The sequence below is a fragment of the Lycium barbarum genome, chromosome 5 (assembly GCF_019175385.1).
Source record: "Lycium barbarum isolate Lr01 chromosome 5, ASM1917538v2, whole genome shotgun sequence".
Classification (NCBI taxonomy): Eukaryota; Viridiplantae; Streptophyta; class Magnoliopsida; order Solanales; family Solanaceae; genus Lycium; species Lycium barbarum.
In genome coordinates, this window is record NC_083341.1 from 14,188,701 (window position 1) to 14,260,789 (window position 72,089).

At 35.8% G+C, this 72,089-nt stretch overlaps 4 protein-coding genes and 1 long non-coding RNA gene across 13 annotated transcripts; 3 read left to right on the plus strand and 2 right to left on the minus strand.

The window, feature by feature from the left end:
• Nucleotides 1–13,479: 13,479 nt before the first annotated feature.
• Nucleotides 13,480–14,648, minus strand: LOC132639216 (uncharacterized). Its single transcript, XM_060355684.1, has 2 exons — nt 14,298–14,648; nt 13,480–13,920 (listed from the first exon to the last, which is right to left on the minus strand). The coding sequence occupies exons 1-2, from the start codon at nt 14,646–14,648 to the stop codon at nt 13,480–13,482; spliced, it is 792 nt and encodes a 263-aa protein (XP_060211667.1).
• A 4,554-nt stretch (nt 14,649–19,202) lies between these two features.
• Nucleotides 19,203–24,212, plus strand: LOC132639217 (uncharacterized). The gene is made up of 3 exons (XM_060355685.1): nt 19,203–19,328; nt 22,909–23,319; nt 23,409–24,212. Exons 1-3 carry the CDS (start codon nt 19,203–19,205, stop codon nt 24,210–24,212), a joined length of 1,341 nt encoding a protein of 446 aa, XP_060211668.1.
• Nucleotides 24,213–24,245: 33 nt separating this feature from the next.
• Nucleotides 24,246–25,304, plus strand: LOC132639218 (uncharacterized). Its single transcript, XM_060355686.1, has one exon. The coding sequence runs from the start codon at nt 24,246–24,248 to the stop codon at nt 25,302–25,304; it is 1,059 nt and encodes a 352-aa protein (XP_060211669.1).
• Nucleotides 25,305–47,671: 22,367 nt separating this feature from the next.
• On the plus strand, nt 47,672–53,296 carry LOC132640526 (ABC transporter G family member 1-like). Its single transcript, XM_060357138.1, has 9 exons — nt 47,672–48,291; nt 49,207–49,286; nt 49,676–50,140; nt 50,640–50,726; nt 50,876–51,001; nt 51,099–51,293; nt 51,841–51,927; nt 52,044–52,302; nt 52,820–53,296. Exons 1-9 carry the CDS (start codon nt 47,778–47,780, stop codon nt 53,218–53,220), a joined length of 2,214 nt encoding a protein of 737 aa, XP_060213121.1. The 5' UTR covers nt 47,672–47,777; the 3' UTR covers nt 53,221–53,296.
• A 533-nt stretch (nt 53,297–53,829) lies between these two features.
• Nucleotides 53,830–60,197, minus strand: LOC132640528 (uncharacterized). Of its 9 annotated transcripts, none has more exons than XR_009582266.1 (6): nt 59,871–60,197; nt 58,001–59,580; nt 56,664–57,339; nt 56,485–56,560; nt 54,871–54,942; nt 53,830–54,108 (listed from the first exon to the last, which is right to left on the minus strand). It is a non-coding gene; the product is annotated as an uncharacterized LOC132640528 (long non-coding RNA). The 9 variants fall into 9 exon arrangements; XR_009582270.1 differs by having other exon boundaries at nt 56,664–58,224; nt 59,540–59,580; nt 59,871–60,192; XR_009582272.1 differs by having other exon boundaries at nt 56,664–58,220; nt 59,540–59,583; nt 59,871–60,192.
• Between the last annotated feature and the right edge of the window lie 11,892 nt (nt 60,198–72,089).

Here is a 72,089-nt window from a genome sequence, read left to right on the forward strand (position 1 = left end):
ATAATCACACTACAATGGTTTTAGATGATAAAGATTAGAACTTGAATAGTTTCTTGAAGTTTTCTTGGAATTTCAAAAACTAGGGTTTTTCGCAAGCCTTAAATCTTGTTCTTGAAGCTTATGGAAATCATTGGTGGATCCTAACCTCTTTGTTCATTCTATACTAGTTCAAAGAACAATAATAACCTCATAAAATCAAGAGTCTTACCTTTTGATGGAATCCCACACGCCTCTCTTCTTCCTCTTCTTGAATATACAAGAACTTATGGTTTTAGAGAGATGATTTGCTATCAAGAGGGGATGGATATGATGTGGGAATGATCAATATTGAGTGAGAACTCACCTTAGGGTTAGAGAGACTTTTCTAGGGTTCTTTTCCTCAGAAATATTGATTTGAAACGAAGTGGGAAATAACACAATGAATTAGGACTTAAAGGAAATTCGAAATCAGAAAATAACTCCCGATCCGTGCTGAGCGCGTCGCGGGTTCAGCACCTGATCACGTTTTTATTTCAGTCTGTAGCTGATTTTTCCGTGCTGGGTCCGCGATGCGGGCCCAGCATATTTTTTTTTTCGTTTTCGACAATTGACCTTCTCTCAGTAAAACGATCATAACTTTTTGTACTTAACTTTTCTTGGGCTGGGCGACCTACCATTGGAAAGCTATTTCAAATATCTACAACATTCATCGAGGATGTTTTTCCAAATTCACAACACATTTTCATGAAAATCGCCCAGAATATAGACCTACCAAAACTTAGGCGAATTTAAGAGCCCTTAAGAAATTCAATTGTTGGTTTCGCTTCAAAACGACCATCTTCCACCCGAATTCATCAAGAATGGATTCATATAGTTATAATATCATCTTAACACTAGATTTTTAGACATTCATACCTCACTCGAATTTATGGGATATTACATTATCCCCCCCTTAAGATCATTCGTCCCCGAATGAAAGTCATGGCCCAGGATTCTTTACTAAACCTTAAATTTTAGAATTTCAAGAGTTCTTCTAGCAAGGGGAAACATCCTCAGAGATAACATACGACTAAATATATAGCGAACGCATCATTCAAGCCTAAACTCAATTGTGACATTTATACTTCACTCTAAACTTTCACAAGAAAATAAATCTGAAAGGTTCAACACATACCTGTAGTATACCTCGAGATTTCACGATATTACTCCTCCAACCATAACAGGTACATCTAGAAATACAAGCTTAACTATTTTTAATCAGCAACCTAGAATTTCATAACACTTGGAAAGCTAGTCTATCCCCAAAAATCACATCAAAGCTCATCATTTCTAATTCAAACACGTCAAAAGTAATCTCACGGCCCTTAACTACAACGATGCAGTCTCTATACATTATAGAAATGATAACAAGGACGCAGAGGTATTCATAGAAAAAGGGTGTCAACAATTGTTCGACTTCCACACAAAAATAAAGGGCAAGATACTAAGTTATATAAGAAAGAGTCGAACTCGAATCCATCAGCGAATACGCTTCAAAAAAACATATAGTAAGAATACATGTGACCCCGACATCAGGATCTTCTGCCGTCTCCCTATGAGTCAAACCATAAAGTCGAGCTTGTCCCCCATTAGTGGTGTTAGCAACCGTTTTACCAACCCTATACCACGAGCATTAAGGGTGTTGTTAGCATTACCATCAGATGGATTATTCCTTTGGCCTGAAGAGTTAGCCATTTCATGAAGCCACTTCCTACAATATTTCTTGATATGACCCCTAATCCCACAACGGTGACAAACACGATCCTCCCATGTTTGTCGGTTACTACCTTGCGAATATTTGTTCTGATCATTGTTCCTCTGACCTTGTCCACCAGATGGAACACCCATATTAGACTGAGAAACAAACTATTGAGGTGCAGAATTTCCTTTCCGTTGCCCCCCATCATACGAATCAATGAAACCACCCACAGATTGGGCCTTATTACTTTGTTCCCTGTCTATCCTCTCTTCTCCCTTCCAATTCTCTTGTTGCTCGGCAAAACCAACCCAGGAATTACCGTTCTCGACCCCAGCAGTGGTACGGTTAGTGACCCTGGCGGCTCGTCCGCCAGACGATGAGTTAGAAGCACCATTGTTTCCCTGATTAGCAGTCCTCGCACGAGTTAAAGCCATTTCTGCGGGGCACGAATTATCGGACACGTCAGAATGATCCTAACAGTAGTTCAAGCTCTATAGCACAATCTAGAATAGAGAAGAGTGAGAAACACCTATAAATGCCCTGGTAGTCTTTCGATCATGCAGGTGATCAGGCTGCACAAGGAAGACTCCACTAGATACAACTCCACAGACACAGACAACTCCTAGGACACATTTAAAACTAGGCTCTGATACCAAGCTTGTCACGCTCCAAAACCCACCCTAGACGTGACAGGCATCCGACGTCATGAACAACATCGTAAGAACCTAAACGACACAATAATAACACTTGAACCCGCCAGGTTCAATGTTTGCCTCCAACAGTTTATAAACTAAATGTAACAAATCATGAATATATGAATTAAATCAGCGAAAGTCTTTATAATTTAAATAATTCACCCAAAACATAATAGCGTGTCCAAAAGAGTTACACAACAACTCTTCTTCTACCCACATTCGAATGTATACTAAGGAGCTTCTAAGATAAAGGAATAATTTGTCTGACACACCGGGACGCAGCCCGAAAAACTAGAATAGTAAATAAATATGATAAGGGGTGTCCCACGCATGAACATGTAGGTTCACCAAGTCAGCAGCAACAGCAAGTCCTTCTTAAGCGTTTTGAGTATCAAGAACCTGCTTTTCTCCGTTACCTAACATACTATAAAAAACAACAATGGTATGCCTGAGTACTTCGTACTCATTGAGTGTCTAAGGGGCAATAGTTAACAAAACAAGATATGATGAATAAAATCAATAAAATGACATCAATGAAAATCACAATTCAAACCCAGGAATAACGTAAGTCAGCAACATTAAAAAGTCATTAGAGAATCCAACAACGAAAGACACATTAACTTAACTCCTTACCATTTATCATGCCACGTATTTCACGTACGAATTTAATATCACCACAAGCCACTCACAGGAAACAAGATACGAAACAAGCCACTCACAAGCTAATCAAAGTACGAAACAAGCCACTCACAGGAAGATCAGTCAATCGATACTCCGGGTTAGGAAACCACGGAGGCTAATCGTCCTCTGGACTAGCACAACAATAGATACTCCAGGCTAGGAAGCAACGGAGGTCAATCGTCCTCTGGACCGACACAACAATACTCGTATCGATACGTTAGGATCTATAACGGCTAATCGTCCTCTGGATTAGCACAGCTTGCCCATACAGGCCCAAACAGCAACGAAATACAAATCATGGCATATTACCGAATCATCAATCATAGCTTAGAGCCGAATCTCACTTCTCAAGTCATCATCTCAAAATAGAGGCATTTCAAGTTTTAACCGATTTAAAATCTTATTCAATTTCAAGTTCAAGAAACCCATTCAACAACAAAACAAGGTTAAGGTCCAACCTTTAGAAGAATAAGTTCAATCATCCAATAATGGGAAAGGCGAGTTTCACAAAGTAATATGGTTCGTATAAGGTTTGATGCGGGCTTGACCCTACACACGCATGACCTTGTCTAAAAGAAACCATCTTTAATTCCAGCATAAGTTCCACCAAACAAGAGTTATAACTTATACAAACAATCAAGGAAGGATTCTCAAATATAATTCATGATTTCACAATTTAAACGTACTTCACAAGTAGACATAGTTGAAAAGATGATTTTTGGAATATAGACATACTTGAAGAAAGATTTTTGGGAAAATCTAGACATACCTCAAATCCCGCTCAAACGCACTTTCCAAGGTTCAATAATCACACTACAATGGTTTTAGATGATAAAGATTAGAACTTGAATAGTTTCTTGAAGTTTTCTTGGAATTTCAAAAACTAGGGTTTTTCGCAAGCCTTAAATCTTGTTTTTGAAGCTTATGGAAATCATTGGTGGATCCTAACCTCTTTGTTCATTCTATACTAGTTCAAACAACAATAATAACCTCATAAAATCAAGAGTCTTACCTTTTGATGGAATCCCACACGCCTCTCTTCTTCCTCTTCTTGAATATACAAGAACTTATGGTTTTAGAGAGATGATTTGCTATCAAGAGGGGATGGATATGATGTGGGAATGATCAATGTTGAGTGAGAACTCACCTTAGGGTTAGAGAGACTTTTCTAGGGTTCTTTTCCTTAGAAATATTGATTTGAAACGAAGTGGGAAATAACACAATGAATTAGGACTTAAAGGAAATTCGAAATCAGAAAATAACTTCCAATCCGTGCTGAGTCCACGTCACGGGTTCAGCACATGATCACGTTTTTATTTTGGTCTACAGCTGATTTTTCTGTGCTGGGTCCGCGACGCCGACCCAACACCTTTTTTTTTCGTTTTCGACAATTGACCTTCGCTCAGTAAAACGATCATAACCTTTTGTACATAACTTCGCTTGGGCTGGGCGACCTACCATTGGAAAACTATTTCAAAGATCTACAACTTTCATCAAGGAAGTTTTTCCAAATTCACCGAACATGTTCATGAAAATCGCCCAGAATATAGACATACCAGGTATAATATCATCTTAACACTAGATTTTTAGACATTCACACCTAACTCGAATTTACGGGATATTACAATATATTCCTGGTAAATTGGATAATGGCAAAATACATTTGTGAAATAATAATTAGTTGATAGAATCCATGTCTCGACTTTGAGATTGATGATACCCCTTTATGAATGCTTATAAGTCTCATGTGAAAACCCTGCAGGTGGATTTTGTATCCGTCACATGATATAAGTTAAGCGGAAATATAAAGGATTCAATTAGTCAATGAATTAAATTGTCAGTAATTTAATTTAATTGATTGGTATCTGTAATCTTAACATGGGGAGTTAAATAAGATTTCAAAATTGAACTGAGGAGTACAGTTACGATTTTTTAGTGGAATAATTCGTAATTTATTATGGTAGGATTAATTCAGATATTTCGAATTAATTCCATAATAGGAAGACTCTCTAATTAAATTCTATGGTCTCTGCTGTGCCCGAATAATAAAAAATTAAATGAAATATTTTTTCTTGATGGAAAATAAAGACCCGACAGGTTTTGGAAAAGGGGAAAAAAACCCTAAACATGTAGTTATAAAATAGGGGTCTTATTCCATAAGGAGGTCAAGGGTTTTAAAAGTTTCGTCAACTTTTTCCATAGAAATTCGCCCACACGAATTTCGCAGATTCTGGTATTATTCGGGTTACACAGTAGAAGACCATGGAACTGGAGGATGAACGTGTGGATGACTTTTGCTCGTACTTGAAGGCTAGATTCGAGGTTACATTCACGCTTCAAGAGATAAGTATCATTTTTGTGTTTGATTAATATCTTGATTATATGTTGTCTTTATTACATGCAAGTCCGATTCTGGCTATTTGCTTTCGCTGTTTATGCCTGATTTCCATCACTAATATGCCCTAAAATTAATTGAATTACACTGTGATTGCTTATGTATGTGCCTTTCATAAGACGAAATAGTTAAGAGAGAGACTCATCTTTTATTTAAGGGAAAATCGTCAAATTTGCTCTTGCATTATCCAAAATTGAATAACTATATCCCATGTTAGACTTTTGGTCTACTTGTTGTTAGGAAAAATCCCGTTTTCTCCTTGACTTCTAACGAAACTCCAGCGCAAGAGTAAATTTAAATCACAGTCAAAAGTTCAGGAATAAATTTGAACATTTTTTTCAGAAAATCTGGACACATTGAGTCCACCCATTACCTTCTGGAGCTTACGAAACGATTAATTAACGGCAAAAGTATAAATTAACCAATTTTTAATAGTACAAAGGCAAATTGGACCTTTTTCCTCTATTCGAATTGAGCAATTTCATGTACTGTAAGTGTAAATTTGGATTTTTTCTTTTATTTAAATTAAAAATTGATAAAAACAATTCGTCCATAAAAATATGACTCTAGACATTAAAAAAGAAAGGCCTGCTATTCAAGCTAAGATGGCATCATCGTGAATATACTTTGAGGGCATTTTTATAGTAAAGTTTATTCCTTGATGTACATGTTCAGGTTATTAATTGGGTGAAGGAGGATCAAGTATATTTAAATAAATTAAAGTGTGTTTTATTCTAGGATATATGAATTGTTTGGTCTTTACTTGAGCGAAGGAGGATTAAGTCTTCAAATAAAGTAGGAATTTTTACTGGTTATAGCTTCTTATAAGACATATTTAATGATAATAACTACCATTTTATTTATTTATATTTATTAACTAATTTTTTATTTTATTTACCATCTATAACTACATCAGTAAATTACAGTTATTGGTAAATATACACAGTTAAATACACTGGTAACTGACCGTATTAGACGCTACCATATTCCCATATCCCAAGTTTAACGGATACATCATTATTCAACTTGATTTCTCTCTCATTCTCCATTAATTTTCACTGTTTGTTTCTTCATTACCTCTTTCACGATCAACATTAGCAAAAGATTCTTCCGTGATTTTTGGGGAATGTATATTTCTTTAGATTTTTTCTTGATCTGATAGTGTATTTTCATATTTTAGTCTTTTTATTTCCACCAAATTCAAGTCAATTGAAGTATTAAATTGCTAGGGTTTAAAGCAATTGGAAGTTAAATGCTTATACATTAATGGTAGACGGAACAAAATCAAACATGGTTACTCGAGGTATACCTTCTACTCTTCAAAATTTTGGTTATCCTTCTTTTGATTTGGGGATTTCTCAACAACAACATGATGTTGTTGCAGGTTCGGCTGAGAGAATCAGTGCTGAAAGAAGGACAAAAAATAAGCATGATCCTTCCCACAAGCAAAGACATAAAAAACCGGTAGTCACAAAATCAACAAAGAAAATAGATACCGGAAAAGAGATGAAGAGGAAAAAAGTCATACAACATGAAGCAGGAGAAGAGGAAGAGTTTGACCCAGCGATGAAGCAGGTATTTTTGAACTTTCCAATTTTTTTGATGTATGTTATGTAATGATGTACGTTATGTATTGACGAATGTATTTGACATATGTTATGTATTGGTGAAGCGTGTTTTTTTTTTTCTAATTTTTTGAATATATGTTATGTATTTGCAAAATTGTTGAACTGAGAATCATATTTTGTTCTGTGTATCTTATGTTATGTATTTGAAAAATTGGAAAATTGATGAGCTCGGAATCACATATTTGGAAATTTGCTGAGTATTTGGAAAATTTATGAACTGAGAATCGTATTTTTTTTGAATGTATGTTATGTATTTGGAAAATTGATGAACTGAGAATCATTTTTGTTATGTGTATCTTATGTTATGTATTTGGAAAATTGGAAAATTGATGAACTGGAATCCCATATTTGGAAATTTGCTGAGTATTTGAAAAGGTTGGTGAACTGAGAATCATGTATTTGAATTTGGAAAATTGAAGAACCTGGAACCATTTTCAATGTATGTGATGTATTTATTTGAAAAATTGATGAATTGAGAACCACATACTTAAGCAATTCTACTGTGTAAAATTGATCAGTTTTATGAGAACCTCATAAATTTCTTCATCAGTTTCTTATGATATTCGTATACATATATTTGTTGTGTCTTCTTTTTAGTTAACTACTTGTATTTATACAGGATGTTAAATTCTTTGTACACTATCCGTCCAGTCATGCAATACGATATGCTTCTTACATGAACCCGAAAGTTAAAAAAGAATTGAAGGACAAGCTTACGGATAGACAGTTTGAACTCTTTTCCGAGACTATATTTGGTAAATACCTCGACATGCAGCATTGTGAAGTTCAACCACAGATGTTCAGGTGTTTTATGGTTAGAGAGCTGAAAAAAAGTACCCCTACTGCCTTTGTTATTGATGTTAATGGTTTCGAATTGACGTTCCAGCTTTTCGATTTTGCATTAATGACTAGGTTGAAGTGTTTCGGGGAAGAAATTGTCGTTAACTCTAAGAAAAACAGACTGTTGGATACATATTTTGGGGGTTCCGACAAAAGTGTGAAAAAGACTGAATTGCTTGAATGCTTTAAGGATCAGAATTGGGGCGTTGATGATGATGCAGACGGAGATGCTATAAAGATTGCATTACTGTATTTTATCCATACATACATCCTATCCGGTGAGAAAAACAATGTAGTGATTCCAAGGCTCCATTTTGACTTGGTAGAGAGTGGGCGGTACGTAGACTATACATGGGGAAAGGAAGCGTTTGATGATTTGGTTAGAAGTATTCACCATAAGATGGATAAGACAAAACAATATTATTGCCTTCGTGGTTTTCCGTTTGCTATGCAAGCATGGCTATACGAGTGCTGCTCCAACGTTTCCCCAAATTTGGTAGTAAAAAATGGAGATCGTATTCCTAGAATGTTCAACTGGAAAACTATAGACGGGACTCCACATTTTAAAGATCTCATGACTAGAATGTTCATTGAAGAAGACGAGTCAGAGGTAATTTGCACTCATTATTTTTAATGCAAAATTACATGGATGTTCAAATTAAGACAACGTACTTTTCAACATGTATTTGAATCATAAATATCTATTTTGATAAAAAACACTCAACTGTCAATCAGATTGTGATTTTTTTTTCAAATGTATATCCACATGTATCTGGAGCATAATTATGTATTTGAACTATGTATATGAAATTATATATTTGAACCTATGTATATGAAATTATTCGTAGACTCAATATGCATGAAAATAAGTGTATATGCACATGTATCTGAACATGTGTCAATCAGATACATGTATTTGAACCTATGTCAATCAGATTACTAGTCATTTACAAATGTATAACCACATGTATCTGAACATAATTATGTATTTTCAACCTATGTATATTAAAATAAACATAAGTTCAAATACATGAAAAAACCTTGAACTATTTGGTGTTTTTGTATCTGACTTATTTAAGTACGTTATTTTGCAGGACCGTCTTACTTATACGAATATTGTGCCGACCATCAGTGATTGAGGAACTTGGATTGCGTCCATATCTCTCCGGTAATTCTGCGTCGACAGGTCAACAACAGGTGGCGGATGACTATGATGATTTTAGTTCGACACCACCACATGTTTCTGCAACCAAGTAGCCTCAAAATAAAGGTGTATCACAATCTCCACCTCACAAGAAGCCTAGACAGATGCCAATGGTACCATCGTCATTGAAGAAGACCGCATCTCCAAATACACGTGTTGGTAGTCATCCGAGTGGTGGACGATTCACCAGACGCCATAGGTTGGCATCAACTGGGCATGCTTCAGCAGTGGAAAAGGAACCAGGTCCAATACCCAACCCCCCGACTGCTGTTCCTGTTGACGTCCCATCCACCAGCAAATCCGATGATATCTCTGGTCTGAGGGAGGAACTCAATGAGTTTAAGTATAAAGTAAGACTTATTATTTCTTCTTTATCATATTTTTTTTATTTGTATTATACAACTGTTTATTAAGGTATGCAGTTTTATGTTTATATTGTTTGAAATTTTAGGTTTTCGCCGAATTCAAGGATCTTCACAAAGCCATCAACGAAAACTTTGCCAAGGTTTTTGAATATATGAAAGTGAATCAAACTACAGAAAAGGTATTAAAGATCCATACATATACAATTATTTGATATTTTGAAATACAACGGATAAATAAAAGTTAGCAATAAAAATGTTTTTATAGGGTGCTGACAGTGCGGCCCCAGTTCAGCCAGCCGACGAGTACATTCAACGGGAAGCTGGAGTACAAATGCAAACCGATACGGGCTATGCAGTGTCAACAGAGGTAATGTTTTGGTGAATTCGATGTATTGAAACTGTACTTGTATTTTCTGATTGACATAATTTTTTTTTAAAAAAAATGTTTTTGGTGGTTGTTCTGAATGTATTTGTTTTCCATCAAAATACTTTGTTCTCTATCTGAAATTATTTGATGTATCTGTAAACTATCCAGTGTTTTTGGTTCAAGTTGATTCTGACATCTTTTGAATTTACATTCCATGTATCTGGTTGCCTTTTTTCAAATACACCACAGTTTTCACTGTTTCATGTGTTTATTGGGTATCTTGAATTACGCTTTCATGTGCATGCATGTACGTTGAATATACTTACATTGGGTATCTTGAATTACGCTTTCATGTACATGCATGTACGTTGAATATACTTAAACTCATTGAGTTCCTCCCTTTCACGTACATGCATGTACGTTGAATATACTTACATTTTATTGTTGTATTTTTCTTATTTATTTATTTAATTTCGCTATTTTTTTTTCAAAGGGAGTTGGCTTGCAACAGTTTGAAGTGCCTGATATTGGAATGGATCACCGCAACGAAAGTGGGGAAACATTAAAGGCATCTACTGAAGAACTTCTGGAAGGTGGTGATAATTCTGGAGAACAAAAAGAATCGACGGTAGGCATAGATCAAATACATCTGACTGTTTCCTATTCCTTCACAATATATATTGTGTACTTAATGTATTTCTATTTCTTGAATAGGAATACATAGTTGAGTTTCCCGAAGACACCGTATCTGTCAAATCGCCAGTCGTATCAGCAAACTCTGCTGACATAGCAGAGGTCCTAGCTGATATTTCTCACACAGGATGGTCTTCGGGTCCCACTCATGACAAGAGTGTTGTATTGTAGGAAGATCGTCATATTTTCGAGACGCCGCCCAAAGTTGGTGAGAATGTGATTCCCTTATCTCAGTTTCTTTTGCCTGACGAGCTGTTTCCAAGCCAAACTCCCGAAAGAAGAATGGTTTTGCATCTATCAGTAGCCTGGAACAGGCGTCCTAGTAAATACCAAGTTTCCCCTTTCATGGAGAATTACGAGTCTGCTTCAGGAAAGTATATATAAAAAAGCATTAATGCATTTAATTTTTTGTATTGCAAAGAATTTTTTATATTGATCATATGTATTTTGAATATTTACAGCTAGTTCAAAACACATCACTATCCGCATTTTTAAGAAGAAGCATCCATTCGCGGAAGATCCTATCACTGGCCCAATCGACACAAAGCTTTTTGATAAATACTTGGAGTGGATTCGCAAGGGACTGCTTGTCCGGCATGAAAATAAGTATGTTCTTCATATAAATTTTGTAGATACATTTAGTGTTTAATATAAATATCAGTCATTTATTTTCATATCGACTAACTGTATGTATTTTGCATAATTCTTTCGTAGAAAGAACAATGAAGACTGTTACAGAAAGAAGATGGCAGCTTTGGAGAATGATGCAGATTATACTTATAATTTTGGCATCACAGTAGTAGAGAACAAAAACTGGTTCTACCAGTTATCAATGAGTGGCCAGCCGTGGAATGATGAGGTTCAATAAAGATATAGATACATAAAATACAAGATTCCATTGTTTTAAGATTTATGTTTTTGATGTTTTTAATGTTTATGTGTTTCGATTTTTAGCACATTGACGTGATTTTCTACTACTTGCAAAAGAAAGGAAAGTATGACAGAAGGAGCAATTTCAAATACACAACAGTTGACTGTCTCTTCATGCGAAAGGTTGATCAAACATATCTTGCATACAACAACCCGGAAACTGGACCCAATGTAGCCAACGAAGAAGACGATATATGTCAATATGTTAAAGGCTACAGATTGTATGCAAATGTCCCTTGGCATTCAGTTGACAATATTTTTATACCTGTCAACATTAAAGAGGATAATCATTGGATTTTGGTCGTACTCATTCAATGACAGGTATTTTACGTATATATCTTTTATTAGTTAAGTATTTTCAGTGTCGACTGAGTTTTAATGAGTCATATATATATATGTATACTCTTTTCGGATAATCATTGTTGGCATTCAGAGTGTATTTTATGTATCTGTAAAACTATCCAGTGTATTTGATTCAATTTTATTGATATTTTTTGAATTTAAAATCCATGTATCTGGTTGCCTTTTTTTTTTATTTTCAAATACACACAGTTTTTAATGTTTCTTTTCGATATGATAGGTGACTTTATGTGTACAACTCATACCGAGGCAGCGCAGGCCACAATGCCGTTGTTAGAAAGGAAGTACAAAATCTTGTTGCCCTCCTGCCACATTATCTACACATAAGTGGATTCTACACTAAAAAAACTGGCATAAATTGGCAGAATCATCCAGCTAATACGTACATGACACAGAATGAGAACCTTCAAGTGGAGTATGTAGAAAATCTGCCGCAGCAAGACACTACCAGCATGTACGTATATTTTAATGTATTGCAATTTTTCAAAGATGGGGTTCATTCTAATAATTCTACATCTTTTATACCTTACCAGGGATTGTGGTGCATACGTAGCAGTGTTCGGTGAATATCTAAGCACTGGTGAAGGTATCCCAGTACAAATCGATGCAACAATGATCCGCACTAGGTATGGCGCACTCCTTTGGGACTATGCTGCACGGAAGATCAATGAACATGCTATGAGCGACATTGAGGCGCCACCAAAACAAGTTAGGCCAGCAGTGGATTATGGCAAAGCTGTCAGAATTGATATTACTTAGGATTGATGTAGGAATATTTAATTGTAATTTCAGACTATGGCTATTTTGATAGCAAATATTTTAGCTTTAGTTAGTTTAAGACTATCTTATCATTATACTTAAGTTTTAACTGGAACATTTAAGCTTACTCTAATTTATCAAAGTTGTGTGATTTTATTTTGGGAATTTAGATGGATGTGTATATCTAGCTATATCTCAGAAGCGACTAAGTGAGGTACACTATAAATACGTACGCGTATTTAGATATTGAAACAAGGGTGTTATATGTATTTGAAAACGCCAAACCCATAAATGTTAACATATTTCAAATACATCTGCAAGTTTTTTCAGATACACTGTTTAAATTACATGTATTTGATGTATGTTGGAATCAATAATACATTTTAATATACGGTGACCATTTTTTGGATGAATGTGTAAATCTGCCTACATTCTAATATACAGTGACCATTGTGTGATTTTGTTAGTTCAATTTATATGAATGTGTATATCTTGCTATATGTATTTGAATTCGCCCAACCCATAAACATCAACATATTTCAAATACATTTGCAACTTATTAAGATGGCAGAGTCAGATACACTTTCTACATTATATATATTTGATGTATTTTGGCACCATTATTACATATTAAAATATAGTAACTATTTTTTTTTAAAAGAACTGATGCTGCCTTTTATATTCATTTGTGAATGAATTTAAAGATAACTATTCAATACAATTCTAAATGAAGATATCACACAAGTAGTATGTGAAACAGATTTCATTTTTCATTCAAAAAAAAAAATGCAAACCAACAGTGTATTTAGTCTAACAAATCTAAACTTCTACAAACAAAAAAATAATTATTTCCTTCTAGGAGCATTACTACAAGATCTTCTATTGTGTCCAGTCTGTCCACAAGTACTGCAAGCATGTCTCTTTTTTCCAAGAAGCAATTCAAATAACGGCTTATCACGCTTTTTGTTCGGCCTACCAGGAGGTCTCTTGTATCTTGGTGGCAAAACAACATCCTCTGATATGTATGTTGGAATCTTCCATTCCCGTTCGTCAGGGAGAGGATCCACGGCGACATCATACGTCTTCACCACGGTGTGCGGTTTGAACAATTCGGAACAGTAATCATCAGCCATTAGATTTTTCTTCTTAATGACAGCCCATGCATGTGGGCATGGAATTTCGTCTATTTGAAACATCCGACAACTGCACGTTTTGTTGTCCAAGTTAACGATGAAACGCCTTCCTGCATCATATACCGTGTACAAGTATTCGGTTGATGGTTCGGCCTACAACAGATCAGTCAAAATCAACAAAAACATACTTCACGTAAATTCAAATACACATAAGTTCATGATTGCAAAGATTAAACCATTATAGTCATAATCATATTGCTAATTATTATTCATAGCTGACTAATTGTATTTGATCAATCTAGTCACATACACCAAATATGTGAAAATATTTGACACACATATCCAGACTGCATATAATTAAATACAACAAATACAGTAATGTAATAGAATCAAAATACTTATTCAACTAATAAATACATGTTATCATTTTCACATAGATCTAACAGATTCCATATGATAACTATATCAAATACAACGAACATAAATGAATCTCAATCGAACATACTTAAGCAATTTGAAAAGAAACATACCGTCATACGTAAACATAGATACTCATTTATTGACAACATCTCCTGAAACTTTTTACCGAGTGTTGTGAACGTGTATGTACCATTTTTCCGGTTATTATAATTCCATCTTCCAAACATCTTCCTCACTTCTTCTAGAAAATCAAATATCGGAAGCTCTCTTGCTGCTACAAGGTGACGATTAATACACTCTGCTATGTTTGAAGTCATTGTCCACCCTCGGTTAGCAGTTGCATACACTCTAGCCCACTTCTCTCTTCCAGCCAATTCCAAATACTCTGCCACCCGAAAATCTGTCTTCTCAACTTTGCCCATAAGCTCATCAAAATCTTCCTGCGTGTACGCTTTTGCCATTGCATAAAACACGGGACTCAACACATCATGGCTCTACTTATACTTCTTACATACGTTACCCCAAAGATGCCATATGCATGCATAATGCGGGACATTCAGATAGATTCTAGAAACAACTTTGTTTATGCTTTCATGCCTATCAGAAACAATACACATGTTCTTTCTCACACCATACGCTTCCCTGAATCGCTCAAAGAACCACGTCCAAGACCTGTCATTTTCTGAATCTATCACACCATATGCTAAAGAAAGTATATTAACTGCACATACCGCGGCAATTAAAAAAAAATCAGTTCTACATATTCATTCTTTAGTATAATCAAGTTGAACCGTGTATTTGACTTACCTGCACTGTCTAACGTGCTTGTTGAAACGAACGTTGCGTTGTATGCTGTTTTGAGGTGGCTCCCGTCAACTACAACAATTGGCCTACAACAATCAAACCCTTTGATGAATGCATACAATGCTATAAACAGATACAAAAACTCGTTTTTTCGTCGTATTTTCGCATTCTTATATGCGAACCTGGATACGTTTTATCCAAGATGTATAGGTACCCAGGTAATGTTTTGTAAGAATCCGATGGTTCACCCATTAAATCCTTCATTGTTTTTTCCTTAGCCCGCCAAGCGGCCATATAGGACACATCCATTCCAAGATCATTTCTTACATCCTCCGTTATATCATTAGGTGTGTATTTCCTCTTATGGTTGGCTACTTTTGGTTTTACAATTCCACCTATAAACCAACTTGTTGCATGGCGTTGTGAATACACCTTATCTTTTAGCGGACATGTATGCTTGTCACGAAACTCCCTAACCCTGAACATTTCTGATTTACCAACGCTCGATGCCCTATATTTCCAATCACACTCTTCAGACACACATACTAGTGTATAGCTTCAAATACAAACATGAAAACAAATACATTAGTTGAAAATATATCAGATAACTACATTAAATTTAAAATATAATAGTTCAGAACAATTAAACACACCTTATCGCATTTGACCTCTCGGCACGAAAATTGAACCTGTTGGAAATTGCATAATTCGCCATAACAGCCTTCAGTGTATCTTTGTCCTTGTAAACTTGATCAACAACAACCTCTTTTTGGTTCTTATCTGATATAACCAGATTTGTGTCGTTTTCGAACACAACAACGGCATTGCCACAACTTGAAGAAGCTAAGTCTCCACTCACTACTGTTTCCATAGCATTTGTTTGTTTTATGTAACCAATTTGCAAAAATCCTACTTCAATACAACTTTCACCAGATACACAAGTATCAACGCTTTTATCAGTTGTAGTTATGCACAAAGGATACATCGCTAACTGTTTGTTCTCTTTCTTCAATTCCACATACACCCTAACACTCATATCATTATGTATTTCCATTGGCGTATCGTTACCTTCAACTATATATTTGATGTATATGTTTTTCAATTGCATGTCTATATTCAGCTGAGTTGCAACTGCTTGTAATAAATCTATATATGTCGAATATTCTTTAAACGCCACTGCATCGATTTTGAAATTCACATAGCAATTTTCATTGTTCCAATTACCTGAGTGTCTTACCAACGACGATATAGTGGACATTCTTGTACTCAAAATGAATGAATTAGTTGAGATTGATTACAACCTGAAATACATTATAAAATAATATACAAAAATTAATAATATACATTATAAAATAATATACAAAAATTAAATACACAAACCTACTACATACAGATTTTCAAATACATTAACATTTATGTATCTGAGTTAGCTTATGAAAACACTATCTCAAATACATAAATACACACATCTGAAACATATTTGAAGCAGAAACTGTGTTTATCAAATACGCACATAGTTTCGAATACACCAGTTCATATCATAATGAACACAAGAAACAGTCTACCAAATACATATAACCTACAAAATTATATATACAGCAATCCATTCTATACAGTATTCCAAATACATTAACACTCGTGACAAACATAAGAGATATACAACACACTGTATCAAATACAAAAATACATACAAAGACATCGTATTTATTAATGTATTTGGGATGGGAAAACAACAACACAGCAAAAACATCAAGATTTGTGTATTCACAAATTGAAACAAACTACATAAATACGAAAACAGAATGTATATGTTTTCAACACACACTTCATCACTGGTCAAATACCCAACAAACATACAACACAAAGATACTACATTCAGTTTTTTGCCGAACATATAACACATTTATTTGAAGCTCGTCACTGAAGAGGAATTCAAAGACGAAGGAACTTAGCAAGGTTTGACAAATAAGAAGTAAAAAAACTACAAAAACCAATGCCAATCTGAAATACATTTTCAGTGTTTTTATTAAAAAAAAAAATAGGTACTTTCGAATTACCATTAGAATGATCGTATTTTGCTGTTTTGCTGTGTTTGCTTTGCAGTTGATTGGTTTGAATTTTTGAATTTTACGTTGCATTTGAAAAAGATGGGTGGAGAGAAGGAGAATCGTGAAGAATATGGAAATGGAAGCTAATTTTGTGGAGCAGATTATGAAAGATATTAATATGAAATATATTTTCCCATTTAAGACCAAATTAAATGACTATTTCTAAGGGATCTGTTTTACTGGTTACAGCTTCTGAGTCTATTTACTATACCGTAAATACACGCAATACATATGGTAATTAACTAAAAAGGTAGCTACGAAATGTAATAAATAAAATGATAGTTACTGATGGTAAGAACCTATAATAAGGTAGTCATTCCTGTAAGTTTGCCAATAAAGTATACTTTCTTCTAGGATTTAACATGTCAGTCTTAATTGGGCCAAAAAGGATGGAATTGTCTTCAAGCAATGAATACGAAAGGGGGAAAAGGACATAAAGGGCCATCTGGCCCAAATCCCACCGGATGGCCCATGTTTCTCCAAACCCAAAATGTAGCCAGCGGGATCTTTTGTGGCGACTAAAGATTTTTTTTTTTCCGTACAAGCCACTAAAGATCAACTATGTATAGAAAATGTATCAAAAATGTATCATGCGTATAAAAAAGTATCATTATTGTATAGAACATGTATCCATACCGTATATTTATAGAAAATGTATCCTAGGTTTGTATCATTGTTGTGTAATTTGTGTATAATAAATGTATCATCAACGTATACTCACTAATCATACATATATTATACATTAGTTATACATTGATTATACATTGATGATTCACATATTATACATATTCCATACATAAGTATAGAAAATGTATCATTGTTGTATAATTTATGTATAAACTGTATCATTCTTGTATAGAAAGTGTATCATATGTCTAGACAATGTATCATACATATACAATATATAAACTGTATCATTTTTGTATAGAAACTGTATATAAATTGTATCATTCTTCTATAGAAAGTGTATATATAATTCTAGCATATGTATATAAATTGTATCATTCTTGTATAGAAAGTGTATCATACATATAAAAAATATATCATACATATACGTATAGAAACCGTATCATTGTTGTATAGAATATGTATCACTACTATATATGTATAGAAATTGTATCATACGTATAGAAACTGTATCATTATTGTATAATATGTGTATAATAAATATATAATTAACGTATAATTTATGTTTAACAAATGTATAATTAATGTATACTTACTAATTTTATTAGTTTGTAGTTGATATATTTTAGTTTGTTAAGTTTTCGATGATGATTACTTTAGTATATAAAATGTATCATAAGTATTATTATACATTTTTTGAGATATTTCTTGAAGGCTCAATCAATATATAAATATACACATATTATACATGTTTTGGAATATTTTTTGAAAGTTCAATCACTGTATAAGTATACACATATTATACATGTTTTGAAACATTTGTTGAAGGCTCAATATGAATTTTAACCTTTAGTAGAGACTCGTTTAATTGCTACTAAATTTTTTTTTGATCTTAGTGGCGACTAAAGTCGCCACAAATAGTCCTTTTTTTGGGCAGCAGACTTTTAGTGGCGACTAAAGTCACCACAGAAAGTCTATTTTTTTTAAGGCGTTTGGGCTGCTGGGCCGGCCAGCGCTTGGAAATAGTTTGGGCCGGCCAACTAGCTCATGGTATTAGGCCCAAATGTGAGATTACTTTGGCCAGTTGGCCATTGTATGTCTTTTTCCCTACAAAAGGACTAAAATAATTAGGGAAAAAGACATGGTATGTTCTGCCAACTAAAAAAAACCCTAAAATGACCCAATTTGAAACTAATGCCCCAAAATGATCATTAATCCCAAAATAAAGACACTTTTAGCCACCAACACAAAAGCTTCATCGTTCCTCCTCCTCCATATATCTCTATCTCTTTCGGCACAGGTAGGTTTGAATCGGCGTCTCTTCCTCCTCCATCTTCATCTCTTTCTCTTCGGCACAGGTAGGTTTGAATCGATGTCATTCCTCCTCTTCCATCTTCATCTCTTTCTCTTCGACACAGGTAGGTTTGAAGGAAAAAAGAAAGTTGCAGAGTGAAAACCGAAAAAAGGTAGGGCAAAATGGCAAACTTGAAAATTGAAACACCGGTATATCCAACTGTAGCAAGACATGGTGATTCTGATTGGTATCCTCAATACACTTCTTCTCTCAAAATGCTGAAAAGATCAAAGCTTCATAAAATATATGTATCCCGAGAGTATGTGTATAGAATATGTATCGTGTTGTATAATTTGTGTATAATATGTGTATAATTAGTGTACAATCAATGTACAATGTTTACATACTAATGATACACATATTATACAATTATTATACACATGTACGGGTTATCGGAGAAAAATTGGAGATCGCCGGAAAAGTGTATAGATTATGTATCGCTAGAGTATGTGTATAGAATATGTATCCCTAGAGTATGTGTATAGAATATGTATCATTAGTGTATAAAAATTGATACAGTTTGTATCATAAATTATAAGTTAATTATACATTTATTATACACATATTATACAATAATGATACAGTTTGTATTGTAATAAGTGTATAATAATTGTATAATAAGTGTATACTAAGCATATAATAAGTGTTTATGTAGTCAGAAATGTATAATAAGTGTATCCTGCTATAGGCAGTTAAGCCTTCTTTTTGTTTAAATAAGTGTATAATAAATGCATAATAAGTGTATATGTAGTTAGAAAATGGGTAACAAGTGTGTAATAAGTGTATATGTAGTCAGAGAATGTATAATAAGTGTGTAATAAGTGTATATGCAGTTAGAAAATGTGTAACAAGTGTGTAATAAGTGTATATGTAGTCAGAGAATGTATAATAAGTGTGTAATAAGTGTATAATAAGTGTTTATGTAGTCAAAATGTATATATAGGTTGTTGTTTAGGTGTTATATAGGTTGACGTTTTCATGTTTAAGAGTGATTGAAGGAGGAAATTGCCTCAGAGTTTTTTGCGTTTGGATTTTTATTTGAAAATTGCCTTATTTAAGTTTTGACTAACGGATGAGATTTGTTTAATGGCTACGTTTTGGGTTTGGGGAAACTTGGGCTAGCGGGTGGAATTAATTTGGGCTGGACGGCTAATTCTGTCCTTTTCCCAAATAATTATTTGTACCTCATTACGTAACATTTTTTTGCGCGGATTGCCCTTCTTTTGGGGTGGTCTTTAAATTTTGCCCGTCATATTTGTGGTATTTAAATTATGCCCCTCATATTGTTGGTCTTTAATTTTTGCCCTTCGCATTGCAACCCTGAGCATTCACGCAGAAATTATGAGGCTCTGGGTTCGAACCCCCGCTCAAGCATAAATTAAAAAACAAATTGCAAGGCAAGGTTTGGGTCGCGTGTATGCTGGACCCGACATACACTTGTTAAAGAATTACCAAAGTTATGCCAGACCCGGCATACTCATGCCTTATGGGCAGACTTGGTATAAGTATGCCGGGGCCGGCATAACTTTGGTAATTCCTTAATAAGTTTATGCCGGTGGAGGCATACTTATGGGAAAACTTTTAGTTAAGCCTTAACTAAAAGTCTTTTCCTAGTTATGCCTTATAGGGCAGACTTTTAGTTAAGGCACAACTAAAAGTATGCCCCATAAGGCATAACTAAAAGTATGCCCCATAAGGCGGAAAAGTTATGCCTTATGGGGCATACTTTTAGTTATGCCTTAACTAAAAGTCTGCCCCATAAGACATAACTAGAAAAAAACTTTTAGTTAAAAGTTTGCCCATAATTATGCCGGACCTAGCATAAATTTGTGAAGGAATTACCAAAGTTATGTCGGACCCGGCATACTTATGCCAAGTCTGCCCATAAGGCATAAGTATGTCGGTTCCGACATAACTTTGGTAATTCCTTAACAAGTGTATGCCGGTGGGGCATAGCGAAATTTAAACTCTGCCTTGCGATTTTTTTTTTAAATTTTGACTGAGTGGGGGTTCGAACCTGGAACCCGTAGGCTTTAGCCGAAGGGCAAAATTTAAAGATTTCAAATATGAGGGGCAAAAATTTAAAGATTTCAGATATGAGGGGCAAATTTAAAGATCACCCAAAAGAAGGGGAATATCACAGGTAAAGTGAATTAAATTCACTGAAATTCTTGATATCCGAGAAGTTGCGGGCGGAGGGAAAGGGGGAAGAAGTTTTGAAGTTTTCTTGTGCTTAGTTATGTATATGAGCTAGTATCTTTAGTTATGTATATGAGTTAATATCTTAATCGCACACTGAAAAAACAAGATCTTAAACTCCCTAAATTATTCGAGTTTAGTCAGTTTAATAAACCGTAAACTATTGATGTTATCCCCCTCAGACTATAACATTTTCTATCTAAAACTCTCATGAAATGCCAAGTGGTATAGGATACCAATATTTTCGAAAATTTGAAATAAATAAAGTCAAAATAGAATAAAATAGAGAAGATTTGTTTCCTAATTAATATTAGACCCATATATTCAAGGGTGCTTTGAGAAAAGAATATTCTAGTACCAAATCTTAGTTATTTTTACAAATTAAATTTATTTCAAATATTTGACATATTTGTTGGCGCCTGACTCATTACCGGAAGATCAAGGAAGTTTATGACCTAATAACAAAAAAGTGTAGCAACTCAAGCCCCTAGTTATGTGCCACAATGCTTTCTCTGGCCAGAGTTTATCCATTGGCTAGTCTCTTCGAGCTTCTAGTAGGATGCTTTAACAAGTTATTACAGTCTTCTTAAGCATGATTCTGGTGAAATGAAGCTTAGGCGGAAGACTAGTGTCATTCAGGGGCGGAGCTACAGGGGTGGCAATCGAACCCCCTTCGTCGGAAAATTGCACTATATATATACGGTGAATTTTTTTATTCATGTACAAATATTATTTTTGCATCCCCTTAACAAATGGAGATTTCAGATCAGTGGATGAGGCGCCTGTGATTGAGCCTGCGGTCGCGGGTTCGATTCTCGGCAACGACACCTTTTTTTAACTTTTTTCATCCAGTCCCTTAAAAAAAAAAAACGACGTCGTGCTGGACTATATTTATTATTATTATTATTATTATTAAAGAAAAACGTGAGCCATTTGGGATAAAAGAATCCCTAATTTCAAAACGTGTTGGTGTTGACATTGTTCTTTGTCAACTCAATTGTGTTGCTGCTGGCTGCCTTTTTATTCAAACTTCAAAGGTCCTCTGCTCCTGTTTATCTTCTCCACCCCTGCGCCTACTCTGTCATTTTCTTGGGCCTTCTCCCATGGCTTCCAATTCCAAGGTTTTTCTTTTTTTTCTCTTTTTTTTTTCACCATACTCAAAATCACAACAAACCCATTATTGTTTCTTGTTAGTTGTTAATCAACCCATTTTGTGAAATGGGTAGCTGACCCATTTTCCATCCATGAACCCCAAGTCTTGATTGTTTTAATTCTTAAATGTTGTTTGTTTGCAAAATTGGTCTTCTAGATATTTATTTTTAGCTAATAAAAGAATCAAAGTGTAGATTTCTATTTAGTAATCAATTCCCTTTTATGTGTGTTGGATTGTGGTTAAGTTGTTTTCTTGCTTATTGAGACATTTGGTAGAGTTTTTTAAAATATAGGATCATCTGTAGGCATTTGAAATGGGATATGCTTAAGGTTACTGATTATTTTTTGCTGTATTGCTATATACAAGATTGAGTTTTTATTCTCACGGTTAGATGTCCTTAAATAGGCTTTATTTTATTGGCTTTTAAGATTGACATTGTGCCTTTAATTCTAACTAATTTTTTTATTATAATTCAGTCTCAAAATTCAGTGAAGAATTATTTTACCAAAGTTCCAAAATCAAGTTTGGACTCTCATGATCAACCTAATCTAGAAGAAAATGTCAACCACTCAGAAGTACCATTGCTTTCTTCTCAGGAATTTGATTTGAATTCTTTAAAGCATGATCCGGGTGAAAGAACTCAAATCTTGGACTTTCATCCAAATCATCGTGTTGTCATTCGAAGAGAATACCTTAGGAGAGGTCCTTGTCAACCTCGGCTTAAAGAGTATCCTAAAACAAAATTTTCTAGATACATGCGTCGTTTTAATCCTCAGTGGTTTAGTGAATATTCTAATTGGTTGGAGTATAGTGAAAGTAAAGATGCAGTCTTTTGTTTGAATTGCTATCTATTTGCAGACGATAATATTCATCAAGGAGGGGGTGATGTATTTTCGACCATAGGGTTTAGGAGTTGGCAAAAAAAACGAAGAGTCTTAAAAAACATGTTGGTGGCAGAAATAACATTCATAATCAGGCAAGAAAGAATTGTGAAGATCTAGTGCGACAAGAACAATCTATTCAATCTCCACTTGTGAGGCAAGATTCTCAATTTAAGCATGAGTATCGGCTCCGCTTAACTACTTCAGTTGATGTTGTAAGGTTTCTTTTGAATCAAGGATTGGTATTTCGGGGTCATGATGAATCTAAATCATCACTTAGCAGAGGTAATTTTCTTGAAATTCTTTCATGGTATTCTGAAAGGTGTGATAACATTAAAGATTTTGTATTGAAACATGCTCCACAAAATGATCTGATGACTTCTCCAATGATTCAAAAAGAAATTATGACTGCATGCAAAATTGAAACAATTAAGGCTATCATAGAAGAATTAAATGGTGATTACTTTGCCTTGTTGGTTGATGAATCTTTTGATGTGTCGCGCAAGGAGCAAATGGTCGTTGTTTTACGATATGTTGATAGAATGGGATTTGTGATGGAGCGACTTATTGACATTATTCATGTTCAAGATACTTGTGCATCATCTCTAAAAGAAGCAATTGTTAATTTACTTGCTCAACATTCCTTGAGTCTTTCTTATGTACGTGGAAAATGTTATGATGGGGCAAGTAATATGCAAGGTAGAATCAATGGCCTTAAAATGTTGATTAGGCAAGAAAGTAGATCAGCTCATTCTGTTCATTGCTTTGCTCATCAACTTCAACTAAGTCTTGTTGCGGTTTCTAAAAAGTGTGTTGAAGTGGGGGAGCTTGTACTATTGGTTTCGAGTATTTTGAATATGTTGGGAGCTTCTTTTAAACGCATGGATGAATATCGATAATCTCAAAAGAAAAGAGTTCAAGAGGCATTAGATATGGGTGAACTTGAAACTGGTGGAGGCTTGCATCAAGAATTTGGTCTTACTAAAGCTTGTGATACTCGTTGGGGATCCCACTACAAATGTTTTAGTAACTTTATTCTTATGTTTGGTTCAATTGTTGATGTACTTGATGATATTGTTGTTGATTCACATTGTCCAGATGAAAGTGCCAAGGCAATGGGATTTCTCAGAGCATGTCAAACATTTGATGTTGCATTCATATTGCATTTGATGAGAGATATTTTAGCAATCACAGATGAGCTTAACAAATGCTTACAGAAAAAGGAGCAAGATAACGCAAATGCCATGCTACTTGTTCAAGTAGCAAATAAAAGGTTGCAAAAGTTAAGGGAGGAAGAATGGGGTTCGCTTATTGATAAAGTATCTAAATTTTGTATCCAGTATCAAATTTTGATACCTAATTTAGATGAGCCGTACTTTACCTCTTTGAGATCACGGCGTAAACTTGCTGGTTGTATTGTCTCACACCATTATTACGTTGAAGTGTTTTGCAAAGTTATTGATTGGCAAATTCAAGAGCTTTCTTATCGTTTTGACGCAGTAACGACTGATTTGCTTCATGGAATTTCTTGTTTAAATCCAATTGACTCATTTTCTAGTTTTGATCTCAGGAAAATAATGAGAATGGTTGAACATTATCCTGATGACTTTGATGAATTTAGTATGGGGGCTCTTGAGAATCAACTTGCGAGTTACATTATTGATGTTCGTGATCTTGATGAAAGGTTCTCCAATCTAAAAGGACTTTGTGATCTTTCAAAAAGATTAGTTCAGACAAAGAAGCATTCAAACTATCCTCTTGTATTCCGCTTAGTGAAACTTGCCTTGCTTTTGCCAGTTGCCACTACATCCGTTGAAAGAACTTTTTCGGCAATGAAGTTTATCAAGAATGACTTGCAGAGTCGAATGAATGAGAGTTATTTTAGTGGTTGCTTGGTGCCTTATGTAGAAAAATATGTGTTTAATAGGATTTCTAATGATGTTATTATAAAAACATTTCAAGGAATGAAACCTCGTCGTGTACAGTTGTAGTAATATACTTGCGCTTTCAATAGAGAATTGTGTTTGTTTTTATTTCTTCGCGTGTTTATTTTTTAATTTTCTTGAACCCCCTTATCAAATGTTCTGGCTCCGCCCCTGGTGTCATTTACTGGACTAGTGTCAAAGATCGCAAGTTGTTTTGCTTCTTTGTCACTGGTTTTAGTTTGTTTGAGCTCTCTTCTTAGATAGTTTTAAATAAAATCTTGTTTCATTTAAACTATAGTCGAAGACAGTGTATTATGTATATATGAGCAAATGAAAACTAGAGAAAGGGATTTTTTTTAGAAAAACATTTTCTTATTGGTTAAATCGAATATTGATGTTAAGGACCGCTAATCGGTTACTGGAAATTGATAACGAATATCTTATTGATTCGGTTATCGTGGTTTAGTATCTTTACGAATCGATAACGATAATCACTGCTACACTCCATCCCAATTTAATACTCCCTCCGGATCAAAAAAGAGTGTCCACTTAGTCATTTGCACACCTCTTAAGAAAATACTAACTCCTAGACAAAAATAAGTAATTTGACTAAACTGCCCCTAATTAAATATGTATTGAGATTTGATCACATAACACTTAATAAGACAAATCCGGAAAAATAAGGTTAATTATTTCTTGATTTGATAAGTGGGCACTCTTTTTGAACAAAAAAAAGGCTAAGTGGACACTCTTTTTTATCCGAAGGGAGTACTTCATCCAATCCAAAATAATTGATGTTCAGCCTCAAAAGATTGGTCCAAAATAATTGATATTTCACAAAATCAAAAGGTATTTAATTCCATTTTTTTTTTCAAATTTTCCCTTGAATATTCCTATTGTTTGTTAAAATTAGAACAATATTGATCAAGAACAAGTAAAACAAGAAAACAAGTTATCAAATCACCGCTGTGTCGTGGCAAGTCACTGCCTTAAAAGAGATTTCGGACCGACTACGATGCAAATCGTTTAGCCCGGTCACTCCCCAAGGTTCCACAACACTCCTAAACACTTGCACTAGTGGCTGGAAGTTTGGAGTTTGCACAAACTAGTGCTCAGAAAACAGGAGAAAAGAATAACTTTGAAGAAGAAGAGGAGGAGATGGTTTTTTCGGTGTATCATGAGACCTCTGCGCGAGGCCACTCTCTTGCTCTAGCCCATTTACTAGCCCAATAATACACATTTCAATATAAAGAGGAAGACAGTTCTTTCCACCAATGTGGGAGAAAGTGTATTTCACATAAGACAAGAATGAATAAAGGAAAAAGGACCCTCAAGAATAAAGAGAGGAAGGGGAGTTTATTTATTCTTTGCATTACTATTTGATTTATTTCCAACACCTGTTACCCATGATAATTATGTCAACCTTAAAAGAAAAGAAAATCATAATTAAGGATATTTTAATCAAAAGCCCTCTTGATTTTTAGGAGTAATGAATACCTTAGTTTATGTGCCCAAGCCTAAAACATTAATTATTTTGGACGGAAAGGAGTAGTCACTTTAGCTCAAAAAGAATATCCTTGGGGTCGTTTGGTGCATGGTATAGGCTGGGATATCCTAGCACTAATTTTTTGTACCGTGTTGGTAGGAGGTATAAATTTATTCCAGGATAAATTTATACCTCCTACCAAACACGGTACAAAATGAAGCATAATCCCAAGGGTGGGATATCACACCTTATCCCACTTATCCCGGGGTTATTTTATACCATCTTTTAGATGGTATAAAATAATCCCAAAAGATGGGATAAATTAGTCCCGGGATTATAATCCCGGAATAATTTTGGCTACCTACCAAACGACACACTAAAGTAATTGTCATATTAGGAATTCAGGATTGAAGCTGGTAATTGTTTCCAACTATCTATACCCTTAGGAGTCGTTTGGTACACGCTATTAGCTGGGATATCCCAGCACTAACTGTGGGATTAATTTTATACCATGATTGGTAGAATATATAAATTTATCCTCAGATAAATTTATATCTTATACCAAACAAAGTATAAAGTGCATCCCAAACTTAAAGATGGGATACCCCATCTTATCCCATTAATTCTGAAATTATTTTATCCCATCTCCTAGATGGGATAAATTAGTCCCAAGAAATGTGATAAATTAGTCCCAGGATTATAATCTTGGGATAATTTTGTCTACGTACCAAACGACCCCTTAATATCAAAGAAGTATGCATAGTGTTTAAGAGGAAAAAATCAATCTTTTCAAATAGGGGTATTATAGTAAATTAAATCTTATATTTATTTTTTCTTAATGTGCCTAAAAAGAGCTAAAATGACAACTAAAATTAAACACAGAAAGTAATCAAGTGCTAACAAATATTTGGTGTAATTAATAAGTCAAAGATGATTCACATCTAATTACCTAGATGAACTTCAAATCGCCTATAGATGAGTGTTTAAAATGTTTTAACTTTTTCTGACACCGTTATGCTACAAGTTAATGTGGATGCTAACTAGGATCTATTTATGAGTCTCCGAAAGGAAGTTTCTTTTTTTCAATAAAAAGCTTTTCAAACCTCTGCATGTCTTAGAAATAAGTAAAGTAATGTGGATGTCTACTAGGGCACTCAAATCAAATATGGTCAAATCAAACATGCAAGGAATGTTTGAACCGCGTCTCCACGACGACCTCCAAGAATTGCTAATTTGTTTTTATTTTTTTTTAAAAAGAAAAAATGTCTATTACTCGATTCGTTTTATTTTATGTGTATTAATTTATCCAAACACGTAGTTTAAGAAAGCAAAAGATATTTTTATTTATTGTGGCATTATACATGCCTGGTGAGATATTGAAATTAAAAACTTGTTAAATATAAAAAGTAACATTATTTTTTAAATAGATAAATAAAATTAAAAAATCAGACGCATAAATTGAGACGGAAGAAGTAATCTCTTAGGAAATGATTACTTGGGCAGGTTTTAGGTGATCTGTCCCTACTCAAACTATTTAGCATTAGAATAGCTAAGGTTTTTGTAATATTGGAACGAGATTGGCTTAAAGAAAGACATTATATACGTACACTGTGAAACTCTATACATCCGATTCCAACTGATTTGGACTTAGAATGTCACTACTAAAAAATTTCTATTTTTTCACTGAAAAATATTCAGTAGCTATTTTTCACTGAATGTCGATGGAAAAACCTAAATACTAATGTTTTCACACAAAATATATGAAGTTTCCCAGCGTTTCAGTGAGAATTTATTTCCCACCATGCATTTTCCCAGCGAGTTGATTCGGTGGAAATGAGGTGGGAAAATCATGTTTCATAACACAAATTTTTCACTGAATGTCGTTGGGAAAAACCTCTATTTCTAGTAGTGTGTTATGTGAAGAAATAAAGTTGATTTTTTGGAACTACAAAAATACTAGATATTTATTAAAGGTTCTAGAATAACCTAGTGTACTATCTTAGATAATTATCTTGAAGAAAAATCTAGATATTCTAGAGTAATACTAGAAGATAAAGATAGCTAGATTTTTCTTATGGATGTATCTAGAATAATATCTAGAAGCATCCCTAGACAAGTATAAATTGGGGTGACATTAGGCATTTGTAATCAAGCCAAGAAAAACCCCAATTGTAAGCTAATACTACCAATACAAGCCAATTCAAGTAAACTTTTCCTTTTCATAGCTTCCTCTTGTTTAGTTAAATCTTCCGATCTTAGTAACGATCTTGGGCTAGCAGAAGGTTTCCCTGGTTTACTTTTCTTCTGCTATATTTCTCTACATGGTATCAGAACCATAGTCGTAGTTGGTTTCTGTATTTTGTTTCAAGATCGGGTTAGTGGTAGATTCAACTGGTTTCTCTAATGGATTTGAGCAGTCGTGTTAATGGACTGGGGATGTAATTGTTGAACCAGTCCAATTACAAGGTATGGAAGACATGTATGGAGTCATACCTTATAGGAGAGGATTTGTGGGATGTTGTTAATGGTAGTTACACAAGTCCTCTTATTGACACACTGAAAAATAGCAGCGCATACAAGAAGTGGAAGCAAATTAATGCGAAGGAAGAGTTCATCCTGAAGAGGTCCATCTCTCACAACTTCTTTGATCATATTATAAGGTGCAAATCAGCTCATGAAATTTGGAGGACCCTTGATCGTTTGTTCAATAAGAAGGATGAAGCGCGGCTACAGATCTTGGAGAATGAATTGGCTAACACCATTCAAGGTACTCTTTCTATTGCCGAATATTTTTTGAAGATTAAGAACTTATGTTCAGAGATCTCATTATTAAATCCGGATGAGGCTATCTCTGAAGCACGAATGAGAAGTATTATCATTCGTGGTTTGAAGAAAGAATATATTCCTTTTGTTACATCAATTCAAGGATAGGCTCAACAACCATGCTTGGAGGAGTTTGAGAATTTGTTGTCATCACAGGAGCTACTAGCCAAACAGATGGCTAATGTGTCTATCAAAGAAGGGGAAGGAAATGCTCTTGTAGCTGACAAGAGGAATTTTAAAAGAAGACAAAAGCGAAGTGGCTCAAGAGAGATGACACATTCTCAATTCCATGAGGGGTCAAGCTCGCCAAGACAGAAGGAAGAGTCTTCTAATAATGGTAAGAAGACTATTAAATGTTATCAATGTGGTGAAGTAGGACACATAAAAAGATTTTGCCGAGCCAAGGAAAGCAACATGGCTCAAACCGAGAGAGAAGAAGAAGAAGAAGAAGACTGGGGAAGGTGCTTCATAGCTGAGACTCGAGCAGTAGATGCCTTGGCTTCTCTTAATTTCGAAAGAGATTGGATCGTGGATTCAGGACACCATCTCACAGGAGATGAATCTAAATTTTCCAACTTTCGAGAACACAATAATTGTGATGTAATTGTGACAACAAATAATACGATGCATCACGTGGAGAAAGAAGGCACTGGTGACATCAACAAGAAACAAGAAGATGTTGAAGATGTTCAGACTAGTGACGTGGTAGCTTGTACAGAGGAAATCAATGAACCAGATCCTGAAACTGGTAATCAAAGTATGGACGAGAAGGATATTGAAGTAGAACTTGAGTAGGCAGTGTCTGAAACTATATATGGTAATGGTGACTATTTCGGAGAAAGCATTGAGGGAGTTGTAGTGGAAGTTGAAGTCTCTGGTCAATCATCTGCCCTATCAGAGTCAATCACTAGCTCAGATCAAATACCGGAAGCAGATGGAGAAGCCGACAGTCAAATAAATGAAGAGGTTGACCTTGAAGGCTCAATTTCATATGGAGATACAAACGGTATGATTTTTGGAAGCTCTGAAGCTGCCAAACAATTTATTGAGGAGCTGGAAAGGGAATGTAGTGGTGGAATCTATGTTGGTATTGAGGCTTTGAAGGAAATTCATGGTCAGATCGTTACCGACTCAGGTGTTTCTCCAAATAACACAATTGTCAAGGACCTAACAGAAAGGGGGAGTCTGGAAACTCAAGAATGTGAAACTCAGCATGAAGATGATTCACGTGGTTCACAAAGGCCAAAGAGAAATATTGGCAAGTCTAGCCGTAACAGAGATGGAAATTTTATCAAGTCGTATTCATGCTTCTTTGCAGGCCCAATTAATGGCGGAAAACCTTCATCATTTGAAGAAGCAAGAGGAGATAGGAAAGTATGTCTGAGATCTTCACCAAGGCACACCCAGAAGCTTCGTCTGAGTTCGTCTGCAACAAGCTCGGGGTAGTTTCCAAAAAATCACTTTAAGGGGGAGTGTGAAGAAATAAAGTTGATTTTTTGGAGCTACAAAAATACTAGATATTTATTAAAGGTTCTAGAATAACCTCGTGTACTATCTTAGATAATTATCTTGAAGAAAAATCTAGATATTCTAGAGTAATAATAGAAGATAAAGATAACTAGATTTTTCTTATGGATCTATCTAGAATAATATCTAGAAGCATCCCTAGACAAGTATAAATAGGGGTGACATTAGACATTTGTAATCAAATCAAGAAAACCCCAATTGTAAGCTAATACTACCAATACAAGCCAATTCAAGTAAACTTTTCCTTTTCATAGCTTCTCTTCTTTAGTTGAATCTTCCAATCTTAGTAACGATCTTGGGATAGCAGAAGATTTCCCCAATTTACTTTTCTTCTGCTATATTTCTCTATGTTGTTATAGTAATTTAATAGAATAAACATACATTAATTGATCTAATAATCCTTTTTACATATTAAACTATTAAAGTAACATATATACTTGAGTAGTAAATAATATAACCCAATGTTTACATTTCATTTGGGGGAGTCGAGATACCATTTTCATAAGACTAAGTCTTCACAGTGGGGAAAATAAAATGAAGTCAAGTCTACATAAGGAGAATTACTGAAAAAGAATGTTAACTTTTTCTATTTGTATAGTAGTGAGTTGTCCTTGAAAATAAAAGTGGATTAAATAAAAGGGAACCTTAGCTTACAACAACAACAACAACAATAACATACCCAGTGAATCCCACAACGTGGGGTCTGGGGAGGGTAGAGTGTACGCAGACCTTACCCCCACCTTAGGTAGGGAGGCTGTTTCCGGAAGACCCTCGGCTCAAGAAAAAGCATAAGAAAGGTCAGATACGGGCAAACAAATCAAAGCAATTATCAAAATGAAAACAATGAAAGTAAATAAGCCATTATAAACCAACAGATACTCGCAGAAATCAAGAGACAAGAAACTATAGAGCAACATAACTACTCGTAAGAAAGGATAAACGAGACTACCTACTAGTCTTCTACCCTAATATGAGTCCTCCATACCCTCCTATCTAAGTTCATGTCCTCGGTAAGCAGGAAATGTGCCATGTCCTGTCTAATCACTTCCCCCCAATACTTCTTCGGCCTACCTCTACCTCTTCTGAAACCGTCGCTGGCCAACCTCTCGCACCTCTGCACTGGGGCATTTTCATCTCTCCGCATCACATGCCCAAACCATCTCAGCCTCGCTTCCCGCATCTTGTCTTCCACTGAGGCTATTCCAACCTTGTCTCGGATGACTTCATTCCTAATCCTATCGCTCCTAGTGTGCCCACACATCCATCGCAGCATTCTCATTTCCGCCACTTTCATATTCTAAACATGAGATTTCTTGACTGGCCAACACTCTGCCCCATACAACATAGTTGGTCTAACCACCACTTTGTAGAACTTGCCTTTAAGTTTCGGTGGCACTTTCTTGTCACACAACACTCCGGAGGCCAAGCCTCCATTTCATCCACCCTGCACCAATACGGTGTGTGACGTCATCATCAATCTCCCTATTTCCTTGTATAATAGACCCAAGATACTTGAAACTATCTTTCTTCTGTATGACCTGGGTGCCAAGCTTCACTTCCACGTCAGCCTCATGCACTATATCACTGAACTTGCACTCCAAGTACTCTGTCTTGGTCCTACTCAACGTGAACCCTTTAGACTCCAGAGTTTGTCTCCAAACCTCCATCTTAGCGTTAACCCCGCTGCGAGACTCGTCAATCAGGACTATATCATCCGCAAATAACATACACCATGGCACCGCACCTTGAATTTGCCGCGTCAATCCATCGATCACCAAGGAGAATAAAAATGGGCTAAGAGCTGATCCCTGATGCAGCCCCATCACCACTGGGAAGTGCTATGAGTCTCCTCCCATAGTCCTTACCCTGGTCTTGGCCCCATCATACATGTCCTTGATCGCCCTAATGTACGCCACAGGTACACCTCTAGCCTCCAAGCATCTCCATAGAACCTTTCTCGGCACTTTGTCGTATGCCTTTTCTAGGTCGATGAATACCATGTGCAAGTCCCTCTTCCTCTCCCTATATTGCTCTACCAGTCTCCGTACAAGATGAATAGCTTCTGTAGTTGAGTGCCCAGGCATGAGTCCGAACTGGTTCTCTGAGATAGATACGCCTCTCTTCACCCTCATCTCCACCACCCTTTCCCACACTTTCATAGTGTGGCTTAGCAGCTTGATCCCTCTGTAGTTGTTGCAACTTTGAATGTCGCCCTTGTTCTTGTACAATGGAATCATTGTACTGCATTGCCATTCTTCGGGCATCTTAGCAGTCTTAAAGATGACATTAAAGAGTCGAGTCAACCACTCTAAACCTGCCCTGCCTGCAGTCTTCCAAAATTCCCCAGGAATCTCATCGGGCCCGGTTGCTCTTTCTGTACTCATCCTACGAACAACACCCTTAACGTCATCAACCTTTATACTCCTACAATATCCAAAATCACGACACCTCTCGGAGTACTCAAAATCTCCCAGCACAATATCTCTGTCCCCTCTGTCGTTCAAGAGTTTGTGGAAGTATGATTGCCATCTCCGTCTAATGAGAGCGTCCTCCACTAGTACCCTGCCATCCTCGTCCTTAATGCACTTCACCTGATCCAAGTCATGCACCCTCCTCTCCCTCGCCTTGGCTAGTCTGTACAACTTCTTATCCCCGCCTTTGTCCTCTAGTTCTGCATACAGGCGTTCAAAAACTGCTGTCTTTGCCGCCGTAACCGCTAACTTTGCCTCCTTCCTCGCCATCTTGTACAATTCCCTATTCGTTCGCCTCTCCTCATCATCCTTGCTGTCTACCAACTTCGCATACGCCACCTTTTTTGCTTCCACCTTCTCTTGAACTCCTCCATTCCACCACCAGTCCCCTCGATGCCGACCACGGCTACCCTTCGAGACCCCCAGCACCTCTCTAGCTACTTCCCTAATGCAACTGGCTGTCCTATCCCACATGTTGGTCGCCTCCCCACTACTCTCCAAGGCTCCCATAGCCCTCAACTTCTCTCCCATCTCCAGGGCACCCGTCATGGTCAAACTGTCACGACCCAACCCCGTAGGCCGTGACTAGTACCCGATCTGGGCACCCAAACACATCTATCCAACGCTATCTCAACTGTTATCAAATGCATTCAAGTATAAAGCAGAAGCCGTCAAGGCTATATTTTAAATTTAGATAATTTCCAGAAAAGTTTTGGCAGAGTTTCCTTTGTTTTACATACTATCCAAAATAACCCTGCGCACAGAAAATACCAACAAAGGCCACACCGGCCAACAAAGCAATATATAAACATATGCGGACCGGCCGCCGCAGCGAATGGGGTCGCCCCAAACACAACATATACACACATCCGTACAGAAAGACCCTAACCCACAAACATATCTACAGGCCTCTAACAGACATACAGAGTCATATGACGGGACAGGGCCCCGCCGTACCCGGAGTTGCCATACATACAGAATATACAGAAGACAGAAGATATATACCAAAAGTACACGCTCCGGAACAAAGGAGCTCTTCAAAATAGCAGAATCTGAGCCCTAGACTGGCGGCGTATCTTCAGGTGCGTCTGTACCTGCGGGCATGTAACGCAGCCGCCGAAGAACCGGGGGTCAGTACGAAAAATGTACCGAGTATGTAAAGCAGAAACATAACAAACATAATCATAGTCTGAACCGGAAGCACATAAATATAGCGGACAGAACCATAAATCAAACGGACGGACAGGATCATGGTCCAGACGGATGGGCAGAATCACAATCCATACGGACAGACAGAATCAGAACAGGGCACAGGAACGTGGTCGCCACTCCTGTCTTTGGCGCCACAACATATCATATATCAGAAGATTTCATATCTTCGAACATCTCCGTCACATAACACATCACATCATAACCACGGTAACCCCGGGGAAAGATCACACGCCGGGAAACCGGACACATCATACTTCGTAACATATTCACGGTAGCCGGGGACGGACATATACCACAGTACCCCGGAACCGGACACATCATACTTCGGAATTCATACATGGGACCCGGCCCCCGACAAGGGACTCGGCGGCCCATCCGCACGATATAAACCGGCCCGGGATCCGGTGAAAGGAAGCTTTAAGACATCCACGAACAGATTAATGAGAAACCACATACATACAGATCGTTATACCGACTCAATCAAACTGAAGTAGGCCAAATGGCGAGTCAAATCAGAGTATTCGGATAGCGTTCATAATATGCGCCTATATCCTACTTGGGAAGGCACGACGGATTATTACCAGAATCAGATTTTCAGATGTCAAAGCCATTTTGTAAAATTTATATAAAAAAATAGTCATAGCATGATCAGAATAATAGTCCAGATGTTGCCTGTGAGAAACGGATAGAAATAGGGCAATTTAGGTCATACAAAAAGTGTCGGGGCCTTGTGGGCCCACCTCGGACCAACCCGAGGAGGCGTACGCAAATTACAGATAGTAGACCTTATGAGGTCGTCCATAATGATTTGGAAGTATTCCGACTCCGTTTAGGAAGGTTGCATACTTAAGGCTCACTTTGAAGACAAGTTATAAGAAAATGGATTCAATCTTACTGAAGGAATTGGAGCGGATTTCCATCTCGAATTCCGAGGAACGGAGTCGTATTTAAGGCTCGCGGCCGAGCCTATTATGTTCAGAACATGCCTAAGAATGAAGGGGTAGGCTTTACATACCTCAATTGCGCCTTATACTCGCTTAGCTTCACTTCCAATTTCGTCCAGAATCTACAAATGGTCAAGTTTACCAATTGTCAATTCAAGCCTTTAAGATTCCATACTCAATCACATAATTGCCTACCGAAATTTCGGCAGCATTTCCCCTATATATGTGACATCCCCGAGACTTAGCTCGGCTTAATATATCAACACAGCAACCCAACAACAACATCAATAACAACAACAAGCATTACAAAACACATAATATGGCATAACTTAACATCTTTCATTCCGACCTTACACTTCCAAACCCATCTTACCATTTTCATATTCGTCACTCATCAAGATCATTACAACATAATTCGGAGGCACGTCCTATTGTTTTCACCAAATATACATAAGGTATACACAATATACAAGCTTACTACCAAAGTCATATTTTACCCACAACTTCCAATCTTTAGCATATATGTTCATGACATATTTCTATCTTCCAACTTCATCAATGACAATCATAATTTACCTCTTACTACTTTTCTTTCCATATTTACATAAGTTACAATAAATTTGCATAATTTCTTACAACAACTTAACAACAAGTTTTCCATGACAACAAGAACCATTATCCTTCCATTCATTTCACAATAACACAATTAACATACTAACGGAATTTAATTCACATTCCATCATCACCATAGCATCACATGGCCACATGCTATATTTTCCAACTTTCACTAATTCATTCCACTTTCATTTCTAATACAATTTCTATCATAACTACACTAGATTTCAACAAAAATTCAAATCTTCATGAACATACAATACATGCACACTTTCGGCCAACATGCATACCACCTCAACACACAAGATTTTCATGTTTTTTATTCATTTCCACACACTACAACATACATATACCTTCCATATCACAACAAAAGCATAAAATCCTTACCTTTCTCCCAAGTTCTTTACTTGCTACAAAAGTCACTTTCTTGCCAATATAATTATACCATCTTGTAGAGAACCTTGCACTTGGTAATAATCCCACAAGAAATGAATTTTTGAACCAAGGATTAAGCTCCAAGAATTATTTTTTTTCTCCTCTCTTTCTCTCACCCGAACCCTCTCCTCTTTTTTGTTCTTGCTTTGCTTTATTTTTCTTGAAGGTTCTATGGATAGGGATGCATATATATAATATCACATAATTAAATTATGGACTTGGGCCATTTTCACACACCATGGCCGGTTGGGCTCCCTTGTTGGGCCTTGTTTCTCTTTTTTTTTTTGAGTCCACTTGGCTAATTTTTTTTTTTTGTAATTCATGGCACAAGTTTCCAAAATTCCAACTTTGCCCTTGGCCTCCTTTCGTAATTCCACACCAATGTATTCATAACCGACACATTCGTACCAAGCAAGGTCCAAATGTGGCCTTGTCCATTACAAGCCAAATTGTTTCGAATTTTTCGAATATGCAAAAATGCCGGATGTAACATTCTCCCCCCCTTTAGAACATTCGTCCTCGAATGTTAAATTGACCTCATGGGGCGTCTTACTACTTCGGGACGGTTCTTTTTATAATCGTCCTTTGTTGACTTTCCGATATGGATTCTTTACCAAAATGATGGAGTAATTCTTCACATTACTAACTCATCTGCTTTCATAACGTAGTTTCTCATATCCCACACAGTCACTGGGCCAAGAATTATATTCCAGTAACAGATAAATGCCTTTCGCTATTTCACGGACGTTATGTCTCTTCTTCCCTTCCTTCAAAGCTTTTCAACATTATAATTAATATCACTTCTTGTCACACCCCTCGGTTCCTTACCACATTATCATAATCCCACGTCATACCAAACAGATTCATAACTGGGATCGGACGCACAGGAGCGTATCGGACTGATTCGTAATCGGAGGCAAACGTACTAAACTATGACGGACGGATTCGTAGTCAAAGTCAGATGCATGGGAGGGTATCAGACAGATCCGAGATCAGAGTCAGACGTACAGAGATGTATCAGAAAGATTCATAATCGGAGTCAGACATACAGAGTTATATCAGACAGATTCATATGGGCACCAGACGAAAATCATACACATACATATACATTTACTAATATCTTATTCGCGAACGTCTCCGACCGTTATTCAAATTCGCTCAATTTTCCGAGCGGTATTGCGCTTCTTCTTTTCGCCCATTTAGTCTGCCTCGGTCTGCGCGACTCCTGTAAGGGCACTAGCTATTCCACACATTCTCTTTTCCTTTAGGTTACCCCAACTTTCCATTTATATATATCATACTTACACTTTGTGAAAAAACTTGTATTACTTCCCAGGGGGGTCACCCATCCCAGAATTACTCTGGCTTTAACACGCTTAACCTCGAAACTTTCATGCATTTTGGCGCGTTACGGCTAATATAATTTCGTCGATTGCCCCGCACGACCTTTGTCACGTAATTTAGGGCAGATCGGGGTCTTAATAAATTTTCGGGAAATTCTCATAGTGGGTCCCACCCCGGGCTAGACCATACAATTTCCATATCGCCCTTCCGAATTCTCAATGTCTATCAGGTTAACAACTACCTTGCTCTTATTAATACCCAGAAGAAGAAAATCACATAATATGATAAAGGATAGACCCATTCATACACATATCCCTCAAGAAAGGATCACTAACATACCTGGGTGCGCTTGAAGACACTCCTGGGTCCTGTCGGCCGGTCAAAGAAAATACGCGGTTCGAAGGACCGCTGTAACCAGAAGCTGCACCTCGACCTCGGCCACTACTCGCTGGTGCTGGCGCTGGTGCTGGTGCTCCTCGCCCTGTGGGGCGTATGGCTGCCGAAGGAGAAAACGAGCCAGCAACTGACCCGGTAAGCTGGGCTGAACCACCTGGACCACCCCTATACGGACACTCTCTCATCGTATGGCCTTGTTGGCCACAAGAAAAGCAGGCACCAGTGGCACGATAACACTCACCAGGGTGACGCCTCCTGTAATAAGGACACCGAGGTATGGATGGCCCCATCTGACTGAAACTCCTATTTACTCGCGAACTCGAAGCCATGAAGTCCTGTCCCTAGAACTGTGGAGGCGTGCTGTGTGCTGGCTGGGACGGATACCTGTCACCCTGCCGCTGAGAAAACTCGCTCTAAGATCCCCCTGAATACCCGGCCGATCTGGCTCTCTTAGGCCGGCTCCTGTCATGACCCCTATCAGGCCGACGTTCCCTACGTCGGTCCTCCATGCCCTGGGCGTGCGCCTGTACCCGGGCAATATGCATCCCTGGCTGAGAAGCCACCGCCAGGCAATTATCAATCAAATAAGGGTCCAGCCCCATCACGTACCGGTGCACCCTGTCGGCCATCTCAGCTACTATAGCGGGTGCATACCTAGCCAGTGAGTCAAACTCTAGGCTATACTCTCGAACACTTCTACCGTTCTGCCTCAAGTTCAAGAATTGATCAACCCTAGCTCTCCGCAGCTCTGGAGGTAGAAAATGATCAAAAAAGGCCTTAGTAAACTCGGCCCATACTGCTGGGGGAGCATCGTCACCCCTGGATAGCTGCCAGGACTCATACCAGTTCGCCGCTACCTCATATAACCGATACGAAGCCAACTCGACGGACTCAGTCGGCGAAGCCTTAATCAACCGTATCGTACTCTCCATCTTTCTAATGAACTCCTGGGGGTCCTCTTCGGGTTTTGTCCCGGAGAATTCTGGAGGATTACATGTCAAGAACTCACGAGCCCTGGAGCTTTCATATCTGTCCGCACGACCACCCCCAAACCCATGCCTGCGAACCTGCTCTGTCATCAGTGTGGTCAATAACTGAACCGCATCTCGCATGGCCCTGTCTTCCGCCCCTAGCTGTGGAGCTGGAGGCTCGGGCACTGGAACCCTGGGAGCTCGCGGTGGAGCCGCCCCCTGTGCTGCAGCTATGGCTGCTCCAAGTCCCTCCGATACTGGTGGCGTAACAGAACTAGCCGTCGAAGGCACAACATTTGGCTCAATCTGGGCACGAGCCCTAGTAGTTACCTGAGCTCGGCTGGTCTCACCTGCCGCTGTAGACTTGCCCTTCTGGGCGGCTGTTGCCTTCTTTGCAGGCATCGCTGAAAACATAACAATTCGTTAGGAGGGGATCATCCTACTAATACAGTTCTATCGCACGATCTAAGATTCAAAGAGGGGTAACATCCTAGATGCCCTGTAGCCTCCTGTTTATAGATGTGGTGCACAACACACCGATAAACAAGACTCTACTAGACACGGCCTGTAGACATTCCAAGGACAAACCGCTCTGATACCACTTCTTTCACGACCCAACCCCGTAGGCCGTGACTAGTACCCGATCTGGGCACCCAAACACATCTATCCAACGCTATCTCAACTGTTATCAAACGCATTCAAGTATAAAGCAGAAGCCGTCAAGGCTATATTTTAAATTTAGATAATTTCCAGAAAAGTTTTGGCAGAGTTTCCTTTGTTTTACATACTATCCAAAATAACCCTGCGCACAGAAAATACCAACAAAGGCCACACCGGCCAACAAAGCAATATATAAACATATGCGGACCGGCCGCCGCGGCGAATGGGGTCGCCCCAAACACAACATATACACACATCCGTACAGAAAGACCCTAACCCACAAACATATCTACAGGCCTCTAACAGACATACAGAGTCATATGACGGGACAGGGCCCCGCCGTACCCGGAGTTGCCATACATACAGAATATACAGAAGACAGAAGATATATACCAAAAGTACACGCTCCGGAACAAAGAAGCTCTTCAAAATAGCAGAATCTGAGCCCTAGACTGGCGGCGTATCTTCAGGTGCGTCTGTACCTGCGGGCATGTAACGCAGCCGCCGAAGAACCGGGGGTCAGTACGAAAAATGTACCGAGTATGTAAAGCAGAAACATAACAAACATAATCATAGTCTGAACCGGAAGCACATAAATATAGCGGACAGAACCATAAATCAAACGGACGGACAGGATCATGGTCCAGACGGACGGGCAGAATCACAATCCATACGGACAGACAGAATCAGAACAGGGCACAGGAACGTGGTCGCCACTCCTGTCTTTGGCGCCACAACATATCATATATCAGAAGATTTCATATCTTCGAACATCTCCGTCACATAACACATCACATCATAACCACGGTAACCCCGGGGAAAGATCACACGCCGGGAAACCGGACACATCATACTTCGTAACATATTCACGGTAGCCGGGGACGGACATATACCACAGTACCCCGGAACCGGACACATCATACTTCGGAATTCATACATGGGACCCGGCCCCCGACAAGGGACTCGGCGGCCCATCCGCACGATATAAACCGGCCCGGGATCCGGTGAAAGGAAGCTTTAAGACATCCACGAACAGATTAATGAGAAACCACATACATACAGATCGTTATACCGACTCAATCAAACTGAAGTAGGCCAAATGGCGAGTCAAATCAGAGTATTCGGATAGCGTTCATAATATGCGCCTATATCCTGCTTGGGAAGGCACGACGGATTATTACCAGAATCAGATTTTCAGATGTCAAAGCCATTTTGTAAAATTTATATAAAAAAATAGTCATAGCATGATCAGAATAATAGTCCAGATGTTGCCTGTGAGAAACGGACAGAAATAGGGCAATTTAGGTCATACAAAAAGTGTCGGGGCCTTGTGGGCCCACCTCGGACCAACCCGAGGAGGCGTACGTAAATTACAGATAGTAGACCTTATGAGGTCGTCCATAATGATTTGGAAGTATTCCGACTCCGTTTAGGAAGGTTGCATACTTAAGGCTCACTTTGAAGACAAGTTATAAGAAAATGGATTCAATCTTACTGAAGGAATTGGAGCGGATTTCCATCTCGAATTCCGAGGAACGGAGTCGTATTTAAGGCTCGCGGCCGAGCCTATTATGTTCAGAACATGCCTAAGAATGAAGGGGTAGGCTTTACATACCTCAATTGCGCCTTATACTCGCTTAGCTTCACTTCCAATTTCGTCCAGAATCTACAAATGGTCAAGTTTACCAATTGTCAATTCAAGCCTTTAAGATTCCATACTCAATCACATAATTGCCTACCGAAATTTCGGCAGCATTTCCCCTATATATGTGACATCCCCGAGACTTAGCTCGGCTTAATATATCAACACAGCAACCCAACAACAACATCAATAACAACAACAAGCATTACAAAACACATAATATGGCATAACTTAACATCTTTCATTCCGACCTTATACTTCCAAACCCATCTTACCATTTTCATATTCGTCACTCATCAAGATCATTACAACATAATTCGGAGGCACGTCCTATTGTTTTCACCAAATATACATAAGGTATACACAATATACAAGCTTACTACCAAAGTCATATTTTACCCACAACTTCCAATCTTTAGCATATATGTTCATGACATATTTCTATCTTCCAACTTCATCAATGACAATCATAATTTACCTCTTACTACTTTTCTTTCCATATTTACATAAGTTACAATAAATTTGCATAATTTCTTACAACAACTTAACAACAAGTTTTCCATGACAACAAGAACCATTATCCTTCCATTCATTTCACAATAACACAATTAACATTCTAACGGAATTTAATTCACATTCCATCATCACCATAGCATCACATGGCCACATGCTATATTTTCCAACTTTCACTAATTCATTCCACTTTCATTTCTAATACAATTTCTATCATAACTACACTAGATTTCAACAAAAATTCAAATCTTCATGAACATACAATACATGCACACTTTCGGCCAACATGCATACCACCTCAACACACAAGATTTTCATATTTTTTATTCATTTCCACACACTACAACATACATATACCTTCCATATCACAACAAAAGCATAAAATCCTTACCTTTCTCCCAAGTTCTTTACTTGCTACAAAAGTCACTTTCTTGCCAATATAATTATACCATCTTGTAGAGAACCTTGCACTTGGTAATAATCCCACAAGAAATGAATTTTTGAACCAAGGATTAAGCTCCAAGAATTATTTTTTTTCTCCTCTCTTTCTCTCACCCGAACCCTCTCCTCTTTTTTGTTCTTGCTTTGCTTTATTTTTCTTGAAGGTTCTATGGATAGGGATGCATATATATAATATCACATAATTAAATTATGGACTTGGGCCATTTTCACACACCATGGCCGGTTGGGCTCCCTTGTTGGGCCTTGTTTCTCTTTTTTTTTTTTTGAGTCCACTTGGCTAATTTTTTTTTTTTGTAATTCATGGCACAAGTTTCCAAAATTCCAACTTTGCCCTTGGCCTCCTTTCGTAATTCCACACCAATGTATTCATAACCGACACATTCGTACCAAGCAAGGTCCAAATGTGGCCTTGTCCATTACAAGCCAAATTGTTTCGAATTTTTCGAATATGCAAAAATGCCGGATGTAACACAAACTCCCCCATTTGATCCTAGGCCTGTCTTCCACGACCCTCTTTCTCTTCCTCATCTTGATTTCCAAATCCATCACTAAGAGCTTATGCTGGGTCGTTAAATTCTCACTCGGAATCACCTTGCAGTCTTTATAAAGACCTTTATCGTCCTTCCTAAGAAGTAAAAAGTCTATCTGCGTCTTAGCCACCGAACTACGAAAGGTTACCAAGTGCTCCTCCTTCTTCGGGAAACTCGAATTGGCTACCACCAGCCCAAAGGCTTTTGCAAAATCCAACAGTGCAACTCCTCCTCCGTTCCTGTCCCTGAAACCACAACCTCCATGCACATCGTCATGTCCCCCTAAAATTGACCCAATATGCCCATTGAAATCTCCTCCGATGAATAGCTTCTCAGTGGAAGGTATACCTCCCATCATCTCGTCCAAATCCTCCCAAAAACGTCTTTTCTCCTTCTCGCCCAAGCCCGCTTGCGGCGCGTAAGCACTAATAATGTGCAAAATAAACCCTCCAACGACCAACTTAATCGTCATCAACCTATCACTGACCCTCTTAACCCCTACCACCTGTTCTCGTAAGTCATTATCTACTAAAATGCCTACCCCATTCCTATCCCTCGACCTACCTGAGAACCATAACTTATACTCATCCACATCTTTAGCCCTGGATCCTACCCATCTAGTCTCATGGACACAAGCTATATTAATCCTCCTCTTCTTAAGAATCTTAACTAGTTCGATTGACTTCCCTGTTAGAGTCCCAATATTCCAAGACCCTAATCGCAGCCTAGAGACTCCCTTAACCCACCTAACCCCTCTAACCCTCACCCCCGTCCGAGAGCATGACCCTAGTCCACCATCGTCTACCAAAGCCAGTAAAGCAAATATAAACTACTCGACCAGGCAGGAATCAATACTAAAACACAAGTTAGCAATAATCTAGATGAAAGTGTAACTACTACAACAAGAACGAAACAAGTAATGCAAGAATGCAAATTAGCTGCAAGGATAAGAGACAGAGAATTAAAAAATAAAAATAAAAAACCGGAGGTACCAACTCCAGTTAGACAGAACCTGCTCACGCGCGGAATCACTGTTCACGCAGGAAACAATGTTCACGCCGGAATCACTGTTCACGGCGGGAAGCTCGAATCTGTCGGACCAGCGAGAAGAAGAGAAGGAAGGAGATGAGAGAAGAGAAAAGAAGAGAAGGAAGATAGGAGAAGAAGAGGAGTGGGGTGGAGGTGGGTATAGGGCTGTCACAAACCCTAGGAGAGAGAAAACTTACCTGGGGAGGCTACCGGGAGGTTGGTGGCCGGAGTTGGGGCGTGGGGGTGGGGGTAGGCGAGGGAGTTGGGGGATGGGAAGAAAACGTTAGGTTTTGTTGGTTTTCCTAGAGAGAGAGAGAGAGAGAGGGTGGGGGGGGGGGGGGGGGGACCTTAGCTTACAATTTACTATTTCATTATTAAAGTCAAGAAATACTGCTGCCAATAATTCGAGTAAAAGGAAAAAAATAAAGAAGGTCAACCCTAATTCCTAGATTCCCATTACGTACTTATTCATAAGAATATGACGCGCAACGATGTAAACATTTGGGTATTAATTTTTTTCCTTTTATTTTAAAGCCAATATCCATGTTGGGAGTTTACGGTCATTCGACGACACCACCATCGTTTATCTGTATATGTTCTTGAATGATTTTACCTTATAAAAAAATATATTATCAAATCATTTAAAAAATAGTTATGGTAATTTTCAATTCTAATTAAGGCAGATAACATGAGATAACTAATTACATACATTTATTAATCAGTGCATATGAACAAAATTTAGGCAAGTTATATTCAATTGTTTTCTACTTGACCATCTCATTTAAAAGCATATATAAGTCGTTAAATAGGGCACATTTTTAACAATTTAATTATATGTTTTATTGTCTCAACACATGCTCCTTCACGTGTATGCCTGATATTTTTCATGGGCCAAATACATGACAAGCATTTTTGATAAGATGGAAGTGAGACTTCATACTCGGGACCTTTGCTTACTAAAAGGACACAATTTTAAATACTTAAAAGGTGCGAGAATCTCATCTAAAAACTTCAATTGTTAAAAAAGACACAATTTTAATTACTTAATTATATTGTATCTCAACAATTACGAACTGTTCAACATGATGGTAATATTACGTTACTTCCATTGTTGAATTTTCTTACTTGGAAGAGAAAGAAAGATTCATTGCACTTAAAGATATATATATATATATATATATATATATATATATATATATATATATATGCCTAAGGAATTAGGCATATATATATAATTCTCTGGTTGAATATTCTCATTGTTACTTTTTATTTCCAATATGAATCTTTATTTTAGAACGCCAAGTTATTCCACAGCGAGAGACATGATTATAAAGTCTATAGTCAACAAAACACCATACAAACCCACTACTTTTGGTATAAATGATTTTAGATGTTCTCTTCAACGTTATAATTAATCATTGGTCAAAGTTTTGTTACATGGAACCATTTTCTATCTAAAGTCTATTGGTGTCTCAAAAAGAACGTTTATTCGTCTACTATATTTTTTCTTGGATTTTTTTTTTCCTAAGTATATGTGACTCCATCATTATGTTATCTTCCCCTAATTCTAAGGGTTGGCCTAAGTCCATATCTATTCCATCATTTTATATGATACTATTACGTACTATTAAAAACAACAAAATTTAAGGTCTACTATTAAAATTTGGCTTTAAGCCATCAAATTTGTTGAGCCTCCTTGCGTGAATTTACCACCGCCCTACTATATTCTACTTTAATAAGAATATCTGCAAAAATACGCTAATAAATGAGTTCATCAAAATTTGGAGCTGACCATAAGAGTTAAACACATGAGGCTTGGGGCGAGCCAATAGTACTGTTTGGTCCCAAGATATATATGATGTAGTAATTTTCATTCAATTCTTCGATTTTATGTTTTACTTCTAATATTAATTATAATACAGAAAAATAAACAATAAACAAAACAAAATAAAGAGTAATAGATTAGAATGCAAATTCTCGATCGGCAATTCTATCTTTTTGAACAAAATAGTCTATTTTTCGATGTTCACAGGCATTTTCTTTTCAGATCAACTTCGTATAATTATGGATAATGTAATAAATTTTTACAATCTCATTGTTAACCTACTGTAAAAGGTTATTTGTCTTATTTATCAAGTTATTACTATTAATTTTACTTATGAATAATTACTTATAATTACCTTTGAAATAATTTGATAGTGAAAAAAATTACACCATCAATGTACAAAGGTTAAACTGATCTTACATTTGAATATGATTTGGTTAAAATTTGAAAGAACGTATATTTATTTTAAACTCTAAATAGAAAACAAAGTTATTTAGAATTTGATCCTATTCATTCAAATTCAGCTATTGAATCCGCGAATCTAGCGTTAGCTGACTTCCCTTAATAAATGGGGAAAAAAAGAAAAATTGAAAAAAACACAACACATACATTCACAGAGATACTCCTCAATTTCATCTAGATAACCATAACCGAAATTTTGTGTTTTATTTTATTTTCACTTATTGTTCCTTTTTTCCATTTAATGAAAGTCATCCCCCGGGCACCCGCTAGATTTGCGGATTCAACAGTCGTTTTCTTAATCCTGACATTATAGACTTCTCAAGGGGAAATTTTAGCATATAAAAATAATTATAGGGAATTAATTTGGAAAATAATTAATGCCTACTCAGCAATTAATGGATTAACTTTTTTTTTCTTCCAATTTTAACCATCCGGTATCAAAGTATGTTGGCCCGACAAATACGAAATAGACTTGACTTTGAGACATCTGGCTAACGGTAAAGATCAGAGTTATACTTTCAATTATCCTATCACAATTCTCGGTACAGTCGGAGCTAGAGTTCTAGCTACGGTTTCAATAGAACCCAATAGCTTTGACCAAAATCATGTATTTGTGTTGAAAAATGAGTTGAATATGTAGAAATAATTTCTCAAAACGCATTGAACTACAGAATTAAAAACTATAAACTCAAATTTCTGGATCTGTCTCCGGCCCAGTGATGCTAATAATCAGTTTACAACTACAAAGAAAGGAGCAAACTAATGAAAAGACAGAATGTTTTAGAAAATGGAAAAATCCAAAGTGAAGATGCTAAAATCAATTCTCTTTTATTCATACAATTCATAAGGTAAAGTCTCCAAAATCAACCTTATCACTAGAGGAGGAAATGGTAAACGAAGACTTAGCCAGTCTAGAATTGTCTCATTTCATTGAATAGAATACAACATTTGTTCCTTAGCTTTAATTCCATGCCTTGTTGGAAGTCAATCTAGTCTATTTAATTTTTTTTGTCACTATTTTATACAACTAGATAATTACCATTACTCTAAAATTTCCCAATGCCTTCCTTATTGCCATTATAAATACCAGCCTTCTTTCCACTCTTCCATGCATTAATTCTCTTTTTCTTCTTTTCTATATCGAATTCCAGCACGAATTCATACACAAAGCAAAAAATATTCATATTAGCAAATGGAGTTACAAGCTAATGTTCCAAGATGGACACCTAGTCCAAATAGATCACCACATAGACGTCATGAATCAGAGACAAATGAAAGTGTTAGCTCTGAAGAAGATATTTCTTTTAACAACAAAAATCCAACCAAAAATTTCCCATTTAGTACTAGTCCACCACCTAATATTGGTGATATTGAAGCACCATCTCTAAGGGTTGATTCTGAAATAAAGAGATCCTTAGAGATGGAAAATTCTTATGAAGCACCACCACAAATTAGTGTTCCTCCTATGATTAGTACTAGTAATTTTGCATATGATGATGTGCCTTTGAGCACATTGATGTTTAATAAAGGTGGTCATGAAGGTATTTCTTTAACATGGAAGGACTTGTGGGTAACTGTGCCTGACAAGAATACTGGAAGAAGAGCTATATTGCAAGGGCTTACTGGTTATGTTCAACCTGGTGAAGTTTTGGCCATTATGGGTCCTTCTGGTTGTGGCAAATCCACTCTTCTTGATACTCTAGCAGGTTTTTTTTTTTTTTTTTTTTTTTACCAATATTACTTGTTTTTTATTGGGTTTAGTCATTTGGTATCTGAAATTTTATAGAGCGGTAATTTAAATTTGTACTGGGAATTAAAACTCTCCTAGCGAAACTTTTTTTATTCTTAAACCGATACTATAGTTAGGGGCAGAGGGATTAAACCATTGGGTTTACATTCCTAGCTAGCTTGGTGATTATTTTGATGCTAGGAATTGGTCATCTAGTCCTAAAAACATTTTTTTAAAGAAAAATCACTGAATTTACTGAAAAATACTCTTTCTTGATAAAAAGTATTTTCTCTATTTTAATTTATACATGTCTTTATTTTACTTTTTAATTTGTTTTAAGAAAATGCCTAAAATAGTATAGTTGGTAAAAATTGGAACATTCTGCTTAAAATTATAGTATTATATAATTGGCTTATGAACTACTACACCACGTACTACACGGATGGCTAAGGGTCCACAGATTTTGACCCAAAACATCACCGAGTTGAGTGTTTTCCATTAAATTAAATGAATGAAAAGACGTAAGGGAAAATAATGTTTTGGTCAACTAGAAAGAGATTTTTTTATCGTGTACGATATTCGTTTTGTACTCCGACTAATTGAAATTTATACCGGGTAAGATTCATTAAAAGAAAAAATATTTCTTATCAAGATTTTTTCATTCTCAGAGTTCAAACTCTGATTAAGAGTGTGAATCGTATTCATCGTACCACAGTCCCTATTGGAGCTAAACAGAGACCCGGCTGTCTCGACAGCTAGTCGATACATTAAAAATAAAAAAAATAAAAACTGAGGAACAAAAACAAGAATAAAAGTTTAAGTTTTTTTTTAAAAAAAAACAAGAAATGAAGTTTATGAATCTGATTATAAGGTGGACTTAATACAATTGCAGGGAGACTGGAGTCCAACACAAGACAAACTGGAGAAATTCTCATCAATGGTCGGAGGCAATCACTTGCTTTTGGCACTTCGGTATAATAATTATCTCACCCTTTTTTTCCCGAGTTTATTTTTTTATATACTGTCAGTCATTACTAGAAAATCACTATTTCCCACCAAAATTTTTCATTAAAAAATGTTCAGTGCTATTCCCATAAAAATCAGTGAGAAAAGAAAAAATAGTAATGTTTTCACACGAAAAAATTAGATTGTTTCCCAGCGTTTTAATAGTAACTTGTTTCCCACCATGCATTTTCTCAGTGAGTTGGTTTAGTGAGAATGAGGTGGGGAAAATCGTGTTTGAAGAACAAATTTCTCATTGATTCGCGGTGGAAAAACCTCTTTTTCTAATAGTGAGTGTAATCAACACTAAATATACTTTTTTCTAGCTACTAATGTTTCATTTTATTTTATTTTCAAAGGCATATGTGACACAAGATGACACGTTGATGACAACACTAACAGTGAGAGAAGCAATCTACTACTCAGCTCAACTCCAATTACCTGATTCAATGTCAAGATCCGAGAAGAAAGAAAGAGCAGAAGCAACAATAAGCGAAATGGGGTTACAAGATGCAATGAACACAAGAATTGGTGGATGGAGTGTTAAAGGATTGAGTGGTGGACAAAAGAGAAGAGTTAGTATTTGTATTGAAATACTAAAACGTCCAAAGCTTCTGTTTCTTGATGAGCCAACAAGTGGACTTGATAGTGCTGCTTCTTATCATGTGATGAATAGAATAGTTCAATTGGCTAAACAAGATGGAAGGACTGTTGTGGCTTCTATTCATCAGCCTAGTAGTGAAGTTTTTGAACTTTTTCATAATCTTTGCCTTTTGTCCGCAGGCAGAACTGTCTACTTTGGTTCCATTTCTGGAGCAAATGAGGTATCACACTCTTTCCGGAGTTTAACTTCTATACGCCGATAATATAAAATATTTATACTATTAAATCTTTTAAATGATAATTACTTATAACTATAAAAGGGTTGAATTTTAACTTGCACAAAATTTGCTTGTGAGTTTTGACGGTGGACATGTCAATTTGAGCTAAACAAGTTGTCATAACACGAATTGCCCAACTCAAACATATTTTTTTTTATGACCATCTAACCAACCAACTCCAAAAATTTATGTTTCTTTGTTTTGATAAGCTTTTTTAAAGACAATTTCAGCTTTGCCCAAATTGACTCAAAACTTTTAGATGAACTAACTTGGGTTATTCTCAAATTCAACTTACAATGAATATATGCTAGCCTTACCCAGCTAAAGCGGGTTATAAGTAATATTTTCATAAGCTACATTTGACACCCTGCCCGATATTTAGTGTTTAAGAAAAAGACTAAGCTAGAATCTAATGAATCTTTAATTCCAATTTTTCTTGCAGTATTTTGCTTTGAATGGGTTCCCATGTCCAACAATGAGAAATCCATCTGATCACTATCTAAGGACAATCAACAAGGACTTTGATGTTGTAAGTGTCCAATAGCTTCTTCTTCATTTAAAATCTAATTATTTGCAAAGAAATTAATTACTATAGTCTATAGCATTGTTAGAGATAATTACGTACTCATGAGGGATTAATTGTCTCGTTGTCCATTTTGACCATATTTATAATATTAGGATATCGAAAAAGGAGTTAGTGGAAAAATCACTGCGACCGAAGCAATCAACATTTTGGTTAAGTCATACAAGACCTCACAGGGCTGTCAACAAGTGCAACGTAGAGTTTTGGAGATTTGCCAACAGGTTTTTATAGTCATGTGATTCATAAAATGGAATTTTTGATCTTATATAAAATTGCTTAATTGGTAATTAATTTTATTTTATGAATATTTGTGTAAAGAATGGTGGAGAAGAAGCAAAGAAAGGAAGCCAAGCAAGTTTCATAACTCAGTGCATGGTTCTCACAAGGAGGTCTTTCGTGAATATGTATCGTGATCTTGGCTATTACTGGCTTCGTTTTGCAATATATATTGCTTTGTGCTTGTGTGTTGGGACCATATTTCATGACATTGGCCACGACTATGGTTCCATTCAGGTAAACATTTGAACTTTTTTGATAATTTCGAGTTTATTAGATCCGCAACAAACATATAAGATATGAATAAAATACCAAAAATTATGAGTTTTAACTTTTATGTACTGACAGCATAAAGAATTTCTATACAATGAAGTGGCCTAAAAGATAATTACAGATAATTGTCCATAAAAAGAAAGATCAGTAACCACGAAAACAGATCTCCAGTTATAACATGTTACTATTATTTTATAATGGTAGTCTACAATATTCTTATACGGTCAATACATAGAAGTTAAATCTAAGAAGTTGTAGTTTCATTGCAGTATCAATACTACAAAGAAAAATGAATTAGCTATGAAATTCATCGATAATTTGTCGCTAAATAGCCAGTAGCTAACTGGATTTGCTAATAATCTGTCGATGATTCGTCGTTAATTAAGATCACCGATGAATTTTTGTTGATTATGACAGAATTTGTCCGTCGCTAACTCCTGTATTTTCATAGCGTAAGATGCAAGTTAACTCGTCTAACAACTTCCTTTCTTCCAATCGATATGTTTTGCAGGCTAGAGGTTCGATGTTGATGTTTGTTGCAGCCTTCTTAACCTTTATGGCCATTGGTGGATTCCCTTCTTTTGTCGAAGATATGAAAGTATGTCTCTTCTAACTATCTGTATATAGTAATTTGTCCATTTATATATGTACATAAAACCTCTCAAAATATTAACAATTATTCTAATTATTTGGCTTTTTGCTCCTAATTGCTAGATTTTCACTCGAGAAAGACTAAATGGACATTATGGTGTGGCTGCATTTGTGGTGGGAAATACATTTTCTTCCATTCCTTATCTAGCAATGATCTCAGTAGTACCTGGTGCCATGGCTTATTACCTCGTTGGATTACAAAAGGGGTTCGATCACTTCGCCTATTTTGCACTAATGCTATTCGCAACGATGATGTTAGTCGAAAGCCTCATGATGATTGTCGCCAGCATTGTCCCTGATTTCCTCATGGGAATCATAACAGGTAAGGGTATCAAATGAGAGGGTTGAGCTGAATTTGAGCAGGTGAAATAAGCTGAGTTAATAAATGGGCGGATCAATAACTTGCCAAAAATTTCATGAGCTGAAAATGAGCTGGGTCAAAATGGGCTAACTAATGGGTCATAACTCAATTTGCACAGCTCTTACCCAATTTTAATTAATTTATTTAAGGAACAACTGACATAAATAACCGCATACCAACATAATAGCTGATAAATATAATATACACCTTCTATACATAATTAGTGTATATTTTTTGTAGATTTGGATCACGGAAAGCCCCTTTTTAGTTACCTAATAAAAAATCTTCATTATATCTTTATATAACATATTAAACCACAAAAAAATAAAAAATAATAAGGTTTCTCATGGATCAATTTGGGTTATATATCAGCCCAACTTTAGATGGTTTGAATTGGACAACTCCATTAACTCATACAAACTTGAAAAGGCTAGGTGAATCATGTTTTTATGGCTAATTTTGTCACCTCTTATGACAGGAGCTGGAATTCAAGGTGTTATGATGCTTAATGGAGGTTTTTTCAGATTGCCTGATGATCTTCCTAAGCCATTTTGGAAGTACCCAATGTATTACATTGCATTCCACAAATATGCAAATCAAGGGTTTTACAAGAATGAGTTCTTGGGATTGAATTTCCCTAATGAGCAAATTAGAGGGCCATCTATAATTAGTGGAGATGAAATCTTGAGAAATGTATGGCAAGTGCAAATGGGATATTCAAAATGGGTGGATGTTGCAATAGTATTTGGAATGGTGATACTCTACAGGTTCATGTTTTTGGGAATAATTAAGACTGTGGAGAAAGTTAAGCCTATGATTAGAGCATTTATGGCTCGTTCTTCTAAGAATCCAACTCATGCTGAAGATCCAGATGCTTAAAGAAAGATTATTATGATTATTATTATTATTATTATTATTATTATTATTATTATTATTATTATTATTATTATTATTATATGGAGTGTTAATTATATTTTGTGTTGATGTAAAATGTGTATTGAAGTTTATTATAAGTTGTACTCAAGACCAGGCCAATGCCTGGTTGGTCGATCGTTTACAACAAATTCAATTATCAGGGACAAATAATTTCGTCACTTGTAAGTCATATTTCGTCACCAAAAATCTTGTGTGACGAAAAAAATTTCGTCAAGCATTCGTCCTTAAAAGCGGGTCGCTAAAAGTATACAAAGACAACTTAATGTTTCGTCGCTAAATAAAGTTTATTAACTACGAAATCTTCCTTTTGTCCCCAAATGCATAGTATTTGTGACGAACATATTTGTCATAAAAAGGATAGATTTTCGTAATTGATAGTGTTTTTGTCACTAAAAAGGTTACTAATGCCGACAAAATTATCTTGTCACTAACTATATAGATTAATCAATGACGACAAGCATAATTTTGTCATTAAAGGCTGCCTTTTATACACAAAATAATCCGTCCCTAAATGTATAAATTAGTGACGAATTTGTAGGTAAAATTATCATGTCACCAAAAATATTGCTTTTACTGACAAAATAAAATTGTCACTGCAAATTGTCATAATTAATACAATAAGCAGGTGATTCTGGAAAATAGAATTATATAAGAATATCTCATTGCTAAAAAGTCAAACATAATATATACAAAGTACACATTATAATACATTTTCTTAGTATATATGCATAACCCAAAAAAATAACATAATATGTCTCCAAACTTTTACTTTGTCTTCAAACTCTTAGTTGCGCTGCCTTTATTTCCAGTTGTTGAAGAAATTCACCCTTCCTATATGAAATCCGCAAATAGCAATGGACAAAGATAGAAGTAAATTAGTAAATTTTGATAGCAATCCAATTAGAATTTCTCAAAATCATCAAATTCGGAGAAGGCAGTGCTGCATACAATGGAAACCAGATTTGATAATAATTTCAACGATGCCTTGAGACTTGAATAACATAGAAATTCAAGTAACCATCAATGATTAGAATTAGTCGAAGCTACTGCTAAAAAGGATGGTTCGGTACGTTTAGTCAACGCTAATATATTGATACTATCAAATTCTAAGCATGCAGACCACTAGAACATCTAGTTATCTGAAAATAGAGATAAATATCTCTTTACATAAAAGAAACTCCATTTAGTAACAAATGAAATGTGCCCAAAAAAAAAAAAACAATCGCAACAAAGCTTATATATACTTGAAAAAACACAACCAGAGGGTCAACATATATATAATCCAAATAACATCCTCTTTACCAGAATATAGAGACACAAATGCTAAATGGTGTAACAAGCAGGCATCAGTATCAAATAATGTTTGCCCAATTTTAAAGTTAGGACATTTTCAAACTAATTTATTACATTCTAAATAATATTGAATTAGGACATGGATACTAGAGAGGAAATTTACAAGAACTAATCAATTCCCTAGGGCGATGGACTAAACTTCCTAAAAGATTCAACATAAAAAAATGCTCTCTGTATCTAAAAACAGTGGTAGTAGTTACTATGAAGCAACGAAGTAAGTAGAGTGAAATGAGAAGATACCTTGATTGAAGTTTGAGACAACAACTCCTGATTAGCTTAACCGTCATCTATTGCGTCTAATTGTATTTTGTCCTACAATTTTAAAAAATAAAAACAGTAAGCTAATGATAACAACAGTATAGGAATATAACATACAAAAAGAAAGTAGTCAACCTCCAACCATCTTACAAGATCGTAACAGATACGCTGAAAGAAATACATGTGAATGTTCGAATAAGAAACAAACTACGTTCAAGATGTAGCACCTATATGGAATGTTTATATAGAAATCAAAACATGGTGGACTCGCACGTCTGCTTTTATTTTTAATTCAAACCCAAAAAAGGGCAAGGAAAAAAGAGTACAGCTGCTTGAAGACTTGAAAGATGAGTAAGCAAACATCCAAATAAAGTTGTACGCATGGTCGTAACTCATGAATCCTAATCACTTCACTGGCAATTCCTTTCATGTATAGAATTACCAAAGCACTTATTAAGTTCATTCCAGGGACGAATGTAGCAACCAACTCCAAATAAAACACTCTTTAACCACACCAATACATGAAACTGAAAAGGTTCCAAGTAATTACCCTTGCATGTCCTCAATGAAGTAATGAAGAGTTCGTATTAACAACTTCAAATGTAAAAAGATTTTGCAACCACTTGATGTATTCTCTTCTCTAATTATGGTAAATATTCAATTCCTTTATTGGTTACTGATAAAAAAAATGTTAGATATAAGAATATTTGTAATAGTGATGCATACATGTAAAGCAAACACACACGCAATCTAGTCTGAGGATTATAGCAACATAATAGTATCGTGATCTATATGGTAAAGTAACTCTAAAATAGTTACTGTCAATATGAAATAAAGAGCAACCCCTCTCAAGATGCCAACAAACTCCTCTGGCTAGAGTATGTCATCATTAACATTCTTTACACACAGTGGAGCACAAGCGAAAACAGAGGAAGCCTTAAATTCATGTCCTCAAGATAAAGCTATTTGTAAAATTAGCAGGGTTGGATTTGTTTTGGCATTTGTGAACCTAAGGCCTGAAGTAATTGAATATTAATGTGGTTCCAAGAATCCCCAAAGCAAGAGGACATTGATTCAGTAGGTTCCTGAATCCTATTTCACTTTGAAGAAGTAAATTAACAGTAGCAGCAGTGAGAATGAAGACAAGAATAAATCAGAACCTTATATAAGACTTGCAGTAACAATTACTACAGAACACCAACAACTTGTGGTTTATCTCAATTTGTTTGTTAAAATAAACAGGCATTTTGCCAAGAATTGAATGATATTGAGAGCCTAAATGGTGATATATTGTGGCAGCAAGAAAAGGTAGGTGTACTAAGAATACGATACAACCAGCCCACAAGCTGGCCATTCCAAAGAAAAAAAAGATAGGATATCATGTTAAGAGTTAAAATAAAAATCTAGTGAACATTACTTAAGAAGAAGAAAGATTGAGTGGAAGAGACACTACAAGAAAATGCTTATTTTGTGTGGTTTAAGCAAATTAAGCCAGTGTCAAAATCATTTGAAGCTAACTTCAGACAAAAGAGAAGCAACAAAAAAGTTACCAAAACTTGAACCAGAAAAAATAGAATTTATAAACAATCAACTCACTTCAACATATCATTTCTTGATCAGGGGATTTGAATAAATCTTTTCAGGCATGAATTTCACTAGTATGTACTAGTAACTGCAAAAAAACAAAAAACAAAAAACAAAAAATTACTCCCAGGTAATTAATGTAACATGGGGAAAAGAAGTAAAAACACTTTAAGCTTCGGGAGATAACTTACTTGACATCTCATCTATCGAACCTTTGCTTGATTAGTTTTTTTTTTTATGACATGGGAACCCGTAGCCGTTACCTTTCGGGTGGACACAGGGTAAACCCAGCTCCTATGCAATAGCTCGCAAAACACACAGAAGAGATAACCCGCACTCGACAAGCCCCGTGCGACGAGCTCGACCCAGAAAGCAAATCCCCTCTTGTTGTAGGCAGGGGATTTCAAACCTGAGACCTCCGTTATAAAAGCCCCATGCTCAACCAACTGAACCACCCTTGCGGGTAATTTTGCTTGATTAGTTTCTTTCAGTTTAATAACTAGTACCTGCCTTTCATGCAATTGGAGTTGGAAAAGTAGACTGTCGAATCAGTTCTCACAATAAGAATGACAGGGACCTTTTTTTGTTCCTAGATATTGTTGTCAGTTTCTGTAAAAAGCAGTTCCGGGGATAAGGAAAATCCACGTGCAATCAGTTTGTCAAGAAAACCATCATCTATTTATGTAAGTTATGATTCCAGATATGTATTCCATCTAGCTGTAGTCACATAGGAAGATGTCACTGAGCCAGCTATGTTCATTGTTCCCAATCAATACACCTAATCCTATGACTTAGACTTACACAACATAGCTTACCCAAAGAGTTAACAAACTAAATTGCTGCCAAAATTCAAGTAATACAGCCAATCTGCTTCAAAAGAAAGAGAGAAATCAATACATTAACAAACTTAGCCTGCAAATCAATGCATATTTAGTAATACAAGATGATTTGTTGCCAAGCATCGGGCCCAACAATTCAGACAGTGATTTAGCTTTATGACATCATATCTACCTGAGATATATAATTAAAATTTCTAAATAGCAATAAATATCTAATATAATAGTTCTGATTTCACAAATAAATAAAGTGAAGGTAATTTTATCGGCATACAACAAAAAAAGTAACACAAGAAAATACATGAATTTACAGACATCAAAGAAGTGCAAGCCTGTAGTTTAGTTGGTAAAGAACAATGAAAAGGCATGGAAAACAATTGAAGAGAGCATTTCTTTGAGAAGGTAAATATTTACAACTGAAGAGATACTTCGATCAGTTAGTTCACAACATCATCATGAGACTTCAGTAATAGGAAAGTTAAATAGTTAGCTAGCCTTTTGAATTAGAAGATAGATGACCAGAAAATAAACTAAGCGGGTTGACATAACAAATAATGTACCAGATATCATGAACAAGCATGTGAAAATAAAAATAGATAGAAACAACCAAAAAATGAAGGGAAAGGTAAGGATCAATTCACACCAACATGAAAAACAGAAACTAAAAAGAAAGGAGTACAAGAACAATCTACCTCAAAATCATGACACCCATATTTGAGTTCTTATGAAAATCTAGAATTATATCTTCCATTGTTTTCTTCGCCTTTCCGTATGGATAGTTGCAGTTTGAGAGGAGGCTCAACTGTTATGTAATAAGCTTCCAACTTACAGATGGTGAAGCTCTCCACATTGGAAGACTGGCCATTCAACACAATTGTTATCTTCTGGTCATTCAACTCAATTGATATTTTCCTTGCTTAACCAATATTGATAATTGATATATTGGACCCCAAAAATATCATATCATAAATAGAAGTATGTCAAATGAACATCAATTCAATGTCTCATTCTAAGCCTCTAAAAAACGACACCAGATGAGAAGTAGAAAGACACCCGTACAACTGTAGTACAGTAACACTAGCAACATTAGCATACAAGTTGATTCCCAGTTAGCTTTCAATTAAAATGGCTAGAACAATTTAAATATTTGTTTTATCCAATTTCAACTAGTTCACAAAGCACTCGTAAATTTAACTCAATTTTAGTCCACTTCCCAAATTAGTCATAGCACACTATAAGCTAGAAAAGTTGTTTATATTAAATAAATAAGAGTCAAAATGTGTATGTAACTATCTCAGTCATAATGTACACCATCAAAATGAAAGATTCCATTATAAATCCCAAAATCTGATGACATAGTTCTGCAGTTTAGCAAAAACATTGGACTAGGACACGTAAGCGAGGGTGCGAGACCAGTGGCGGATCCAGAAATTTTATATAATGGGTGCTTAATTATTTTTAGTTTGGAAATTGCTACATAGAGTGGGTGTTCATTTAATATATTTGAATTAATTACAAGATTTTGTATGTAAATAATAGTGTTTGTCACAAAAAGCAATGGGTGCTTAAGCACCCATAGTACACTACATAGGTCCACCAGTGTGCGAGACTATATGTGAAGCACTTCAAACAGAGCATCTGGATAAGCCGATATGAATTTTATGCAGCCCTTTAAATATGGACTCACGTCACAACACAAAGAACCAAGTCCTCTTTAAATAAAACTTATAAGGAGTAGTTCCCACTTTCTGCTAAGTTAAAATCTGTTTTTTTTTTTTTTAATTTTTTTTATCAAAATAAGTACTGGAGAGTACAACGTAAATTGAAATTACCAAGTGATCTTTAGAAAAATTAGTAGATCTACTACTCAGCTATGAAGACACTTACCTATAACTGATTGGTACATTAGAAGGTAGATTTCTGAGTCAATGAGAAATATATATGCAATTGTCTTGATCTGTTGCATTTGGTACTGCCATCTCTTTACAGATAAAAGGTTTCATTTTTTATTGGTTAACTAATGAATATTTCTTTCCACGATAACGTTTCTACAATAAGAACATTCACTTATCCATATCTCCTTAATGAGTTTGAATGAGAAGTCTTATTTTTCAACTAGTTTGAACCTAAGGTTGAGCGAGGGAAATACATTGATGGCAAAATCACAGTATCAGAATCAAACACACAAATTCAAGGATCATGAACAAAATCTAAGTGCAATTTTCACATACCTGCTGAAGGAGTTTTGAATGAATTTTGGAATGTTGAATGTCTGCTGCCAGGAAGTCATAATATTTTAATAAATAAAATGGATCTTAAGAATAGTTCATTCGTAAGCAAATAAGATAAAACTAATAAGTCAGGGAACTAAACAATAAGACAAAGCATATGGTGACAGTTTAAGGACCTCTGCGACTCTGTTACTCTAATCAATCCCAATTTCTCAAAATTAAGCTGGTAGGATTACATATATCTAATTATTTTGATTTCATTAGCAGAAATACAGAGATATAATCACCAAATTAAAACTGTAACAAAGACAAAAGAGAAAGAGAGACTTACAATTTGCAAAATAGCAATTGCCTGCTGATTCTCGCATTTTGCAGTTGGATACTTCACAAAAGATTAAAACAACGTAAGTAATAGAGATACAAAGAAAGCGAAAGAACGAAACTAAACCCTAGAAAATAGTTCACAGAAGAAACAAGAGGGAGAGACGAGAGGTCTGAGGAGAAATGGGCATGAATGCGAGGGAATATGATTTAATGGAAAAATAGAATTTGGAGGGAACCGGTATTTGGGAGAAAGCGGGAGGAGAATTTGGGCGAGCGGGAGGGGGAATTTGGCTAGGACATTTTAATTTCTTTGTAATTTTTCTCTTGTTCCCCCTTTTCTCTTTTTTAGGAACTATGTAAAATAAGAAAAAATTTGAATTAAATTTATAAATAGAACTAACTCATCAAAATCAAGTACATATAGTGTGTATAAAATACATAATTTAATAAAAATAATAGATAAAAACATGGTGTCATGACTTATTCAATCTAGCCAATATCTATATTGGACCTCATATTATGGATTGAGTTATGCTAGTATCTATAGGTGTTCTCTTTCAAAGTTTCAATATATGATATGTTATGAAAAAGGGTTGAGACAACATGTTCAGTATTCAAAGAATGTTTTAGGTCTTTAAATGTCACAGTCTAATTACTTATGTCGTGATGGCACCAACAGTTCTAGCATGACCCCCAGCAAGCAACAACAATAGATGTTCTGATTTTTCTATGTGTCACTGTATGAGTCCTGCAATCCCAACCCATCCACCCGGCATGTTTCTACCCTTGGTAGTGGCCTCAACATAGGGCACATTTATCGATAATTTATGAATCTATTGGTAAATATACAAATGTTAAACAATTACTTAAGGAATGTTGAAATTCATAGTGAATAATTGAAATTCCTATATTTCGATGCTGAAAGATCATAATCATGTAAGTAATTAGTGAGATAATTTTGAAATCATCATTAAGGCCCCACGATGGGCGTCGAATTGTAAAGCATAAGAATCACTTCGTGATTGATTACGGAATAAAGCTTATAATGATGTAATGACATTGAAATGGTGAAAATTAAAGTAAAAGGGATAAGAAAGCATATCTATATTATTGGTAACTAACTACATATAGAATAGTATAGTCTTCTAGTGATGTAGGGCTAAGATAGGCAGGATCATGTATGAAGTGTAGTCAATATGTTGACTAACCTAGTCCTTCAGATGAAGTTAAAGGAAAATACACAATGCTATTTTGTGAGAGTACCAAGTGTAAGTGTCACGACCCAAGCCAATGAGCCATGACGAGTGCCCGACCACTACTGACCAAGCACGCCTAAACTCGTACTTGCATCTCGCTGAGCAACATGGTGACCCATATAATTTATAACTGAGCTATACTAACTCCTGTATGCATCAAGAACTCACAACCAGTATATATATACATATACATACGTGCTGAGGATAATAATACAAGTCGACTAGGCCGCTACATATGATGTACAACAAAATAAGAACCGACAAAGCTACATAACATCTCAACTACACACGACTGTCTACAGACCTCCATGGAGTACGAGCTGTAGAAAAGACAGGACAAGGCCCGTCATACCTATATATACATGTCAAAATGGCATACCAAAAGGGACTGCAGCTCCGAGCCAAGTGGAGCACACCGTCTGTAGCTAAGCGGAAGGCCTACTGAGCTGGATCGCCTGTCTGGCTACCTAAACCTGCGGGCATGAACACAGCCCCTCTCCCCCTTTCCCGGAAAAAGGGATGTCAGTACGAAATAATGTACTGAGTATGTAAGACAAAGGATAACTAAAACTGAATTGAAAGCAATACAATCTGGAGGCCAGAATGCCCTGAATATCTCACCTGACCTGTCTCATATGAAATATAATATAATGTTATTATATATCTCACTGACTAAGTAGTCAGGAAACTGGAAAATCTCACAGACCCGTCGGCCAGGCAATCTGTTTCACTGACCCATAAGCCAGGAAATCTGTCTCACTAACCAAGTGGCCATGCTAAAGAAAATGCCCCACTGACCAAGTGGACAGGCTAAAGAAAAAAAATATATATGCATACCATGCAGTATATCATGTATATACTGAAAAACACTAATACTGTAACATGTCTGTTCTGTCTCTCTATAAAATCAAGGACATAGGAAGGGAATATGGCCCCTCAGAAAGAACAACATAACACTCGGAAACCATGCCACAATCTGACAAGCTCTACTTTGACAAATCTCTAGTCATAAGGTTCTTTACGCTCCTACCATATATGGAATCATGCCAAGAAAAGAAGGAACAACCTTAACATGCCTGGAAGTTCACTTCTCGACTTTCCAACCTACCTCAGGTCTCGCAATCTACATATAAAACCATTCATATTGTTGTTAGGCTTATCGTCATATGCTTATATTAACCCTTTTTAGAATCTGTTGAAATTCGGATAGTATTTCTCCCATATCTTCTACTCCCTCTAATCTTCAAAACAACATCAACCATAATGTAGTCAAGATACTACATGACAAACGTATACAAATCCGTTTGAAACTTCCTTCGAAAATTAATCCATAAGCCAACAACATCAACATATCTATCTACGACCTTTATGCCATGTTTTCTTACTTTAAACCATTAAAATCCTCAAAAGAAATTACTTAATATCAAACTCAAGATGAAAAACATACCTTATAACTTGAAGATCTTCACCTCACACCATTCACCCTAAAGCTTATCCACCACAACTTCAATTAGAAGTACGAACACGCTCCTTTCATAAACTAGTTAAGGATTTTATGGCTTGATCTTCTCTTGATTTGATTTGGAACGGTTTAGAGTCTTAGAGAGAGCTCATGGGGTCTAGAAGGTTTGGTTTTTGTGAAAACATAAGCCCCAAAGTCGTGTCCCTTCTTTGATTCGTCGAGATTCATTGTTAATTTTACAAACTCGAGCTTAATTTGATGTAGGAACTCCTAAATTTGCTATATCTCGGTGTAAGAATATTGGATGAATGTTGTGGGAGCTTCTAGAGAAGTGTGGAGATGAGAAATGGTGAAAAATAAGGTGATTTAGATGACTTAAGAGGGTATATATAGTAGTCCAATTCGGTTTGGGCTGATGGGCCAAAATTGGTGGGCCTTTTTAAGTGGCTGCTAGAATTTCCGTGTAGGTTCGCGGGCTTCTAGCGGCCCATTTTAAAATGCTCATAACTCCCTCCTCCAATGTTGTATTGATGAACAGTTTATTGCGTTGGAAACTACACTTGACGAACTTCATTTTAGGCTCTTGAAACACTTCAAAACTCCTGATATACCAGGAGATATACCTCTCTAAAGTTGACCCAAAATTCTACCAAATTTTCGACAAACTTATTTTCTTCGATTTGCTTGATCCCGAAATCTTCCGAAACGTTCCATACATGATATTTATCATTAATTATACTTGATAAGGGTCATGTCCTTTGGTTCCAAGGTTGTCCTTCCTAGTTACGACTTACGAGATCATAATTCATCCTTTACTTCATTGTTACGTACTTCCCATGGCTTGTACCTTTCAAAGCTTCACGGGATGTCTCCGATGCTCCATTAATACGGTGAAATACGTGACATGTTCATCCTCTGAAAAGTGTGAGGTGTAACAGTAAGGCAAGGAAATAAAAATATAGTCATGTATGATAGTGTTCGATGCCCCACTAATTGGTCATTCGTCTTGTATTAATAGTTGTCCAGATGCTTGGAGTCCACGACTGACTTGAAGGTATTCAGTTAGTCCGTTAAACTAAATTACCTATTAGGGTCGACATATGCTCTTTTGATCTCACAAAGGCCGTTAATTGTGAAAATTGTTGGACGTGCGTCTTATCCCTTTAAACTTGATCAGTGGGAATTGACACAAGTTGAGGTGGACCTGATCATGGCTTGTACGGGGCTAGAAATGCAGGGGATTTACCCATATATCGCACAGCCTTCGGCTAGAAGCCTGGATTTGATCGTATGCAAGTCTGACCACAGGCCGGTGTCATTCCGTGTGGGTCGCTTGTGTTTAGGCGTGATGGTTATCTTTGGATTAGGTCTGGATATCATGTGGCCATACATGTTACGAGTATGTACAATTTTTGACAATTATAGTGTCTTATCATAATATATTCGAACTTCTAGTTGGTTAATTTCTTCCTTTAGTGCTTTCATTTTTTTAGTTTATTTCAATTTTTAGATTGGTGGTACATAGTTAATAGAAAATCTACAAAAAATTTAGCACCTTTGCAAAGTCTTGGCTTGCAAGTTGATAATCTTTGTATAATTGCTATCTGTGAAATCACGGACCCAACGCACAATAGATTTTATGTTTGCATTGACACTTGCCTTTTCATAAAATACAGGTCGGTGTTATCACATATCATTCTATGATTTTTGTCTTGTTATTTTCTATAGAAAGCGCTTGAAAAAATATTTTCCAAAAACAAGCGTAGCCAAATATCATTTCATATTTAACTATGAATATTTTTGTAACAAATAGTTAAATTATTCAAATACAAAGTTCCAGTAATTTTGTGTGCGTGTATGTGTGTGTTTGTGCGTATGTGTGTGTTGACATCCATTTTTGGCTAACCCCATTTTTAATTAGTTTGTTAAGCTTCCTGAATTTTGAACGGAGTAAAATAATTATTTATAAAAGTCAAAAATATTTTTCTATTACTTTTGTGCTATTCTGCCATATCATTTAGCAAAATATCTTAGATATATTGTATATATTTTTAAAATAATTGAGGTATTTATTTTTCTTATATAAATTAAATACATATTAATTTCTAAAATACAATAAATATTTAGTAATTTGAAAAAAAAATTATTTCAAAATAGATGCCTGATTATATATATGGACTAATTATTATATTTAGTCTATTTTTTGCAAATATATTTTATTGTTCAACTTCAAGAAGCTTAATAATTTAATTAGATAATTAATTTATCTCAATTCTACTTCAATTTGGTTAAATTTTAAATAGTATTTGAATTTGATTTCAGCAGATTTGACTATAATTGCAATAAAGTGGCCAAAATTTAAATATGATTATTATCATATTTTAAGCGCCCAAATTTGGTTGAATTTCCTTCTTGGAACATTATCTCATGGCTATTTAGAAAATGTTTGCTATCAGTAGACACTCAAACATCGATAACTTGTCACCATAAATAATTGTTGCCAAAGATCATTTATAATTAGCTACGAGTTTTTATCGTCGCCAATAGTTAAATCATTCAACTACAAACTTCAAATCGTCGCTATCTAAAACATTTCATATTTTGTGACCAAATTTGTTGTCACTAAGTCGCATGCTGATTAGAGATAATAAATTGTTCGTCACTAATTGTTTATATTTTTAGTGACAAAAACTAAGGTCACAATTAAACAAAAATTTTATAGCTAAAGCTTACAACATTTAACTATGAACTCTAATTTGTCGCTATTGTAAGAACATACTTTTTGTGACGAAATTTATTTCGTGTCTAACATTTAACTAATTTTAAGACAAATAACGGTTTGTCACAAATTGGGTACATTATTAGTGACAAAATAACATGTCACTAAAAAGATAAAATTTGTGGCTAATGTAACTCAATAAATGGCGCCAACTTATTTTTTGGTGGGAAACTTTAGTAGACAAAATTTTGCTACGAAATTTAGTGTTTTGTCACTAAAAGTATGTGGCTTATGTATTTAACCACGAAATTTAATTTTTGTCATAAAAAGTGCACAATTAGTGATGAATTTTGTGTTGTAGTTAATAATTTCGTAGCTAAATATCACATTTGTTGTAGTGTGTGCGATAAAAAAGTGTCGCCAAGGCTTAAAGGTAAATTCAACAGAGGGGTGATTAGACTAGCACTTACGAGACAAAGTGTTGGCCAGTCAGGAATGCCCACGTTCAGAAGATGACTGTGGCGGAGATGAACATGCTTAGATGGATGTGTGGGCATACTAGGAGGGATATGATTAGGAATGAATTTCTACGGGCTAAGAGTGGCCTCTATGACTGACAAGATGATAAACGAGACTGAGATGGTTCAGACATGTGAAGAGGAGGTGCAAGGATGCGCTAGTGAGGAGGTGTGAGAGGTTATTAATTATAGCAACAGTTAGGAGCAGTAGAGGTAGGCCGAAGAAGAATTGGGGGAGGTGATTAGACATGACATGACACAGCTCCAGTTGACTGTGGACATGACCTTGGATAGGAAAGTATGGAGGTCGAAGATTAGAGTAGATGGTTAGTAGGTATTATAGTACTTTTAGTCGTATGATTTAGGGTAGCGTAGTTACTTTTTTCGCTAATGTGTGTTGATATCTGTTACTACATTTGTTTGTCCATTTGTTAGTTTGATGTCCCCTTTTCTTTCTTTCATTTATGCATCGGTTACATTTCTTTTGAGCGGGGAGTATATCGAAAACAACATAACCTCTCTATCTCATAAAGGTAGAGGTAAGGTCTGCGTACATCTGACCCTAAAATTGATTAGATTACATTGTGATTAATTTTGTACGTGAATTTCAAAAGACGAAATAGTTAAGAGAGAGCCTACATCGCAAAGTTATTAAGAAACTCATCTTTTATTTAAGGGAAAATCGTCAAATTCATTCTTATATTATCGGAAATTGAATAATTATATCCTAGGTTAGACTTTTGGTTTAATATTATCCTTGTTGTTAGGGGAAATCTCGTGTTCTCCTGGAGTTCTCCTAATGAAGCTCCACCCCAAGGGTTAAATCACAGCCAAAAGTTGAGGACTAAATTTGAACATTGTTTCCGAAAAATATGGACACATGGAGTCCATCCATTACATTCCGGAGCTCCGTTAATGCATGGACAAATACGAGACGATTAATTAACGGTAAAAAATTAACGGTAAAAGTATAAAGTAACCAATTTCTAATAGTACAAAGGCAATTTGGACCTTTTTCCTCTATTCAAATTGAGCAATTTATGTAGTGCAAGTGTTAAGTTGAATTGTTTTCATTTATTTAAATTAAAAAATTATGATTTTTCTTTTTTGTTTTTGTATTTATATTTTTTCGTTTTTTTATTTATAAAAGACTTTAGACATTAAAAAAGAACGGCCGGCTATTCAAGCTTCAATGGTATCACCATGACACCATGAATATACATTGAGGACATTTTATAGTAAAGTTTATTCCTTGATGGACATGTTTTAGTTATTAATTGGGTGAAGGAGGATCAAGTATTATTTAAATAAGTTAAAAGTATGTTTTATTCTAGGATATATGAATTGTTTGGTCTTTACTTGAGCCAAGGAGGATCAAGTCTTTCAACAAAGTATAATTTCTTCTAGGACTTAACATGTCGGTCTTAATTGGGCCAAAGAGGATGGAATTGTCTTCAACTTCAAGCAATGAATATAAAGGGACTAAAATAAAAATTTGTACCTCATCACTTGAAGGGTAAGTGAATTAAATTCACTCAAATTCTTGATCATATCCGAGTAACTTGTGGGTGGAGGGAAAGGGGGAAGAAGTTTCGAAGTTTCCTTGTGCTTAGTTATGTATATGAGCTAATATCTTTAGTTATGTATATGAGCTAATATCTTAATCTCCCACTGAAAAAAGAAGATCTTAAACTCCCTAAATTATTCGAGTTTAGTCGGTATAATATTTAAACTGTAAACTATTGATGTTATCCCCCGGACTATAACATTTTCTATCTAAAACTCTCATGAAATGCCAAGTGGTATAGGATACCAATATTTTCGAAAATTTGACATAAATAATGTCAAAATAGAATAAAATAGAGAAGATTAGTTTCCTGATTAATATTAGACCCATATATTCAAGGGTGCTTAGAGAAAAGAATATTCTAGTACCAAATCTTAGTTATTTTTACAAATTAACTTTATCTCAAATATTTGATATATTAGTTGACGCCTTACTCATTGCCGGAAGATCAAGGAAGTCTATGACCTAAAAACAAAAAAGCGTAGCAACTCAAGCCCCTAGTTATGTGCCACAATGCTTTCTCTGGCCAGAATTTATCTGTTGGCTAGTCTCTTCGAGCTTTTAGTAGGATGCTTTAACAAGTTATTACAGTCTTCTTAAGAATGATTATGGTGAAATGAAGCTTAGGTGGAAGACTAGTGTCATTTACTGGACTAGTGTCAAAGATCGCAAGTTGTTTTGCATCTTTGTCACTGGCATGAGCTCTCTTCTTGTATTGTTTTAAATCAAATCTTGTTTCATTTAAACTGTAGTCGAAGACAGTGTATTATGTATACATGAACAAATGAAAACAAGAGAAAGGGATTTTTTTAGAGAAGCATTTTCTTATTGGTTAAATCGAACATCGATGTTAAGGACTGCTAATCGATTACTGGAAATTGATAATGAATATCTTATTGATTCGGTTATCGTGGTTTAGTATCTTTACAAATCGATAACGATAATCACCGCTACACTCCATCCCAATTTAATACTCCCTCCGGATCAAAAAGAGTGTCCACTTAGTCATTTGCGCACCCTTAAGAAAATACTAACTCCTAGACAAAAATAAGTAATTTGACTAAACTGCCCGTAATTAAATGGGTGTTGAGATTTGATCACATAACATTTAATAAGACAAATCTGAAAAAATAAGGTTAATTATTTCTTGATTTGATAAGTGGGAACTCTTTTTGAACAAAAAAAAAAAGGCTAAATGGACACTCTTTTTTATCCGGAGGGAGTACTTCATCGAATCCAAAATAATTGATATTCAGCCTCTAAAGATTGGTCCAAAATAATTGATATTTCACAAAATCAAAAGGTATTTAATTCTAACTCTTTTTTTTTTCAAATTTTCCCTTGAATATTCCTATTGTTTGTTAAAATTAGAACAATATTGATCAAGAACAAGTAAAATAAGAAAACAAGTTATCAAATCACCTTGCGTCGTGGCAAGCCACTGCCTTGAAAGAGATTTCGAACCGACTACGATGCAAATCGTTTAGCCCGGTCACTCCCCAATATTTCACAACACTCCCAAACACTTGTACTAATGGCTGGAAGTTTGGAGTTAGCACAAACTAGTGCTCAGAAAACAGGAGAAAAGAATAACTTTGAAGAAGAAGAAGAAGAAGAAGAAGAAGAAGAAGAAGAAGAGGAGGAGATGGTTTTTTCAATGTATCATGAGACCTTGTGTGAGGCCACTCTCTTTCTCTAGCCCATTTACTAGCCCAATAATACACATTTCAATATAAAGAGGAAGACAGTTCTTTTCACCAATGTGGGAGAAAGTGTATTTTACATAAGACAAGAATAAATAATAAAAAAAAGGACCCTCAAGAATAAAGAGAGGAAATAGAGTTTATTTATTCTTTGGATTATTATTTGATTTATTTCCAACACCAGTTAACCATGATAATTATGTCAACCTTAAAAGAAAAGAAAATCATAATTAAGAATATTTTAATCAAAAGCCCTCTTGATTTTTAGGAGTAATGGATACCTTAGTTTATGTGCCCCAGAAAGTAATCAAGTGCTAACAAATATTTGGTGGAATTAATAAGTTAAAGATGATTCACATCTAATTACCTAGATGAACTTCAAATCTCCTATAGATGAGTTTTTAAAATGTTTTAACTTTTTCTGACACCGTTATGCTACAAGTTAATGTGGATGCTAACTAGGAGTCTAGGACCCATTTATGAGTCTCCGAAAGGAGGTTTCTTTTTTTCAATAAAAAGCTTTTCAAAACTGCTTGTCTTAGAAATAAGTAAAGCAATGTGGATGTCTACTAGTGCACTCAAATCAAATATGGTCAAATCAAACATGCAAGGAATGTTTGAACCGAGTCTCCACGACGACCTCCAAGAATTGCTATTTTTTTTATTTATTTTTTTTAAAAAGGAAAAATGTCTATTACTCGATTTGTTTTATTTTATGTGTATTAATTTATCTAGATACATAGTTTAAGAAAGTAAAAAAGATTTTTATTTATTGTGGCATTATACATGCCTGGTGAGATATTGAAATTAAAAACTTGTTAAATATGAAAAGTGACATTATTTTTTAAACAATAAATCATAAATTGAGACAGAAGAAGTAATCTCTTAGGAAATGATTACTTGAGCAGGTTTTAGATGATCTGTCCCTACTCAAATTATTTTTAGCATTAGAATAACTAAGGTTTTTATAATATTGGAACGAGATTGGCTTAAATAAAGACATCATATACGTACTCTGTGAAACTATATACATCCGATTCCAACTGATCTGGACTTAGAATGTCACTACTAAAAAATCTCTATTTTTTCACTGAAAAATATTTAGTGGCTATTTTTTACTGAATGTCGATGGGAAAAATTTAAATACTAATGTTTTCACACATAAAAAATATGAAATTTCCCAGCGTTTCAGTGAGAATTCATTTCCAACCATGCGTTTTCCCAGCGAGTTGATTCGGTGGGAATGAGGTGGAAAAATCATGTTTCATAATACAAATTTCCCACTGGATGTCAGTGGAAAAACCCTCTATTTCTAGTAGTGTGTTATGTTGTTGTAGTAATTTAATAGAATAAACATACATTAATTGATCTGATAATCCTTTTTACATATTAAAGTAACATATATACTTGAGTAGTAAATAATATAACCCAATGTTTACATTTCATTTGGGGGAGTCGAGATACCATTTTCATAAGACTAAGTCTTCACGGTGGGGAAAATAAAATGAAGTCAAGTCTACATGACAATTACTGAAAAAGAATGTTAACTTTTTCTATTTGTATAGTAGTGAGTTTTCCTTGAAAATAAAAGTGGATTAAATCAAAGGGAACCTTAGCTTACAATTTGCTATTTTCATTATTAAAGTCAAGAAATACTGCTGCCAATAATTAGAGTAAAAGAAAAAAAAAAGAAGAAGGTAAACCCTAATTCCTAGATTACCCCTATTCATAAGAATATGGCGCTCAACGATGTAAACATTTGGGTATTAATTTTTTTCCTTTTATTTTACTGAATTCATGAATAATAAAATCAGATATTTTAACATTTTAAAGCAATATCCATGTTGGGAGTTTAAGGTCATTCGAGGATACCACCATCGTTTATCTGTATTTTCTTGGATGATTTTAACTTATATTTCTGACGGTATAAAAAGATTATATTATCAAATCATTTAAAAAATAATTATGGTAATTGTCCATTCGAAATATGGCAGATAACATGAGATAACTAATTATATACACTTATTAATAAGTGCATATGAGCAGAATTTAGGCAAGACTGTAAAATAGGAATCAATAAATAATCAGAACAAATAAGGGTTTCACCATGACTGTAAACTAAGACATCACATTAAAAATACCATTTTGAACTTGCAAAAAATCAGAATAGAAAAAAAAAATTAGGACTTCTGTAACCTGCAATTGTTCTTCAACTGAAATAATGAAATATTGGCTCTTGAAATATCTTTTTTCGATCCCAACATTGCATTCAAAGTTTTTTGGAGATGTGAAGCTCAAGATCGGTGGAGTTGAAGGGGAAAAGGACGAAGAAGTAAGAGGGAAAGAAAAAAAGAGACCCCAAAGTTTTTAAAAATACAAAAAGGCCTCCGCGTGTTTGTTAATCAAGTGATTAGTAATTTCTGAATAAAAAAATAATTGAAAAGAAAATGAGAACCCTGCCACTTAGAGAATTTTTTTTGGGTCCTGCCACCTAGTTATTCCAACCTACTTGTCCTACAAATAAGTAATGTGGATTCTACTAGGGCACTCAAATCAAATATGAGCCCGTTTGGATTGACTTATAAGTTGCTTATAAGCTGTTTTTAACTTTTTTGAGCGTTTGGCTGACCAGCTTAAAGTCATTTTGTGCTTAAAATAAGCTCAAAAAAATAATTGGGCCCATTTGACTTAGCTCATCTAAAGCAGCTTATAAGCTGAAAACAACTTATAAGCCAAAAAAAAATAAGTTAGACTACCCCAACTTATTTTTTTTAGCTTATAAGCTGTTTGCAGCTTATAGGCATGCATAAGCCCATCCAAACAGGCTCTATGATCATTTTCAGCTACTCTTATCAGACATGCAAGGAATGTTTGAACCGCCGTCTCCACGACGACCTCCCCTACCACCCCCAACCCCCATCCCTCAAGAATTGCTAAGTTTTTTTTTTTTTTTTAAAGAAAAAATGTCTTTATTACTCTATTAGAATAGATTTTTTGTGTA

Bases quoted from the DNA above. Each gene is read 5' to 3' on its own strand.
- LOC132639216 (XM_060355684.1), bottom strand. From the start codon at position 14,648: ATGGCAAAAGCGTACACGCAGGAAGATTTTGATGAGCTTATGGGCAAA. The intron at 13,921-14,297 runs GTATGTTTCTTT...GATCTGTTGTAG, and splicing joins ATCTATGTTTACGTATGACG to GCCGAACCATCAACCGAATA.
- LOC132639217 (XM_060355685.1), top strand. From the start codon at position 19,203: ATGGCAAACTTGAAAATTGAAACACCGGTATATCCAACTGTAGCAAGA. The intron at 19,329-22,908 runs GTATCCCGAGAG...ATTATAATTCAG, and splicing joins CAAAGCTTCATAAAATATAT to TCTCAAAATTCAGTGAAGAA. The intron at 23,320-23,408 runs GTATTTTCGACC...ATTCATAATCAG, and splicing joins TTCATCAAGGAGGGGGTGAT to GCAAGAAAGAATTGTGAAGA.
- LOC132639218 (XM_060355686.1), top strand. From the start codon at position 24,246: ATGGGTGAACTTGAAACTGGTGGAGGCTTGCATCAAGAATTTGGTCTT.
- LOC132640526 (XM_060357138.1), top strand. From the start codon at position 47,778: ATGGAGTTACAAGCTAATGTTCCAAGATGGACACCTAGTCCAAATAGA. The intron at 48,292-49,206 runs GTTTTTTTTTTT...ATACAATTGCAG, and splicing joins TCTTCTTGATACTCTAGCAG to GGAGACTGGAGTCCAACACA. The intron at 49,287-49,675 runs GTATAATAATTA...TTATTTTCAAAG, and splicing joins CACTTGCTTTTGGCACTTCG to GCATATGTGACACAAGATGA.